We start from the raw sequence: 72,089 nt of genomic DNA, 5'->3' as shown, positions 1-72,089 counted from the left end.
AGGCTGAAAAATGTATTTTTATTGGATACTCTTTAAAGCAGAAAGGGTATCCCTATTATAACCCTGTCACAAGTGAGTTCAGAGTGAGTAGGGATGCTATCTTCGATGAGATGGGCAGCTGGTATGCACCTGCTGGTGATGTATTAGATGATGATAATGATTAGGATAGCTATGTGCAGAAAGAAAAACAAGAATCATGGAGTCTTAGTGGACTAGAAACATCATTTGGTACTATACCTACAGTGAGCCCTTGGTCTAGGAGACTAAGGGCTAGCCCCACATCTTCAGGTGGATCTATAAGTGTTGCAGGGAAGGACAAAGGAAATAAGAAGGTGTTGGATAGTAATGATGCATCTACCAGTCATTTGGGATTTGATGGAGATTCTAGTGGTTCGGAGAGTTTGGATGATAAGCTTGGTATTCCTTTGGTCAGGACACCAGGTGTACAAAGAGCTCATAGTAATGTAAAGGCTCCATTGAGTGATCCGATGGTACACAGATCTAGAAGGGTTAGATACCCTATTAAAAATTTGGCTTTAAAAGTTATGTAGCTCACCATTATGCTTATATGGTGAAACTAGTTGAGGATATTGAGCCCACTTATTTTGAGGATGCTGTTGGTCATGCTCATTGGGAAGCAGCAATGGATGAGGAGATGGCTGCATTAGAAGCCAATACGACTTGGGATTTGATACCCTTACCTAAGGGTAAGAAAGCTATTCACTATAAGTGGGTTTACAAAGTCAAGCATAATGCAGATGGTTTAGTTAGCAAGTATAAGGCTAGGCTGGTTGCAAAAGGCTATGCTTTAACATATGGCATAGATTATGAAGACAGTCCAGTTGCTAAGATGACAACTATTAGGTGTGTGATTGCCTTGGCAGCAGCCAAAGGTTGGAGTTTGCAGTAAATGGATGTTAAGAATGTCTTCTTGCATGGTGAATTGCAAGAAGAAGTGTATATGGAGTAGCCAGTAGGTTATGAGGATTTAGAGCATCCCATATATGTGTGCAGGTTAAAGAAGGCGCTCTATGGGTTGAAACAAGCACCTAGAGCATGGTTTGACAAGATTGGAGAGTATCTTGTCAATATTGGATTTTGTATTTCTGATGTTGATGACTCACTTTATGTGAGAAAGAGAGATGCAGGTTTGGTCATCATAGTCATCTATGTGGATGACTTGATTATTACAGGTGACAATGACAATGGGATTGCTGAAGTTAAGGACTTCTTGAAGAAGAAGTTTGAGAGGAAATATTTGGGTGAGTTGAGATACTTCCTTGGTATTGAGGTGATCATATGTGATGATGGTATATGGCTATCCCAAAGGCAGCGTGGCTTGGATATGTTATCCAAGTATGGTATGACAGCATGTAAGCCTCTTTCAGTACCATTGGAGCAAAATGTGAAGTTGAGTGCTGATGTTGGGGATGAGATAGAAGACCCTACTATGTTCAACAGGATAGTAGCTAGTTTGATTTACATGACTATCACAAGGCTAGACTTGAGCTACGCTGTTGGCGTTGTCAGTCAGTTTATGCAGATGCCTAGAAAGCCTCATTTGGATACAATTAGACGTATATTGAGGTATGTGAAGTCCACTTTACATTATGGACTTTTTTATGAGGCAGGTAAGGACGTACTGGTCTTTGGATACATAGATGCAGATTGGGCTGGTAGCATGCCAAACAGAAGATCTACAAGTGGATTCATGTTTTCCCTTGGTAGTGCAGCAGCCACATGGAGCAGCAAAAAGCAACCTACAATTGCTTTATCGAGTTTAGAGGCTGAGTGTAGAGGTGCTGCTATGGCATCATGTGAGGTGGTATGGATGCAAAAGTTATTAGGTGATTTGGACGTGTAGGGAGATAGTCTAGTTGTCATTCATTGTGACAACATGAGCAGCATATCATTAGCTAGGAATCTAGTGTTCCATGCTAGGACAAAACACATTGAGGTGCACTACCACTTTGTGAGAGAGAAGGTACTTGTAGGAGAGATTGACTTGGTATATGTTAGCACACATGATCAGATAGCTGACATTTTCACAAAGTCATTGGGTGTAGAGAAGCTTCAAAAGTTTTGAAGCTTACTTGGAGTTGCAGAGATAGAGTTGAGATTGAGGGGGAGTGTTGAGACATTGATGATGGATCGCCTGGCTAGATGAGTCCGCACGTCTACACTTAGCACATTGGTGGTCATTATGATACTCACATGGCCATTGACTTATCACTTATTATATTTAGTTTGTTACACCTATCTATAGCTAGCAAAGATTTAACGCCAGTCAATTAGTGTAGTCGGTTATGTACTGTTTGACTTAGAAGGCCACTTTTCTTTATGTTGTATATTATCTATACTTTTTGTATATTGTATAGTGTGTGGAAGAAGAAAAAAAAAATAGCAAGGAAACATTTTGGCCTTCATCTCTCTTCTTGTGTTCTCGAGTGAGCTTCCTCTTGTATATACAGTGTGTGTTTGGCACAGCAGCTCAAGCAAATCCCCCCATCATGCGATTCTTGACACAAGCTAACCTTTGGAACATCATCAATGGTGGCAAGGAAGAATGCCCTGAACAAGAAGGAGTAGACAAGGAAGATTGGATGCAAAGAGACGTGGCTGCTAGGATGGAGATCCTTATGAAGAGCAAGTACAACTAGTAAGAACAATACCCACTACAAAAAGGTATTTGGGATTTCATCAATGATACCTATGAACACATAGATATTATATATCAAATGACCATGTTCAAAAAGTTAGCCACCACTACGACTATACTTGACTCAAGAATCAAATTGGGATTGGTCTTCCATTATGCATCAATCTATGTGAGATGCACTTTGAGGTACGCTTTATGGATATACAATAGGGCTACAAAGTCCACATTGATGTTGGTCCCACAGTATTGTTGGTTAGCTATAGTATCCTATAAAGATTGACCTAATGAGCTTCAATGGTTCTAAGGTTTATGACATGGATTTCATAATGGGAGTTGATATGGTTCATAATTGTTCTAACTATGGAACGGGTGCGATTTAGTTAATGTAGATTCCAATGAAAACAATACGAATCTAAAATTGATACAATGAGTATCAACAAGGTTGCAACATATAACATGCATTCAGAGATTCTCTATTACGCCAACTTCCAAGCACTTGACCATGTATAATAACTTAAGATCAGATGCCATAATAATAATCTAGAGTTCACTGGGAGAACCTTGTGGAGGAGCATTGGAACATCATCATTGCGTCATTCCGTCTGATGAATAATGGCCCCCAAACACCCTGACTTTGGCGACTGCACAGGCTTGCACTCCACCCCTCGCATTTAAGCTGCCATGACCTACCATTGTGACCTCCTCGGTGTGAATAAAATAGTACCATCTTTTAAGCTCCACATCTATATAAATGGGGTAACCTGACCCTCAATATCCTTGGTTGTTCTCCCACCTCCTCTTACTCTCACACACCTCACACCCTTCCCACATTAGGCAAATACCATTGCCCCTTGTCATAAATCTTTGTCATTAATCCCCTACACATCACCCCTTTCACACATCCTCCTCACCATCTCATCTTTCTCTACATTTACGCCCCCCCCCCATTCTGCCTTGTGATTATCCTATTTCTTCTCCATTTACAGTGGCAACAAAATGGCTATCACTCACAACATTTGATCTCATCGTATACAGTTCTTGAGAGAAGGAGATTACTACAACTATTAAGACTTCTTACACCAAACTATGTCTTCCATGACTTCATTAACTTGGGTATGATCTACATGGTGTGAGGGATAACAACTGAGGTGGTCTCCCGGCACATTGAACATGTTAATACTCTTTAGTTCTCACTAATTGGTGTTCTTGGTTGTCTTTGTAGATAACAAAACTGCCTCTTCACCATGTCCTTGGTATTTTTTTGTCATGCTAAATATTGCATTCGAAAAAGTTTTGTACAATATGATATTGATTACATGGCTCCATTCCATTCTCTACCACTAATTCATGATGGTTCGTGCTAAATATTGCATTTGAAAAAGTTTTGTATAATACGATCTTTATTACATGGCTCCATTCCATTCTCTACCACCACTAAGTGGTGTTTTTGGTTGTCTTTGTAGGTAACAAGGCTGCCTCTTCACCATGTACTTGGTATTTTTTGTCATGCCAACTATTGCCTTTGAAAAAGTTTTGTATAATACAATCTTTATTACATGGCTCCATTCCATTCTCTACCACTAACTCATGATGGTTCATACTCATCAACATGTGTTTCATAGCAAATTGTACTCCCCAAACTATTTACTTTGCAATGTGGTAACAACTCTCGCTTGTTTATCGATTGATCTAAGAAGCTTACTATGTGATATGTGAGTAGTGCACACACGCACACACATGCGCAATGTGGTAACAACTCTCACTTGTTTGTCGATTGATCTAAGAAGCTTACTATGTGATATGTGAGTAGTGCGCACATGCACGCATGCATGCATGTGCGCGAGCGCACACACACACACACATGCACGCATGCATGCATGTGCGCGCGCACACACACACACACATGTGTGTGTGTAGAGAGAGAGAGAGAGAGAGAGAGAGAGAGAGAGAGAGAGAGAGAGAGAGAGAGAGAGAGAGAGAGAGAGAGAGAGAGAGAGAGAGAGAGAGAGAGAGAGAGATTTGATGGGGCAACTATTCTTGCATTGAGAGATAGAAAAGAGAGTTTGTCCCTTGATTATGGTGAGGAATCACCCACATGAGTCATTCATTTATTCTCAACCTATATTATATATCTTTGCCTAATCGAATGAAAGAAGAAAGATGGAGACACACACACTCTATGTGCCTATCTAATTCCATCCGATAAGAAAAATAATTCAATATAGATTGAGAATAAAGAAATGGTTCACATGGGTGATTCCTTGCCATAGTGCATGGAGAGGCCTCTTTTTCCACCACTCACTTACAAGAATAGCTACTCATTAAAATCCATATATATATATATATATATATCTCCCCGTGCACATATGTAGATCATGGATCATCTCACTAAAAGTTGGCTCTCTCCCCCTATGACTCTGCATTGGTTATGTCTCTAAAACCTAAGTGTTATGTCCGGTGTGTGGGAGAGGGCCCAAATGTACACAAAAAATAAATTATTTAATTATTACATATATATTATGAAATAAATTTGAGTATTTATTGGATAAGATTATTACCTATGGGAACTTAACGTGGTTACCTATGGGAACCTACATGGGAGTGGAACAAAGAATTTGAGGGCTAGTCATATATTCATACAACTCGGTGGTGGTTTGTGTAAATGTGCCTGCCTATTGGCTATCTAAGCAAGTTTTAGCGGTCCATTAAGAAATGAATCTAAGCATTGCCGCTCGGCACTCCCATGGAATGTTCTAGGGTTTGTCGCCTAGGGTTTCTCGAGTCCGCCTCGCAATGGAACGTTCGCGGCCGAACCCACTAGGATCAACTTGAAATCTGGATTCGTAGTCATCGAGGTCTCCTAATAGCATTCTAGCATCGGGTTTTGGACATCCTACTTTACGCAGAGATACCCAATCTGAAGTAGATCCATACTACACTTGGTTCAAAGAGAATGGGAAATGAGAGGGATGTTCCACTCAACCTCTCTACCCGTAGGGCATAGTCCCATTCCTGTCCCGTAAAATGGCATGAATCAGGTTCTAACTTAACAATACCTAAAGTCAACCCGGCGATAAATCCGTGTGAGAAGCCTCCTAGTTCTTTGGGACCACCCTGTTGTAGGACGGACTCGTTGGGGATTCCATCCACCCGCTTCCCTTGATAGCTTTAGTTTTCTAATTAGGTCCTACCACATTTATGTGTGACATTTAAAATCAACTTCATTAATTAAGCCTTTTAGGGAACAGGGTTCATTCGCGTAATTTACAGTACTAACACGAAAACAAAACAAGCAGTCCTTTTGACAAACAAGTTCCTTAACTTATCTTCAAGTTAATCTTTGTCTCTTGCCCATATAGGAGAATTATGTATCACTTATGTCCAACAGAAGTACCTAGTCCAAATCACATGGCACCAAAATTTCCATCCTTTATCTAGAATAGATTCTTCCAATGCCTCTAGATGTTGGGATCACGGCAGTCTACAACTCCGTTCTGTACTCGGCAAGGGGTGTCCAGAGCTCCACGGATCCCAAGCGACCTAGGAGTGAGACACACTTTCCGTGGTTGGCCTTTTCACCACTCGACTTTCGGTCCGTGAATCGAGCAGTGCCCTCTTGGGGGGGTAATCCGCAGTGCGATCTTGGAGATGATCCACATGTGTAAAATATCCTTCCTTAATTAATCCAATTAAGAATCAAGCATAATCAAGGCAATCAGCCCTAATATCATCTTTTAGGAAAACATTACTTTATTCCCCATGGCTACTTGTCATTACTGACCCTCGCCATGCTTTTACCATCAAACACAAGCACTTGGAATATTTGTCCAAATCACAATGCAACAATCAATTGATTGAAAGAAAAACATTTAGGGTGTTGTTCAATCAACCAACAAAACTAATTGTACTTTTTCCAAAATACAAGAATAGACGCGATAATAATTCCATCGCATATTCGCTCTCCCCTTTGGGATCAAAGAGCTATTCTATGCAAAATTTACTTAATATTTACATGCATAATTTTTAATGTCATTATTATGCCATTCATAACCCTTGACCAATTCTTCCTTGTAATTGCTCTATCAACAAACAAGCCATACACAACTAAGTGCAATTAACTTCCCGTGATACATGCATTTTGCAAATTCCATCTTTCAAATATGTGAGAAGAGGCCTATCCCTTCCCATGACCTATTCTCGTCCATCATAGTATGGAGCATAATGTATCTCATGCGAGAATCAAAACAAGCATCTATCAATTTGGAAATACATTACTTACGACTGGTACCGCAATTGGATTGACAGTGATGCCTTCACCCGAAGCTTCGTTGCTGGTTATAGGATTGCCATCACGCGACATTCTTCACTTGGAGGCCATCGTTCGCAAGTAGACTCAAGAGATTAAGAAGGCAGAATATATTTGAGATGGGAGAGGGTAAGAGATTAATGGGAGAGGGTAAGAGAAGATGGCTAAGTCGAGGATCGAGATAGAGGGAATTGTGCAGCCTCTCGGGGTAACTCTTCTCTCTCTCTCTCTCTCCCTCTCTCTCTTTCTCTCTCTCAAGCTCTCTCTCACAATCTCTTGGAGGGGTATTCTTCTCTCTACCTCTCTCTCGTAGCCTCTCGGGGTCTCCTTATGCTCCCTTGTGCCTCCTCATGCCTCATATTTATAATGAATTAGAGAGGAGGGGATAAGGCTGAGAACAAGAGTGGAGGAGCTCTTGGAAGACTCAATGATCTGATGCTCAGATCATAAATATGATGGTTGCATTGGCTCCAAAAGGGGGGTAAAATCCCAAGGCACTTCCTTAGAAAACTCTCAGTTCACTCCTTCTTTTCTATGTTCGAAGTGCTGTCTACTGCCTATAGACTGCGATTGCTGTGCGCGCGATTTTGCCAATCACTTTTCTTTATTTTTATTTTTATAAAATCTCCAAAACTAACTAAAACATCACTTGTCTTTTCTTTAAATGACTTTCAGTTCTATATTTTTAGGATAATATCTAAAATATACTAGTTTTTTTTTTGCCCAAAAATCTAATATTTTTGGACCATCCAAACTATACACATTAATACTAGTGATTAATATTGCTCATAAGTCACGTTCACGTTGCAACTTCCATAAAGGGTGGCTACAGTCCTTGTCAATCTGAGAAAAATGTCAGATTACGACTCTTGGTTTATTTTAAAATATATTTTTAATTAAATAAAAATTATTAGTTATTAATGTTAGTTAGTTTTTACCTTAGTTAGTAATCTTACTAAACTTATTAATTGATTAACTAACTTTCAAACTAACCAACTAACTTTTATTGTGTGGAAATATTACAGTTTGTAAGTTATTGCACTCTTGCATTGAACATTCTCGGCCGCTTAACTTCAACATTGGTTTTGTTCACATTACAAAAGTGGGCCATGTATCTTGGTGTCTTGGATTGGGTTTGGCAATGTATAGACCTTATGAAGTTGTGCATCTATGGCTTTGTTGATACTTCATATGGCATAGTGAACCACCATATTGAAAGTTGAGTACTCAGTTCCATAACACATACCAACCCATGCCTCAAAAACATGCATCCTAAGTATGTTTAAGATATTGGTATTGAGAGATTATTTTGAGGCATATATTGGTATAAGTTAAGTAATCAAGTATGTAGGTTTTAGCATAGCAATCCATATGCCATAGAAGTATAGATAGAGCCACAATCCACAACTTTCTAAGGTCTACACTTTGCCATATGAGCCAAATCCAATTGCAAGACACCATGCTATATGGCCCACTTGTATAACACCAACAAACTAGTGCTAAAACAAAACTCAAGATGCTAAATATGCCTAGACTATGATCACTTGCAAACTATTGATACCATATTCACATCGTAACGTTAAGCTTGGAAGATCATATGTAATTAGGACTTTTGAAAATTGCAACAATAGTGTCAATACTAGGATACAATAAATATTGTAGAATATATTTGTATATGTAGCTATCACAAGAGTATAACTATAGAAAGATGGCCATGGTTAGTAACTTCTTAAGAAATAAGATCTTATAAAAGGAAACTTAAACCTTAGTACCCAACAAATTGGAATAAGAACTTATAAAAAAGAAATATAAATGTTACCCAAAAAATCACATCTCTATTATAATCAATAGTAGGATCTCATACTTGTCTAGTAGCCCCTTTCCTTTATGTACTCATTTTTGGCTAGTTGAAAGGTGGAGCAATGCCTTTAGGCAAGGATACATTGTCAAGTCATGGCAATGGATGTAGTTATTAGTCTAGTTATGTAGGCTACGCCTCTTTCATGTGACTAAAATGCATTTAGGATGGGATATTATATCTTTCAATCATTATAATCAAGGTATTGATCCCTCTATTCATGCATGTAGAGCCAAAGATGCTTTTAAGTCACATTATTTGGGTTACATTGCATCCCCAAGTCATGAAAATGGACCTCACTCTCATGTAGACCAAGCTTGGGAAACTCTCAAAAAAGCTTACATTGTCCCATTTCTATACATACTCCCTTCATCTTATTGCCAAGAAAAACTAGACCATTGTCCCAATCATCAATCAATCATGCCTTATAGTTTTGTGGTCTTCTAAGAAAATGATTGTAGTTAATGCTTGTCATGACAACAACAGGGAGTGAGAACCTTACCCCAAAAACCTTGATTGGCCAAAACTCCCAAGGGTTTAACTTTTTCACCATTGGCTACAATCAAATTGAGACGTGCATACTCGTTCAGTAGCTTCTCCCAAGCTTTAACAATGCTAGCACCCACTCTTGTATAAAGAATTTAAAATTGACGAAACATTACCTAGATATACATAGTTGATTTGGTAAACAACAATTGACTGATTCAATGAAGTATCATTGACAGATCTACCACTAAGCATATCCAATTGAGTAATTCAATGAAGTATCATTGACAGATCTATGGCTAAGTACATTGGCAAATACATTAACATGACTTGGTTGATATTAAATCATGGGATAAAATTTTTGAATAAAAATGCCAAATTTATCTATTAATAACAAAAATTAAGAGATTGCGTCAGTAAATGCTTTATGGCTTGTTCATAAGTCTTAATTAGAACTTCAAAATCTATTAAATAATGCTTTGAGATATTTAAATCATGAACAATTGCTAAAGGGTTCCTTATTGTAAATGCTATAGTTTTGCCTAAATGGCTTGATTTTTCTACCCTTATATGCTATGGCATGGTCACTTTGCATAAGTATAGCTCCTATGTCTAAACTACGAGTATCAATGATAATTAGAAAGCAAGGTTGGGTCAAGTTAGATAGTTATAAGATCCCATCTAGATATGGTGTTCTTTTGCAAAAGTATTGTCAAATAAAGAGCTATAAATGAGACGTTTCTTAAAAAATTATGATATAAACTAGCCAAGCCAAGAAATGATATAACCTCAAGACAATACAAATATGTTTTCTCTGGTCTTTCTTTAATTGTAACTTGCCTATCAAATGTTCCCTTTGACAACATGATTTGATAGCCCAATATCAAGGCAACACCATTTGGAACTCTCTTGGAATATCATAGACTTTGCTGCTTAGGATCACTTGAGTCAATCTTATAAGGGAAGATTTGCCTATTTGCCATGAGCGTAAATCAGAATTAAGATTCCTAAATAGTACTATGGTCACCTAACAATTTATCTAGCATTGGTCACATGCAACTTCTTTCACAAATCAACCCAAACCAAAGTGGACTTGTGTCACAGTTGCTTCAAAGAGCGTGAGAAACAAAGGGGATTTAATACGCGAATCACTTTGCCCATGATGCAAAGTCTCACCCTAGTTCCCTAAAATGACACAAGGTTGATTCTAAATTGATCTTCCTAGGATAATCATATTCCAGCTCTTCCTAAACCATATTTCCTATTATTTTATGCGAGACCTTTTGGCTTACAAGAACACTCTACCATAGGATGAATTTGTCCAGGATCTACCCTCTTGCTTTCCATTTAATATGGAGTTTCTTCATTATCTAATTACCTAACATAATTGATTTGAAATACAAAAATGACTTTTTAAATTAATCTCTTTTATTGATATCTTTTTTCGTAGGGCGATCATGTGCCTCTGATTTAATGATGTATGTTTATGACATGTTGCTCAATGGTCCTAATGAGACACATACTGTTTGAGTTAGATTCATCTTTTGATATATTAGATTTATGCCTATTGGGTCATTATTGGGAATCCAGTTCAAATAGTGTAATGTAGGTATTAATTTGTGTCAAACAAAGTATGTGGAGATATTATTGTAGAGATTTGGTCTTGAGTGTTGAGAGATAGGCATGTGAACCCTATGTATGCAAGGGTGGATAAGGATAGTTGGGTGTGAATAAACTGGAGGGCAAGGGAAAACCCTAACCCTAGCCATCCAGAGGCTATATAAACAGCCTAAAGGTCACTCTCAATGTAGAGGAGAGTGTACTAGTTGTACTTGTGAACAACTCACTAAGTAAGCAAGATCTTCTTCTTGTACTTGAGCTCTCTCTCTCCCTCTTGTGCACACTCTCATACTCTCACTTTGATATTTCAACATGGTATTAGAGCCTTCTCTGATCCAACAAGCTTCCTCCAGTTACATTTTGACCCAAGAAGATCTCATCTTTCTCACTCTACCTTCTTCTCCACCATAGCCAGCCTTGACCACCTATTAGTGGACGACTTGGGGGTGAACAAAAGAGAGCATATTTTGCTGTACTTTCTTCTAGAGAGTTTCTCTCTAGCTTAAGGCACTTCAGGATGCCACAACAAATTGCAACATCGGGTAGCTAGGAGGATGCCATGGCTAGAATCCATGAATCTGGTGTAGATTTCACTAAGGTTAGTTCAACTCGGTGGGATAGTGTGCTATGGGCACAATCATCCAAGCTATCATGGGGTTTGTTAGCCCCCTTAGTGGGCCATCTCCCCCTAAAAGGGCTTGAGATAATTCCCTTCCTACTGGTTGTTGCAATCAAAACCCTAACCATGGGTCACAGTGGTGGCAGCCATAGCCACAAGCTTGAAAGCTTGACTTTCTTGCTTTTTTCATCTTTTGCTGACATTAACAGTGATTTTAATGTGATTTTAATCACTGAATAACTATATGTAGAGTCAGTTAATGACATATAGTCTTCATGTCAATGATGATTCTTCATTTGGTGGGCATCACTAAGCTTGCCAAGATGAATACTTAACATCTCAAGTGGTCTTAACCTTGGGATGAGTGCTTCTTAGCATTGAAATGCATTTAATGTCATTAGTTGTTGCTGCCTTATGATGAAACAAGAATATGGATGTAATTGAAATTTCATGGGACTCTTCTCCAAGTGTCAAAGCTCTCCATCAACCTTGCTCAACCAAATATTCATCAACTAGACCATAGGATTGGGAGGAGCCAAAAGTTAATCAAAGTTCAATTCATTAAAGCCCAAGAAGACAATCAAACCAAAACCAAGGGTTGTCCAAAGGAAAGGACCACCAAAATCTTATTTTGAAGTACTTCACATGTATAACTTTCAACCTTTTTCATCCTTGTAGTTTTAAGTCTACACAGTTGTAATGCTGGAGCCCCAAGAGGAACACCAAGGAAAAGGGGATTCTACTGCAAGAAAATCTATCTTGTAACATCAACAAGCTTTCATTTCATTCTTTTGATCATCAAAACAAAGAAAACAACAAATCTTCACGCAGCATCATAGTAGATATCTCCCACGGATTTGATAGAATCAACCATAATCTTCAACTTCTTCATAGAATTCATCAATTGAACAAAGAACATAAAAGAATACACCATCTTTGAATGGAAATCAATCACATAGTATTCATCTTCAATATCTTCATCGTTCTCTCTCTCAATCTCTCATATACAGTTACACTGTTTTGATAGAATTGACTATCTCTGGCTCTCTCTCTCTCTATCAATAGTACATCATCTCCTCACTACAATACTCTCATAATGGCTCTCAATAATCCTTCTTAGGTCGTGGATGCACCTCCCAAGAGGTATGTCTGATGTGAAGAGGCACCAGAGCCACTACAGTGTCTCTTCATAGCTCACTACTGTCACTATCACTTCAGTTTTCTTTTCAGTCTTCAACAGCTGCTTCTTCCATTTGTTTTAGCTCTTTTGAACTTAAATTCATCCTTTCTAAAAGTTAGAAAGCTTTCCCAAAGTCACACATACTTTCTACAGAACACTTATAGAAGATCTACAAAATAGTACAGTACAGTACCAGAGCAGATACAGAACAGTTATAGAGTAGAGACAGAGCAGAGATAGAGGCTCTACAGAAGGTTTATAGAGGGTTACAGAAGGTCATCAGAACCTCATAACTCATACTAAAACCATTCCAAACTATCAAAAACTTTTCAATAGACCTTCAAAAGATTTCAATCTTCATCAATTATCAATCTTCATACAGAAGAAAATCAAAACAAAACAAAAGCTATATAGAAGGTATACAGAACCAATTAGAACCTCAACAGAACCTATCAAAACATTACAGAGCTTCATATTTCCACTGAGAATCATCATGAACTTCCAAAACATAATCAATATCATCCAAAACACTCTCAAACACTTCTTTTATCAACCATACATCACTTTAAATTCATCAAAAATCAATCATTCAGACCTCAAAAACAACAAAAATCAATCAAAAATTCAATCTTTTTCCACTCTTAACATATCCCCACACTTAGAAAGGAAGCGTTCTCGTGACCTAAGGAAAAGAAAAATATAAGTTCATTAAAGAGCTCAAAATTTTTTTTTGAATGGTGTGTGTTGGTTTTGGGTTTATTATTAGTATTTTGTTAATGTGGATTGTTTTGGTTTTTGTTTGTTTTGTTTTTTTAATAAAAAATATTGTGTGTTTTTTTGTTTGTTTTTTTGGGTTTTTTTAAAAAAAACAAGGAAATGGGTTATAGGTGTGAAAAAGGAATGTACCCCCGTCCCGTGTGCATGCGTGGGGCGGGAGTTAAAAAAAATTTGCAACGACAGGATCAAACGGGGCAGCGATGGCGGCACGTGAGGCACCAAGGGACGAGGGCGTCCCGAGGTGCATAAAACCAAAAACAGGCGCGGGTCACGCGCGACACGAGAAACACGATCACACAGCAAAAAGGAATAAAAATTAATAAAACCCATACTGTACGTTAGATCGAAAATCCGTAAAAAGAAAAAAATGTGTCAAAAGACAAGGGAAAAATGATGGAAAAATGCAACATTGGGTCCGGGGAAAAATCAGGGTATTCACATGGGAAAACTCCAAAAACGGACTCGAAAATGGACTCAAAAATTAATATGAGAAGGACCGTGCACCAGAATAGAGAAAAATAAAAAGAAAAAATGTCCGAAAGAAAGGGATTCACAGGGCTCAAGCATCAAAACTCAGTTTGGGGGAAATTAGAAAAGGTTCACATGGAAAAAACACAAAAAAGGCACTCGAAAACACTAGGAAAAATTAATAACTAAAAATTTGATAGTCGGAAGAGGGGGGAGGAAAAAGGAAAAAGTGGAGGAAAGGTTGACACGACACGACTGTCAAATTAAACGGGAATTCCGGTGTAAATAGGGCAGGTTCACATGGAAAAATGTGAAAAATAGGCACGAAAAGGGCCCAAAAATCCGCATAAATTAATATGGAACCCTGATCTGATGTTCCGGAGTAATAAGATCACGTTCACATGGAAAACCATCTGTCGGAATAGGGGTTGGTAAAAAGGAAGAATGGAAAGTTCAAAGGGATGAACATGGCTGTAAGGTTGGATGTGAGTCTCAGTGAACGTAGGGTGCATTCGTATGAAAGAGCGTGAAAACAAAGGACAAAAGGAATTAGAGAAGGAACGACCCCAAGGGGGGGGAAAATAGACAAGGGGTGGGTAAGGGACCCCATCAGAGTAAAATGAAGTCATGGCAGAGATGCATGATCATAGCAGGGTATATGCATGGGGGTATGCAACATAAACGTGCAAGGACGCGTCCCCACACTTAAAACCTTAGCAGGAAGGGTAAATTGAACATCAAGGACCTAATACCACACATTAGACCAACCACAAATGTCCCCACACTTAAGACATGACCGTCACTGAGAAACAGAAGGTGTAGGGTTAGAAAAACTTAGCCCATATTGCCGAGGAGGAATGTCGACTATCGAGGTTGTGTCTTGTATCGTTGTCGGCTGCAGGAGGTACCAAGGTGTCTTCATAGCACATGTTCTTTGGCCTTCGTGGCAGGGACCATGCGGCAGCACCCAAGGAGGTAGCTGGTTGAAGAAATCGCAGGAAATTTATCGAGGACAAGGGATATTGCACTCAACTCACGATCACTCAACTGGAATGAAAAAACAATCACTCGCCCGATTACTAACATCACTCGAGGAAATAATGATGAAACCCATAGCTCACACCTAGTTTAGGAATCGACAAGGGGGTGGTGTAGAAAGAGTATGCCAGGGTGCACAATTGATGGTGCATCAGTGCGTCCAATCCCTCTGGCATATGTGCAAGTAGGAAGGCCGGGGAGCCTTGCAGTGCAGTGTACAGAACAAAGTGACGTGTCTTGTGTTGATGGCAGAGACCCATCCCGTGGGTGTAGAGGGAAATGGGAATGTACCGGACTCCAATTGTCGTAACGTCCCTCAATCCTCACATCTCAATAATTGATTGAAGAAACACCAGTCACACTCAATCCACCCTCTATCTCATGCTCTGTTGAAAGATACAGAGGGCAACCCATTCCTGAAACCCATTGATGTAATCCTCACCATCATTTGTGCAAAGGTTGTATGCCTTGTGCTCATTTGATGGTGCAATTGTGCATTCCATCCTGTGCCGGCATACAGTGCAAGAAGGAAGGCTAGGGAGTCTTATGGTGCAGTGCACAGGAACAAATAGTGCATTGTGCATTGAGAGGCCCATCCCGTGCGTGCAACACTCCATTCACACACCTCACCTCTCATTTGATTTGAAGGGAAAAACTAGTCACTTATCCCACCCTCTATCTCACTCGCTGATAGATATAGAGGGCAGCCCATACTCACATCCCCATCCTGTTAGGATGAAAGCTCACATCACTCAAAGGGTTGATGATGAAGATCGTGTGGGCTGTTGTTGTTATTAGGATCTTGAGGAGGGGGCATACTCAGGGAGGCAGCCAACAAATCTCATACTTCAATGATTTGTAAGAAAAGTCATCTGTTAAGAAGGGCAGATAGACTGATATTGCAGAGACAACACACCAAGGGAGGTGGCTTTGAATTACTTGTTGAAAAGGTGCGACACTGATGAATCAACTATCCGGAACTGTGGGGTGTTACCACCTTTTCCACAGTCAGCTTCTCACCCAAGGGTGTTTTCACCTTTTCTTGCAACGAGGCCTGTTATGACAGAGAATTTCTTCCTTTTCTCCCATAACAGTTTTGTTTGTTTTTTTTCTTTTTATTTTATTTTCCTTTTTTTTTTTCGTTAAGAAAAAAATGGTAGAAATACCATGTGTCAGGACTAACCTTGCCACCGTTGTTGGATCAGACGAGAAGAGAACAGGGTCGGGTTGAGATGTTTCTGCGAGGGGTTAGCAGAACAAGACCGCCTCATGAGGAGAATCATAAGGGCTATCAGAAGCACGACAAGAAGGACAGTGCAATGCCCAAAAGGGAAAGGGTAGGTCGACTGTGATTGTCAAGATCCCCAGGGAGGAAAGTACATCTTCAGACGATAGCCATTGATCAAGAAGGGATCATTAGAGGCATCAATGGTCTGCACTTGAACAGAGTCGTTAGGATTGACAGCAAGTACCTTGTATGGGCCCATCCACCATTGTTGAAGCTTGCCAGGAAACTTGCCAAACCTCGAACCATAGGCCATGACAAGATCACCTTCTTTGAACTCCTTGTGCTTGATGAAACTGTCATGATAGGCCTTGCGTCGCACTTGAGTAATTTCCATGCACTGTCAGGCAATCCACCGTATCTCATTTAAGCATTCCAAGTGCAAGAGACGACATTGCAATAACTCATCATCTCCCAAGCATTCTTTAACTGCCACTCGCAAAGAGGGCAATTCCAGCTCAACAGGGAAGATGGCTTTTGTACCATACACTAGCTGGAAATGGGTCTGTCCTGTAACTGCCTTATGGGAGGTTCTGTATGCCCAAAGGGCCTTTGTAAGTCGATTGTCCCAGTCGCGATGATGTGTGACAATCGTTCTTGTCAGGATCAATCAAAGGATGCGATTGGTGACTTCAAGTTGGCCATTGGCTCTGGGGTAATAGGGAGTGGACTTGCGATGGGGTAACCATAATCTTATACAGCTCTGTTAGCTCCGCCATTATTTTGTTAAGGAAATGAGTACCTTTGTCACTTACCAGCTCGAGGGGACTGCCAAAACAGGTGTTAATATTCTCGTACATGAACAGGGCTACACTATTACCATCATCCCGCTTCAGGGCTTTAGCTTCACACCACTTTGTGACATAATCCGTACATACCAAGATGTATCTATTCTGCTTCCTCTGGTAGGTGGATCAATGGGACCCACAAAATCAATCCCCCACTTCTCGAATGGCTTGAGGGGAAGAATGGGTTGCAGTGGCATGGCACTTGCTTTGGTGGGTTTTCCCATTCGCTGACAAGCATCACATCTCTTGTAGTAGTCATATGCATCCTTGTGGAGGGTCGACCACCAGTATCGTGCGAACATAGCCTTCTTGGCTGTTGCTTCTCCTGCGAAGTGTCCATCACATGGTTCATCATGGCATGCTTTCAATACTATGCCAATTTCATCCCCTGCAACACATCTTCGCAGCACTTCATCTTTGCCTCTCTTGTACAATGCACTGCCTAACAAAGTGTAGGGGGACTGATTCTAATAGAAGCTTCTTCTTCTCATGGCTTGAGATGCCAGGAGGATATTGTTGAGTTGCCAGGAGATTGGCTATGTCTGCATACCAGGGAGTAACTGTTTCAACTAGAAACAAGGAAGCATCAGGAAGGTCTGGATCATCCTGTTCCTCTTCTTCTGTTTGAGGGATCCGTGTGATAGATGATCAACTAGAACATGGGGATGACCAGGCTTAGTGACCACTTAAAAATCGAACTCCTAGAATAGGAGCAACCATCTCATCAGTCGTCCTTTAACATCTGCTTTGTTCATTAAGAAGGACATGGCTTCAGGATCCACATAGAACTTAAAATGCATTGACAATAGATAGTGTCGAAACTTGTCTAGTGCAAACACCATTTCCAAGCACTCAAGCTCTGTCACTATGTAATTCTGTTCCTTATCAGTGACCTTTCAGCTTGCATAATAAATGGGTTGATCTAATTTAGAGGGGCCCTTTTGACATAGGACATCACCTAGCCCTTCAACTGATGCATATGTGTGCACATGGAACTTCTTTGTCCAATCAAGAGGCTATAAGATAGGTGCTTTGATAAGGCACTGTTTTAGGGTATTAAAGGCTTCTTCACAGTCATCAATCCAAAGGAAATCAGCATCTTTCCTTAGGAGCTTGTGCAGAGGGGTTGCCTTGGTTGCAAAATGTGCAATAAATCTTCTGTAGTAGCCCACATGGCCAAGAAATCCTCAATTGCTTGAGGTTTGTTGGTGTTGTTAAGGCGGCAATCTTCTCAATCTTTGCCGGATCTGTTGCAATCCCTTATGCAGAGAAAATATGGCCCAAAAGAACTCACAAGGAGACGCCAAAGACACATTTGTCGGGGTTGAGAGAAATCCCATACTTGCGGCATCTGTCAAAACATTGCTCTAGGTGTCCCCAGTGCTCACGGATCAAACTATAGACATAGAAGTCATCAAGATACACCTCAATGAAATCATGCAAATGATTTTGGAAGGCAGCCATCATTACTCGTTGGAAGGTGGCAGGAGCATTACAGAGCCCAAATGGCATCACTCTATAGGCATAGCTCCCTCATTTTATGGTGAAGGTTGTTTTGGATTGGTTCTCTTCTACAATTTGGACTTGATTATATCCACTGAATCCATCCAAGAGGGAATATAGCTCATGGCCTGCCACTGTGTCCAATAGTTGGTCGGTAAAAGGGATAGGGAAATGATCCTTCTTTGTCTTCGAATTGAGCCTTCGAAAGTCGATACATATTCGAAGTTTCCCATTCTTCTTGGATACCACCACAATGGGTGAAACCCATTTACTGTTAGCCACGGTATAAATGAACTCTGCTTCAAGAAGTTTCAATAATTCAGCCTTCACTAATGCAGAATAATTAGGATTCATACGTCTTTGTCTTTGCCTTACAAGTTTGGCATTAGGCTCTAGGTCAATGTGATGTTGGCATACTGTGGGATCAATCCCCTTTAGATCTTTATATGAGCAAGCAAACAGATCTAAGTTCTCCTTTAATAAGTCTCATAGGACCACTAGTTGTTCTTCTGGAAGATTGAGACCCACTTTTAGATGACTTCAGTACCATCAGTATCCAAGAATGTTACTTGCCTTTCACCTTCCACTTCACGGATAAATGTCCCATGGATTGCTTCTGGATAGAGGTCTGACTCTTTCAAGAGAGTAGTATTCTCGTCTGATGTTCCGCTAGAACCAGTGTCCTCCTTCTGAACAGATGACTCATTCGTCTGTTGAGATTGCTGGAAGGGTATCATAGCTTTGTCTGCTTCTATTTGAGTGGTGATTTCTTTTGGACTTAGGGATTCATCTTCAGAGGATGCATCCAGGAATGTCACATAGCACGGACCTTCTAGAGGCCGTGGCTCTCAGGGCTTTGGCTTCTGTTTGACAGGGGGCATCATCATCATCTTTTCTCTAGACTGAACGGTCAGGGTGACAAGAGCCACTGGTGAACTTAATTTTTATGCCTTTAATCCATTGCTTATACAGATTCTGCATACTTTGTGGTCCATTGGTCAATCCAAATGGAACCATGGTCATTCCGTACAGCATCCTAAGATCTTCGGGCTTTGAGGTCTCTGTAGGGACATTAGCAAGATCATCCGCTATCAGCGGAAATTCTTCATCTGCACTTTCATAACCTGCTTCATTTTCTTCCTCATCATTTTCATCCTCTTCCTCTGAAGGCTCTGTCTCTGCTTCTGTAGAGGCTCTGTAAGAGAAGAACAGATCTTCTGCCTCTACATCTACTTTTGCTTCTATCACATCTTCTGACTCTACTTTTGCCTCTGTCTCTGGCTCCGTGTCTGTTACTGTCTCTGTATTCGCTCTGTCTCTGTATCTATTACTGCTCTGTATCTGTTTTGCCTCTGCTCTATCTCTGCGACTGTCATGTAACAGGGAGAACAATACATCCATGCTTCTATTTCACTATCAGAGGTGATTTCAAAAGTTAATTCTAGTTGAGGCAGGAGGTATTCTCCCATTGACAAGGATTTTACTTCCCTTGGCAGTTGGCTTACAGTGCCCACTGTTAGGGACTGTGCCTTTGTTTTCTTAGGAAAGATATGGTTAACAGTCTTTTCGTCTCCTGATGTACCATATGTTACCTTGTTGGAGGAGTCAGTTATGACTTCAATGGATGTGGATCCATTGCCTTTTTGTGATCCGTACAACTTCAACACCACTTTGTTGGGTCCTCCGCCTAGGGTTAGGGTTCCTTTGACCAGTCTGTCCTGGCTCTTGCTTCAAAAAGTCAAGGTCTTCCCAACATCAGAGGGTATGAGGTCCCATAAGAATTTGGTTTGACCACCAAATATATCAGCCAATATTCTTTTACTGCAAGGGTTGTTTTTACGTATGGAAGGATGCCCAACGGTTTAATTCTTCTTTGGTCTGCCAATCTGATAAGCCACTGTGTAGGTTGAATTCCTTGCAATTATAAGTCCTTCATTGTCACATCCATCATTATGTTTACTGATGAGCCTCCATCAATCAATGCATCTGAAATAAAGCACCCTTCTATCCATACACTAATCTCTGGGGTTCCAAGATCTAGGAAGGCGTTGGCCACATCGATTTCCTTTATAGGCTCCGAGGCCTTATTGGTCTCGCTGTTGAAGGAGCAATCCTTAGTCCACGTCTTCTTGTCAAGATGCTTTTGAATTTCTTTCAGCAGCTGGGAGACAGCACCGGTAACTGTCAGAATGTTAAGTTTGGTTTAAAAGTGTCTAGTTTTTTTACCAAGTCATAATCTTTGATAGGATCCACAGGTTTTTCCAGCCGGCTAGGGAATGGGACTACATCCATTTTCATTTTTCCTTTTTCTTCGAAGAATTGCAGCATCAAAACTTCTTCTGTTTGTGGAAGTGCTTCTGTCTCTTCTATCTCTTGGGCCTCTGGTCTTGTCTCTAGGACTGTCTTTGTAACTCTCTGTGGCACTACAGTGCTCTGTACTGCACTATTCTGTTCTGTACTAATCTGTCCCTCTGTTGGTAGGTTGAACTTCACAGTCTTAGCCGAAGAGTTATTTTTGTTCTAAACAACTAATTCCTTTTTCTTGGTGCATGTGACAGCGGCAACTTCCAACTCTACCAAATTGGAGGCAGGCTCTTGTACCTTCTGTTGGCTATTAGTGCCATTGGCCTTTACAGGGGCTGGACTTGGACAATCCTTTGCAGTGTGGCCTTCACCTTCACATCGACTGCATAAGGGCATGTAATCCACAGATCGTCTAGGGTTTGGACAATTCGGGGAGATATGTCCCTTTTCTCCACACCTATAACATTCCACCTCTGATCTCTGACCATCGCCAGACTGTCGTCCTCTGTAACTTTGAGAGGGAAACCTCCTTGGACCAAAATTAGGACCAAATTCTCTAGGCTTTGGTGGAATATCCTGTGTTGTCATTTTGGATTCTAGCAAGTTGAATCTTGCATTTTCATCCTTCTATCTTCATTCATGCATCTCTTTCAGAGAGCAAATATCCTCTGTATGGTTCTTCCGCTATCTTCAGAGAGCAAACAGTAGGAACAGAAGGCTCCAGGAATGGTTGGTTTTAGGGTACATTCAGTGGCTAAATGCCCCGCTTGATGACACTTTCTGCACCATGTATTAGAGCGCATCACATCTCTTCCAACTTCTGCAGGAGTGGATATATTGGCGGTATTCACCTTCAGCATCTGTAGTTGCTCTGTAATCACATCTAGAAGCTCTTTCTTGATACTTGCAATTGAGTTGGATAAGTAGTCCTTCAGATTTTCACCTCTTGAAGTACTTGTAGTGGGATTTTGGAAAGCTTCTGTAATTATTGCATACACTGGCTGGGTCGATCTAGAAGGTCCTCTGTTCTGGCTCTGATTCAGAGCTCCTACTAAGACTTGGGGTTGTTGATTCCAGTTGGTAGGGTTCCACTATTGTTGAGTCACCATTGGAGGAACTGTTTGAGGCCACTGTTGTTGTGGTTGAACCATCATTTGAGGTACTGTCGTCTGTGGCGACCACAGTGGATTAGGTGCATTATACTGTGGCACTATTTGCATCTGGGGATAGGGGTAAGGAACTATTCCTGGGACTGCATTTGGTGGGTATACCATTCCAGGCATGGGGGGAGGTAAGACTCCTCTTCCTAGAGTCATTGACAACCTTACTTCAACTTCATCATACAATCTTGCACCTTCCACTATAGCTTGCAGATTGACTAGTCTTCTCAATTCCACGAACTTACGAACTTTTGGTTGTAGGCCTCTAAGAAACACTCCTTTCTGGATACCTTCGTTCAAATGATGGTTAGTCCATCTCTTCAGGATGGATTCCATTCGTGAGACATAAGCTTCTACTCTTTCTTCAAAGGTTCATGAACTCCTCTCGCATCCACTTTTCAAAACCTTCATGCCTGAATTTAGTGAGGAAGGCCATTGTCCCAAGTGCCAAAAGTTCCTGCTGCTTGTCTCTCATACCACTGAAATGCTGCACCTTTGAAAGTGGTGAAGAATATTACTAACCAATGCTTAGGGGTTCTGGCATTGTTAGCCACACATGCTACCATAAATTTTGCTACATGAAGATCAGGGTCTTTATTGTACTCTTCCTTAAAAACTAGCATTGGGACTACATTTGCTGGCCTCTCATCAATATTTCCATGATGAATCTGATTAGGAAGGGGACCCTGAGTCGCCGTGGGAACTTCTGTAAAGAGTGCTTTTAAGGCATCAAATAAAGCTTCTGCTGCGAGCTCGTTCTCAGCTTTGATTTTTGCCTTCTCTCTTCTCACGTACCTCTGGACTCCGTCTAACGCTTGCCTCTTGATTGCGTCATTCATCAAGGGGTTGGCTCCAACCAGTTGATCTATACTCAACAAGATAGTATCAGAGAGGGCTTTAGTCTTTGAGGGATTCTCTGGCCAACATCTCTTCTACTTCCTTCTTTTCAACATCTCTGAATTCGGCTTTCAAACCACTACAGAGGGGAAGATATTCTATTCTAAAAATATCAAAGCTCATTCTTCTTAGGATCATTGTTGTGCCGTTATAATAATGCCAGCTTCTGAGGGTTTCAACAGTGTATATTGTGAAAATCACTATGTCTACCAACTTCCAGTGGGTTGCTAATTGGACAAATAGAAGATTATCAGTGCACCAAGCATCCCACGTATCTTGCTGTTGAGCATCCACGAACAAATTCCAACTCTTTTCCTTCTTGTTTTCGTGAATCTCCACAGACCATGACTCCTGAAGCTTCTTCACAATCTCCCACTTGATGATATCTGGAAACTTCTCAATGAATGCCAAATTTTCCATGGATGGTCATTCTCTCTGCTTCTGCTCTTCAGTTCGTTTCCAAACAGTTTGCCACCAAGATGCAAGTTTCTGTTGCTTCAACAGGAAGAGGAATCAGTCCACCACATAGAGCATGCATCATGATGGTAATATGTTTCTGCCATTGTGGGATGAACTTCTTGTGAAAAGTGGCTTTGATGATAAGAATCTTCAACTCTTCAGTGGAAGAAGGAAATTTGCAAGCATCCATTGATTTTTTCTCTTCTTGGCAATGCCAATTTTCTTCATATTCAACCTCTTCTGATGCTTGTTGATGGCAAGTTTCCCCAGCTGCGCACCAAAAATATGGAGCCCTAAGAGGAACACCAAGAAAAAGGGGATTCTACTGCAAGAAAATCTATCTTGTAACATCAACCTTTCATTTCATTCTTTTGATCATCAAAACAAAGAGAACAGCAAATCTTCACGCAGCATCATAGTAGATATCTCCCACGGATTTGATAGAATCAACCATAATCTTCAACTTCTTCATAGAATTCATCAATTAAACAAATAACATAAAAGAATACGCCATCTTTGAATGGAAATCAATCACATAGTATCCATCTTCAATATTTTCATAGTTCTCTCTCTCAATCTCTCATATACAGTTACACTGTTTTGATAGAATTGACTATCTCTGGCTCTCTCTTTCTCTATATCAATAGTACATCATCTCCTCACTACAATAATCTCATAATGACTCTCAATAAACCTTCTTAGGTCGTGGATGCACCTCCCAAGAGGTATGTCTGATGTGAAGAGGCACCAGAGCCACTACAGTGTCTCTTCATAGCTCACTATTGTCACTATCACTTCAGTCTTCTTTTCAGTCTTCAGCAGCTGCTTCTTCCATTTGTTTTAGCTCTTTTGAACTTAAATTCATCCTTTCCAAAAGTTAGAAAGCTTTCCCAAAGTCACACATACTTTCTATAGAACACTTATAGAAAATCTACAAAATAGTACAGTACAGTACCAGAGCAGATACAGAATAGTTACAGAGCAGAGATAGAGCAGAGATAGAGCAGAGACATAGGCTCTATAGAAGGTTTACAGAGGGTTACATAACGTCATCAGAACCTCATAACTCATACTAAAACCATTCCAAACTATAAAAAAATATTCATTAAACCTTCAAAAGATTTCAATCTTTATCAATCATCAATCCATGCTTCATATAGAAGAAAATCAGAATAAAACAGAAGCTATATAGAAGGTATACATAACCAATTAGAACCTCAACAGAACCTATCAGAATATTACAGAGCTTCATATTTCCACTGAGAATCATCATGAACTTCCAAAACATAATCAATATCATCCAAAACACTCTCAAACACTTCTTTTATCAACCATAGATCACTCTAAATTCATAAAAAATCAATCATTCAGACCTCAAAAACAACAAAAATTAGTCAAAAATTCAATATTTTTCCACTCTCAACAAAGGCTATGTGGCATTTATGAACACATAGATCATTTTCTTTAGTTTCTTTGTACTTATTGGCCATTGTGTAAAGGGCTAGACACTACCATTGCCTAGGGCAATTAGTAAGAACTTTCTATAATGGCCATGGCTTATGCTGATGTTCAACCTCAGATCCAAAGTTTGATGGAAAAGACTTTCATCCATGGCAAGTGATGGTGGTGAAGTATAAAATGATGGAATGGGGCTACTGGCCCTTCATCAAAGGGACTAATCCATCAAACCCACTTGATGTCGAAGATGATGAAAGATCCCAATCCATCATCATGCTTCATTTAGATGAGTCCCTAATTTATCATATTGACCAACTCTTCACTGCCAACAACAAACAAATGGGATGAGCTTGAAAAGATTTATGTTGCTACATGGAAGAACTCTAAAATTTTCCTAAAGATCAAAATTTTTAGCTTGGAGTATAAATAAGGAGAAGACCTAGGTAAGTTCATTTCTCACATGAAGGGGCTCATGGCATAGTAGCCTCAGTTCAAGCTCCAATTCACGATGAAGATGACATTGCAATTCTCTTGAAGGCTGTAAAGAAGGTTCCAACCCTTGTAACTACTCTTACCAATATCCCTAATCCCACTTTGGAAAGCACCATCCAATCTTGTTTAGATGAGGAGAAAATAAGTCAAGGATCTACTTCAACAGCCTGTGAAGAGCAAATCTTGGTTCATACTATCTCCACCAAATGCTCCTTTTACAATAAGAAGGGACATCTTGTCAATAATTGTTGGAAAAAATATCCCAACAAAATGAAGTGCAACAAATGTAAGAAGACATGACATAGGACCAGTAAATGTCCTACCACCCCTGAAGTACCAAAAGAGTTGGAGGCCAACTTTGTCTCCAAAACATCTAATAATTGACTTTTCTAAAAAACTCTAAACCTTGTACTTATAAGCACTCTTGTAGATTGATTTATAAAGGCATCCTATTTTTTTTGAGGGGGGGCATTAACATGCTTTGTAGTCCAATGCCACTCTGACATTGAGGAGGGTATTGATAGATAGGCATGTGAACCCTATGTATGCAAGGGCGGATAAGGGTAGCTAGGTGTGAATGAACTGGAGGGCAGGGAAAACCCTAACCCTAGGCATCCAGAGGCTATATAAATAGCCTAAAGGTCACTCTCAATGTAGAGGAAAGTGTACCAGTTGTACTTGGGAACAACTCACTAAGCAAGATCTTCTTCTTGTACTTAAGCTCTCTCTCTCTCCCTCTTATGCACACTCTCATGCTCTCACTTTGATATTTCAACATTGAGGACTACAAGCCTATTGGTAATCCTATCAAGGTAAGTTTGAAGTTGAGACTTCATGATGTTGATGATCTATTTGGTATCTTCCTCTATCAATAGGCTCTTGGAAACTTGATTTATGTATGTATTACAAGGTCTAACATTTAGTTTTTAGTCTCATGGATGAGAAATTTTATGCATAGCCCAGGCACTAAGAATTGGTAGACAATGATGTAGATATTTTGCTAATTGAGTAGTATTTGGCACCTTGTGCTATTTTATCCGAAGGGGGAATAATTACTGCTAGATTTACATGCTTTTTCAAAATTTGATAGGGCTAGTTGTGCAATATCATTATGTCAAGGAGAGGTTCTTTGTAGGAGAGATCAACTTGGCCTATGTGCTAACATAGGACAACCTAGTAGGTTTCTTTACAAAGATTATGTCTTGAGAAAAGTTCTAAGTTTCCACAAAGCTTTGGGCTTACTCCCTTTGCGGACTAATATAGTCTAGCTGAATATACATGAGTGCAAACTCTTGTTCACCACATCACTCCTAGGGGGATTTGTTACCATGTTTGGGTAGTGATATATGTGAATACACTTAGGACCATTGGGGCACTTTTCTTCCTTTTTAGGATATTTTTCCCTTGGACTTGTATATATGCCTATTCACTTTCAAATATATTAAGTCTTGTAAATCTTCTTTATGGATACCTCTCAAAATATACTTGTGCTCTCTTAAGCTTCTTCTTCTTCTTCTAGCTACTATGTACTTGCATTGCAACCCTAAATCCAACATGGATAATTGGAACTATACCAAACCACCAAGTGAAGCTTTTTCTTTGAAAATGGTCTTTAATGAAGCAACATAAAACCATGGCTTAACCAATACAAGACAAGTTTCCACTCCTTTTTTCCATCAAATTTAGTGAATTGAAAAGACTTACAACTTATCTTTTGATCTTCCTTTGATTATTGAGCATCAAATACTCCTTGAAGTATACAAATGATATGATCATCTTTAGCTTGGGATGGAGTTGTTAAGTCATGAGTGCTCAAGTTGCTTTAGCTACATTATGTTGCTGAAGCTTGATTGTATAGACCTAAATTTGCATAAACATGAATAGTTTGATTTATTCTTTTCCATCAATTTTTAAATATAAAAGTCAAGTTTCCACTCCTAGACATCCTACATGCATTCATGGGCCCATGATTGATCTTTTATATCAAGCATACTTCTTTTTGACTAGTTTAAGGTGAAAATTTAAATAAAGCACCTCATTTCCCTACATCCTTGTGGGTTGATGAGCCTCTGAGAGATAATGCAATTTCTATGGGATTGTGCCTAGCTCTCATAATTAATACAAAGATGACATAAAATTACAAATGCCTCAAGACCATTCAATGAATCTAAAGGTATATATATCTCCAAAAAAACAATTCATAGCACCTATGCTTTTCTATAGACTCTTTGATGTAATGCACTAGAGCACCACTTGGGGGATGAGTAATACCTAGAGGTCAAAAGATGCATGAAGGATTAATTTTAGCTCTAGGAGCTACAAGCTTTTGATGTGGCAAATAAGGAGTTGTTTTGTGTCCATGGATATGGAGGTCCTCAAATTGGTGGTTAGTAATTGAGAGGAGCAAGTTATGGAAGCCTTCTAGGAGCTCCATAATAGACTATTTCATGACAAAGCATCCATAGTTGGTGCATGGTTGACTCTATTTAGAGCATTCTAATGGGAGATAGTTTCCACCACAATGTTTGCATTGCACATTCTTCCTATAAGGATGTAATTGCTCTCGAGTGTTGAATATTTTCAAGAGATCTTGTTTTTGCTTCATGACATTAGTCATAAGATCTTGGATAAAGTTCAACTCTAAAAGTTTCTCATCTCTATTTCACTCTTTGTGGAGGTCATCAATTTGAATGGGTAGTCCAATACACTATTTACCAATCTAGAACCAATTTTCCTTTCTTAAATTCATAGATGTTTTCATCATAGATATCCTTGATGAAGGATTTAGTGACTTCTTAGTAGTAGGTTTTTTAGCAATTGGGATCCTTTTCTAAAGTCCTCGTACTTTGGAGATAGATCCTTGCATGTTTTGCTCTTCTTACTATTTGATGTTCATTAGCTAAACTGAAGTTATCTCCATATCCAACCTCAACAAAATATTTAATGAAGAGGTCTTTAAGTATGGAAAAGGAGGACTTATCCATGACATGGTTCAATAAAGTTCTAAGGGTCATCCCTTGCAATTTATCTATTGAGTTCTTTGGATACTAGGGAAATTCAGCTTCATCTCTTTGTGCATGTTTTCATTCTATTTTGGTGAGCAACGTATGGGCCATATGAGTTCCAACCTTGAGCAAATTTGAGTGGTTAAAAAGTCTACATTGAACCAATTTTGTGATGAGATCACAAGCTGGCCCTGCCATTCCTTCATTTAAAATCATATCTTGAATGCCATTCAAATCTTCTCATGTAATTAGTTTGCTACATGTTTAGTGTGTGATCTAGAAGCTTATTGCCTAGATCCTTGGGAATTCCTCATCTTCTACTCAAATTCCTTGTTTGTAAGTTTTGTGATATTGAGGTGTGTAGCCTTTTGGTGGTTGTCTAGGGACTCTCGTACGACCCTTGGAATACCTACCAAATATTTTGAGTAATCCATGGTACTATTACATAGTTTTGTTGTCTCTTGGCTAACCAATTCAGTAACTTTGTAAATTAGTTCAAGAAATGGGATATTCTCAATAGTTGCTTCCTCATTAGCCATTTCGGGCTAAGACTCTCTTCCTCTTTCAAAGTTAGCATCTTTTGGCTGCTGTGTAAGCACATGCTCTTACACCTTTCTAGGCTTTCATCTAGGTAGATAGACCATGGTAGGGTTTGAAATTTTAGGATTTCATCTAGGTAGATAGACCATGGTAGGGTTTGGAATTTTAGGATTTCATCTAGGTAGATAGACCATGATAAGGTTTGAATTTTAAGGATTTTAGACCATGGTTGGTGTTGGGGGTAAAGGCGCCTATGCTTAGCCATACGTGTACTACTACATTGACAGTACTTGCCCACTTGTACACTACAGGTTGTGGGCACCCATCACTGTCACTTCATTCTTTTTCTTTCAGTGACATTTGAATAAAGGGAAGACCAGTCACACTGTAATGTCCCGCCCGCATGAGAACGACCTTCCCCCCCATAATAATTAACCTTAGTTCAATTTTTTTTCTCCCTTGTCATTGGATGACAGGTGGCGAGGGGGGGGGGGGGAGAAAGGGAAATGAAATCGTCGTGAAGGGGGAAGGAAGCCGTCGACGTGGAGTAGGTGATGTTGATGGAGAAGACGAGGAAGAAGACGAAGTCGATGATGATATCGACGAGGGGGAGGTCAGGGACCTACCACCCCTCCCTAGGCCCTCAACTAGCCATTTGTCCGCTGCAGGGAAGAAGAGAAGAGGAGAAGAAGGAGAGAAGGTGAGAGAGAGAGAGGAGAAGAAGAAAGAGAAGTGAAGAAGAGAGGGAGAAGAAGAAGAGGAGGGAGAGAGAGAGAAGAAGAGAAGAAGGAAAAGAAGAAGAGAAGAAGAAGAAGAAAAGGAGAGGAAGAGGGAGAGAAGAAGAGAAGAAGGAGAAGAGGAAAATAAGAAGAAGAAGAAAAGGGGAGAGAGAGAGAGAGAGAGAGAGAGAGAGAGAGAGAGAGAGAGAGAGAGAGAGAGAGAGAGAGAGAGAGAGAGAGAGAGAGAGAGAGAGAGAGAGAGAGAGAGAGAGGAGAGAAGAAGAGAAGAAGGAGAAGAAGAAGAGAAGAAGAAGAAGAAAAGGAGAGGGAGAAAGAGAGAGAAGAATAGAAGAAGGAAAAGAAGAAAGAAGGAGAAGAAGAGGAGAGGGAGAGAGAAAGAAGGAAAGAAAGAGAGAGAGAGACTCTTCGAGAGGACTAGTTTCTCTTTTCCTCCTAGGAGGGTGGGCATCTTTTTTTCCCTTCAACTGCAAATCACTATACTTTTCCCACAAGATTATTGCCAATCTGCAAGGTAAACTCTTTTCCCCAAAGTAGCCCCACTAATTGAGCACAAGGTGCAAAGGTCTTGTACGACTCACATCTAAGGGAGTCGAGGTTCGAGAATGGCCCCCAAGCAGAGACTATTGCGCTCGGATGGCAATCCCTCAATGAGAATGGGAGCCTCAGGCAAGGACATCAATGCCAATCCAACTGCGGTGTGAGTCGTAAGTGATGCATTTCCAAATTAGTAGATGCTTGTTTTGATTCCTGCATGAAGAACATTAGATGCCGCACAAGAATAGGTCATGGGAAGGGATAGGCTTCATCTCTTACATTCAAAAGATAAAGTTGCAAAACGGAGGTATCAAGAGAAGTTAATTGTATTTGGAGGCTATGTGACAACTCATACATAGCATAATAGTATTTCAAGGTATTGTCAAACTCTCTCTTTTCATGAAAGTAATAGATGGGTATTTCCCCCACACTGAAAGTATGTTGTAGCTTGCATGCTTGATGGATTGCATGATAAGTAATCTAGCCTAACAAAAATTGAATCTCGAATCTATTAGATCATTGGGTCTTGATGATATGCATAGTTAACACAAACAACGGTCATAAGGCCTAAGACTAAGAATGTCTTAGGTTCTGACTGATAATTGCTACCCAAAAGCAAGTAGAGAGCTCAAGGAATTGAGAAGACTGAGTCAAAGTAAAGACCACTACTTTTTGGAAAAAATTTTGAGTTATCAAAAAATGTAAGCGACCTATAGGACTTATGTCTTGTACTATGTTTGAGTACTTTAACATATGCCTTAGTCGAAAGAAGGGTATGTTAAGTAATTTTTACATAGAATCGCTCTTGATCCCAAGTGGGAGAGTGAATATGCAATGGAAGGTTATCATGACTATTCTTGCAATGTTGGAAAATGATATCATTGTTTTGTTGATCGATCTAACATCGTCTTAAAATGATTTTGCATTAAACTGATTGAGGGATGTGATTTGGATGATCATTCCAAGTGTTTGTATTTGATGGTAAATGCATGGCAGGGGTCAATAATGACAAGTTGCTATAGGGAATAAAGGAATGTTTTCCTGGAAGATGATATTAGGTTGATTGCCTTGATTGTGCTTGATTCTTAATTGGATTAATTAAGGAATGATATTTTGCATAGGTGGATCATCTCCAAGGTCACACCGTGTTTCAACTTGAGAGGGCATTGCTCGATTCACAGGTCAAAGATCGAGTGGTGAAGAGGACAACCACGGAAAGCGTGTCTCTCTCCTAAGTCGCTTGGGGTCAGTGGAGCTCTGGACACCCCTTGTCGAGTCTAAAACGGAGTTGAAGACTATCATGAGCCCAACGTCTGGAGGTGTTGGAAGATCCTATTCTAGATAATGGATAGAAATTATGGTGGCATGTGATTTGGATTGGGTACCTCTGTTGGAAAGAAGGGATACATAATTTCTCCTATACGGGCAAGAGACAAAGATTCATTGGAAAATAAGTTAAGGAACTTGTTTGTCAAAAGGTCTGCTTGTTTTGTTTGTGTGTCGGTGTTGTAAATATCATTGGCATTGTGGGCTTGTATATTCCTATTAAGATGAAACATCTTTGACATTGGATGTATACTATGGGTAGCATGCTATAATACACACATGGACATCCCTTACCACATTGTGTGGAGATCACTTATGCTTCTCGGGCTTTCTATTTGATGTCGATTCAGTTGGGGATGCTATGTCAATGTCTTGGAATGCTATTGGGCTGATTTGAGTACACATTCGACTTAGTTTTCTCAGAGATTTCATTGTTGTAGTAAGAGTGCTAAATGCCATTTATCTAGGAGAAGCATATGTTCCTTGTCATTTGATGCTTCCCAGGCTTGGTATTGATGAGCAAATGTTAGCTTGATCATTAGGAATGCTCGACACATTTCTTGGAATGCTTTTGGGCTTCTATTGAGCTTGCATTGGATCATTTTTAGTAGAGATTTTACTACTATAATACAATGTACATCAAGATTTTCTTAGAGATCACTAAATGCCTATTGCTCTTGATGTGATTAGGATGCTTCATACAAATGTATTGATACTTAGCATTGGTCTATGCACTCAAATATGCTCTTGGATACTCTTGAGCTTCAATTTTGAGCTTGGAAATATTTATGCTCTTGGATACTCTTGAGCTTCGATTTTGAGCTTGGAAATATTTATCTTGACTGTGATTCAAGCCTTACTTGCTTCAATGGCTTATGCAGTTATACAAGCTTGATATACATATTGGGTTTTATGCTTCCGGATGTGTGCTCTATGAATCTTGGATGTCATCACCATGATATTATCAGATTTGCTTTCTCATTTGGCATTGAAATTTTGCTTTAGTGGGAGCTATTTAGCTTTATGTATTGAGCCACTAAGACACTTGGATGTACTATAGAGAATTTGGTTTATGCAGTTGAGTTTGAGCTTATTACAGTGAGATAGTGGGACTCATTGTGACTTATACATGCTCTCTTGGCATTTATTAGATGTAGTTACCCTATTGTGGGTTGATTTGATCTCTTGACTTGGACTTGGTACTTATGCCCCATGATCAGGGGGTTGTCAATTGTATTTATATCTGTCTAAGTATGTATTGAGCGTTGCTGCTCAGTGGGTTATGCATTTGGTAGTTCTCTTCATTTACTTTTGAGATCTACCCTATACATGGCATCTATGCCTATTGCATATATGGTTTTTGACACACTGCAGTTGTGACAATCTTAAAGTGCCAATCATTCATGCCTTCTTTCCTCTTGGTTGCTCACAGTTGGTTGTTGGCATATTGCTGCAATTTATTATAGCAACATGTCATTTTAGTTTTACGCATTCTATTTCAAGTTAGTCACTTGGACTTGATAGTATTTTGCTTAGAGGTTGTGGATAACTCCTTACTTTGGCAGTATCTCCTATATTCTGCTTGATTTAGTAGTGGTTTTGGGGCCAATTTGTAGCGTCTTGCCCTTTTGTGTACTTGCTTGGTCTCATTATGGATAGTGGTTCTTGTGACAGTGCTATCTTCAATATTGAGAAACAAAGGGACCACTTATAGCTATTGGAAGACCCAGATATGGCAAGTTTTAGTGCAAAAGTTGCATGTTAAACCATTGAGATATGGGGGTGCCAAACCTCAAAACATTGTGGCGACTGAGGATTGGGATGAACTAGATGATCTATGCAAGTCTACAATCATTTTATCACTCTCTAAGTAGGTTCACCATAATATTATAACTAGAAATTAGATTGCATATGAGCTTTGGACACAGATTAAGAATCTTTATAACAAGTAGAGTCTTACCTTTCAAATATATTGGTTGAATTCATTGATGGACCTTTGCATGAAGGAAGGGACTTCTGTGTTTGCACACTCGAATGAGTTTCACTCCATCATTTGCCATTTAACTTCATATGAGATTGCATTCAAGGATACTTTGCATCCTTTATTTCTACTTGGTACTCTATGTGAGTCATGGAACACTTCCTGTACAACTCTTTGTACTAAGAATGGGCTAATATTGCAAGATGTTGAGAGTGTCCTCTTGGCAAAAAAAGGTGAATAGAAAGAATGTGGATGCTTCCCCTAGGTCACATGCATTGATTGTGAGAGGCTGATAGGATGGAAATAGTGGTGGTAGAGACTCTAGTAGGTCTTAGTCTAGGATACTTGGATAGTCTCACAATAAGTCCCATGACCGTAAGTTTGGTCTTACTTGTCATTCTTGTGGGAAAGTAGGTAATATTTGGCCATAGTCCCATAAAATGAGTGAAGAAAAGTGCAAGGAAAAGGCAAAGGGTAAAGTGCAGGACAAGAATGATGATCATAGCATTGTGTCTAGCAAGTTTAGTGTTAAGATTGAGGAGATTAATATAGTGTAGCCCTAATATATCTGGTGATCTTATCTTGGCAGCTTCTTATTTGGATGCTTCACAACTGACTAATGCTTTGAGTCAGGATATACTCAGTGTTGGTTGATAGATTCAGGGGCTTCTTTTCATGTGATCTCTCATAGAGAGTGGTTTCACTCCTATTGCACTATGACTAAATCTGCCCATTTGGGTAATGACTTGTCATTGGAGATAGTTAGTATTGGTGATGTCCAGTTGCATTTTGGTTTAGGTAGCATGTTCATTCTTCATGATGTACGTCATGTATCGGCTCTCATGAAGAGCCTTATCTGGCACCTTAGATGATGCAAGTTATGTGGTCTCTTTTGGTGACTCCTCATGAAAGATTACATGTGAGAATCTTGTTATTGCACATGGTGCTAAGTCTAGTACCCTCTATTCCTTTGCTTGTATCTAGGTCAGTTGACCATGTTTTGGCTATGGTGGGGCTTCAATTCCACATGTATCTCTTTGGCATCATCACTTGGGCACATGCCTTTGAAAGGAATGAAAAAGCTTATCAAATTCTAGTATTGTCCACCCTAGACTATAAGTATTTTGAGTCTTGTGATCATTGTTTATATGGCATGCAAACATGTAGTATGCATAAGAAGTCTGGCATGAAGTGCATGGGTGAGTCTTTAGCTCTTGTTCATTCGGATGTATGTGGTCCCATGCCATATTAGTTGCTAGATGGTGTGAAGTACTTTGTCACATTCATTTATGAATACTCACATAAGGCCGGATAATGGGGGCTTACTCTATAAGCAAAAATCAGATGTCTTGTTTACCTTTCAACATTGGCTTGCTCTTGTTGAGAACTAGTCTAGATATAAGATGAAATACCTAAGGTCAGATAATGGGGGTGTGTATGTCTTGAAAGCTTTTGAGAAATTTTGTGATAAGTGTGACATTAAGAATTAGTTGAGAGCCCCTACACCCCTCCCCAGAATGGTATTGCCAAGCACATGAACATGACGATTCAGGAGAGAGTCAGTAGTATGCTTAGCTAGGTAGGCTTACCCCAGCACTTTTGAATTGAGGTAGTTAGTAATGATGTACACTTCATTAATCAGTCACCTTGCACTGCTATTGATTGCTAGGTTGTAGAGGAGGTTTGGATTGGGAAACCTCTAGCCTATGCTAATTTTCCCATGTTTAGTTGTGAGGTATTTTGCCATGTTTCTAAAGACAAGTGCAATAAGCCGGATTCTAAGTCTGTGAAATGCATCTTTCTTAGTTATGGAAATGTAGATGGGATGGGCTATCCCTTATGGGATTTGTAGGCTTACAAGGTTATCTATAGCCATGATGTCGTTTTCCATGAGGAAAAGATGCATAAGTAGCATGAGTAGGTGGTTGAGGTATGTAGGGTGATGTTTCAAGAGTAGCCTCTTGCTCTTGTATAGTGATCTATACAGCCTACAACAACTGATGCTATAGTGGCCTGGGCCCTACCTATTGTGCAATATCACCATGCTTTTGGACCCTCTACTACATTATCTTGAGTTCTTTTGTAATGTCCACATTACTTAGTTTATTTTAATAAACAATGTGTGTATACATTCCAAAGAAAATTGATTTATGTTGCACATTTTTGAAAAAACTAGCTCTACTTATGAAGATAATCGTTATTATTAATGAGGTATTATATGCCAGTTCATGGAAGAAAGACTTGGGAAACCCTCCCAAGACTAGCTTATTAAAACTATGTTTGTAGTATAGAACAACAAAAAGAAATAGCCTAGTGGATAGTCACTTAGCAGTTAAGGCTAGGTGATGACACTGCCGGGATGGGTGACCTCCTCGGAAGATTTTCCTACAAGCTAGTGGGAGCTTCTCACACGCAGCCAACGGCACCAACGAAGCCTTCGTAGCTCGTCCAAATGTTGCAAGGCCAAGATGCCAAGTTTTATGCCTTAGTCACCAGCTTGGTCGTACGCCTTAGAGTGACGCCTGCCCGACGATGCGAGCGCGGTGCGTCCTCACCCATATATTCGACAATTTTTATCTTCATGTTGCAAAAACGGAGCCCCCCTCCCTGACGTCATCAAAAATAATAAAAGAAAATCATTCTCTCTTTATCATCATTGACATCATCAAAAATGCTAAAAAGCAAGCGTTCTCTCTTTATTCCCCCCTCCCCTAGCCCCTCATTACTATATAAACAGGGGTAGAGCATCATGTAAGAAACAACAACGGCCCATAGAGAAGTCTCTCTACTGTTGACACGACAAAGCTTTGCTACAATAAGTTGAATCTCTCCCTCTCTCTCTACACCTATGTAGAATTGTTGCTCAAATCCATCAGCTTCTTCCATGGCTCCCAAGAGATGTCGAGATGCTGAGTGAGATCATGCTCAGAGAGCTCCCCAACGTGAGGAAGTGGTCATCGTTGCTAAGGGAACTCAACATGATGCTGAAGTGCAAGCGAAAGTTAATCCCAAACCCATTCAAACTAAAGAACCAGCCATCCCATAACAAATCGAGGTTATGACCATAACCCGTAATCACGATGGATGGCTGAATGGAGATAATCAGGTTAGTACATAAGAAAAGGATCATGATTAGTTAGAACTTACTTAGACTTGTAAAAGCATGTTAGTATTATCAAATGCTTTTTAGGAAGGAACATGGAAATTGATGAAGGGGATAGATTCTATGCATCACATACATTGACAACATCATTAAAAATGTTTTATGGTTATGATTGCTTTTGGATTTGTGAATGATAAGCTATGTCTCTTATAATTTCAGGCTTGCACAATCAGACAAGTTGTGGATTGTGGTGGTTTGGGACATTACGGTCCCCAATCCAATGCTCCCTTACACTTCGCAAGTGGAAAAACTCACATGTGGGTGGGGATCCTATGCTCATGAGGGAGATAAGTGCTTTTGATATTTGATCACTCGAGCACCTGAGAGGGCAAAGGGCCGAGTGATAAGTGCCCCTATTATGTAGGATGGCTTCGAAGGATCACATACAACCCAATCCCGAGGGATTGGAAGGTCCTATCCTAGGCTGGGCAATGTCTTTCTACGGAAAGACGATTTTTTATCACTCTGTAGAGTGATGGTAAAATAAAGTATTTGATTTTTGAATTGTTTGTTATGTGCTAAAGATTGAGTTTAATGAACCTAGTTTAACAGAGTAATAAAAGGAAGCTGATTTAATATGTCCAAACAGTGTGATAGTATGCTTTGCTAATTAGAAAACTAAGCAAACCCCATCAAGGAAAGTGGGAGGTTTTGATCGTTTGATGATTGGACACCTATGACTGGGTGCACCTGATAAGTTGGGTAACTTTCCAACACTAGATAGAGCTGATTAAATCGTGACCCTCCCAATACCGGTAGGATTAGTTACTAGGTTGAAAACCATTTTAGGGGACCGGAGCTGAGATTTTACGTTATGGTTAGGGGGATCGAGTTACACTCTCCCCCATCTCTCACTCTCTTTGAACCAAGTGCAGTGTTAACCTCACTCCTGCCTTTGATTGATTTTACAAAGTGGCATTTTTTAGGTGGGTGTTAGATTGTTGTTAAGGGTAATTTGTCCACACTTCCCCTGTGAAGTAGAGCTGAGATTCCCATGTCCAACTAAGTCCAAGGTTTCTCGTGGGGAGATGGGATGGTGATGTGCATGGATACGAATTTCAGTCGACTACTAAGAGGACTCCTCCGGATATGTTGGAGGAGGCACCTCACATGTGGTATCAAAGCCTAGGTTCCAAAAGAGGCTTTGGTGTAAGGTTAAGTTGTCAAAGTATAAAAGGAATTAATAAAATAACCACACTTGTTTGAAGAAAATAGTTTGTTGGTTATCTTGCACTAACAATAGTATACACATTGTACCCACAAGAACTTAGCAATGAGGAAGCTACACGTTTGCGGGATATTTTTCCCATCATATATCAAGTAGCCTTAGGGTCAAATAAATTCTCATACCACAAGGCTATATTTGAGATAATAGAGATGATCTTTATTTCTCCAATTGTATTGCAACCTTATCCTAACTCATGGTACATGAAAGATTTCTGGCCAAGGAATAGGTCACATATGGGGATATATTATGGGTGTAACATCCTTCTTCATTATGAACTATGGAGGGTTCGATGGGTTGAACAACTAATGATAGTTAAGATATATATTTTGTTGAGTGTCTTTGCTGAACGGTTACTAAATATTGGGGACAAGCTTGTACCTGAAACCTTGTGGGTATATCAAAAAGTGTTACAAATAGTACCACTCGAGAGATTTGTTGTAGTGCTAAGAAGGCCTTATTTTGGTACAAGATGTTTTGATTATCCCCAAGAGCCACCACTTTATGTTGTTTGCCATGTACATGAGAATCCCCTAAGATATGAGAATATAGACCCTAATACTTTTCATGAGGAAAGGATCCATGAGATGATGTATTAGTAGATCATAGTATGATCAATACATATTTGTAAATACTTTTCATAAATAGAAAGTCTCGTTATTATTTTTGAAGAGCATGAGTTAAGAGCTTATGATGATAGCTGAGCTGCTTTGACAAGTTAATGATGAAGTATGCTTTATGGTGTGATTTTTGAGATCATGTACTCCACTGCTTGCCAGTCAAACATGTTGGAATTAAGAGAAAGCGTAATGGCTATCTTAGAGAAGACTCGTCTATGGAGTTGTTTAAGCTTATGAAGGGGCTAAAATTGGAGCCCAAATCTGGGGAAGGGATGACCCTTACTTTTACTTAGACTCAACTCTGTACAGAGATGTGAAAGTCCATCTCAAGTTGTTGAAATGGCTTGAAGACCTCAAATTGATAGGACTTTATAAGTATGATACTCTTTGAAATGATAAGGCAAAATATATAGATGGAAAAATTGTAATAAGAAATAAGTGGATGTATGGCAAATATACAAAGGTTATTTCTCCTAATAGGATCACCCTCACCGGGAGTGTAAAGTCAAAAAATTATGAGCTTCCAAAGCATCTCAATCTCCCAAAATCTTATTGATTCCTAGAGACACCTCATTTTGTAACAAAGAAGTTACAGAGATAATCAGAGTTTCCAATTGGTGCAAATTGATGAAACATACAAGGAACTCCAAGAGAAGAAGTTTCTTCTCAAGAAGACACCAACACCTAGGTTTAACGGTGAAGAACCCAAGGTAGAGCAATATGTAGAAGCGTGGATTGAGGCTTTGGACGACTATTTCCTAGTTGTTGCTGAAACTATTGCTGCAAATCAGTCCATGACTGCTCATCTTCGTCTTACTGGCAAAGCTAAGCCTTGGTGGAAATAGTTTTGCAGAGATAAAGGGGTAACAGTAGCTTCCCAAACTTGGGAGCAGATCAAAGAAGCTGTGAAAGGACGTTATCTTCCCCCATTTTTTGAATGAATCAAGATGAATGAATTCTACAACTTACAACAATTAAGCCTAACCTTGGAAGGATACTATTCTATGTTTGTGAGTCTGTGCAAATATGCACCGCCAATGACAACATCTCAACAAATTTCAAGGTTCTACCAACAAGGACTAAATCCACCTTTGGACACTTGCCTTGAATCAATGAGACCAATGACTCTCGAAGATGCTCTTATGCAAGCAAAACCTATGGCCAAAAGAAATCACTCAAAATGGCCAAAGGAACCATCCAATAAGAAACTATGGAAGGGGCTACCCAAATTGTGGTATTGACATGGCCAATGCTAGAGGAAATGGTAGAGCTAATGCAATCACCCAAGGACGAAATGGGATAGGAATTAGGCAATGATACCGGTGTGGAAGGACTAGAAACCTAAGGGCAGATTTTCCTAACCATCCTCAAAATCCTAGCCCAAACCAAGTTGGTGGAAGAGGCCGAGGGAATGGCAACAAGAACCGAGGCCGTGGACGTGGAAAAATAGATGATGCCTGGGTAAATACCATGATTGGACAGTTTGAGGAATGCACGTCAGGTGAAGAAATTGAAAGAGAATCCATTCATGCTATTGTAGAAAGGAAAGGAGCGGACCACCAATGTTCAATAATTCAATCTCTAGCTACTTACACAGGTATGTTGTTCATAATCTTAATTGATTGTGGTAGCATGCATTCCTTTCTTGCACCCATCACGACAGTTAAAAGATTGCATCTAGAATCTAGGGGGACAAGGAAAATGATAGTAGGATTGGCTAGTGGGAAGGAAATTGCCTCAACTGAAACTGTAGGGAAACTTCAATTTGAGTTGGATAGCCATGTAACTAAAATAGAATTTCAAATCCTACCACTAGGGTGCTACGATTGCATTTTGGGAATGGATTTGGCTCAATAAGAACAAAGCCCAAATTCTATGTCTTGAAGAGGAAATAATCTTTCAAGACTTGGAAGGAGAAACCATAAAGGGATATGGAAAAGCTGGAAAAACTAGAGTCCAACTAGCCAAGGCAAGTCGACTCAGGAAGGGATTGAAAAAAGGTCAACCAATCTACATGATCCGGTTGAATAAGGTCAAAAAGACTAATGAAGGTGTAAAAATTACACGGCACAACGAACATAATCTGAGAAAGAGATAGAGATGGAGAGTACACAATAGATAAGAGGAGAATTAGAATATATCTTTAGCTCCAAATAATTGATACAAAGATGGCTCTATCCACCCGTGCGCTTCCACTATGAAGCTTAGATGGCGATCTAGACAGAAGATAGGTGAAGAGCTTAAGGCTAGCTTTTGAACAACTCTGACTGGGTGAAAGATAGATGATCGATGACTGTGAAGGGGTTTAGCTTTTATAGCCTACGAAGGCAGTTAGGTCGGCCTGAACCACCTACCATATGAGCCTCCACTAGTTAGACATGGAATATTCCCTTTACTGTTGGGCGGGGGGTGCTGTCCCCAGACCTCCGCCAGGGGGGCCACTGGCCCCCTTGGGACCCCCCCAACCAAGGGCTGCTCCCACGGCCCCCAGACCCCAAACTAGAGGCCCCTTTTAACTCCCTTACCCCGCAACTCGATGCAATGTGCCTCAAGTCACTACCAACTTAACTACTCAGTTCAACCCAAAGATTAGATCCACAATGGTCACCTTTTTGCCATCCGGTCACATAGATTTCATCTGATATACAAGTCAGGACTCAACCAATATCCGGGCTCATAGTTGGCTTCTCCTTATAATGGGGGCCTTACAACTTTGAGCACCATGGGTCATTGGTGGCACATTATGAGGGTGGGGCATTGAGCATATCTAACACCCCCCTCAATGTCCACCTGTAGGTGAACTATCTCCTCGGCCCAAAGCTGAGTAAGCTGGGTCTTTGAAGATGAACTTGAAGCAGATCCTTTGTAAGTGCTTTGGTGAAGATATCCACTCCATTCTCCTCTGTTGGACAATAGACCAGTTCCACTATCCCATTCTCCATTAAATCACACACACAGTGATATTGGATCTCTATATGTTTGGTGCATGCATGAAACACTGGATTTTTGGCAATGGTGATGCAACTGTGATTGGCACGTCTCAACACAGTTGGTTCTTCATCCTGCACTCCCATATGCCATAGAATCCTTCTCAACCATACTGCTTCACATGCAACAAAACAAGCTGCCTTATACTTTGCTTTGGTAGAAGACAATGCCATTGTTGGCTACTTCTTACTAATCCAAGAGAAAATTTCTGAACCCAAAGAGAAACAATAACCAAAAACTGGCTTCCAAGAATCATTGTCTCCTGCCCAATCTGAGTCACAATTTCCCATAAGGAACTGTATGCGATACCATAGTCAAGAGTTTCCTTCAAGTATTTGAGCACCCACATCACAGCCTTCCAATGACTCTCATGAGGTTTGTTTGAGTACCTACTCAAAACACCAATAGCAAAACTGATATCTGGTCTGGTGTTACACAAGTAGATCAGACTATTGACCATACTCATGTACCTCCCAATGTTTGCTAGTGCTGATGTATCCTCAACGAAGAACTTTGTGTTCACCTCCATAGGTGTAGCTATCTCCTTGCACTCGGTCATGCCAAATGCCTTCAAGATCTTCCATGCATACTTCTTTTGAGAGATGAAGATCTTTCCTCGATCTTGCCAGACTTCAATTCCCAAAAAATAGTGTAGCAAGCCTAAGTCTGTCATTTCAAACTCAGAACTCAAAGCCTTTTGAGTTTGGTTGATCATATCTTCATAGTCACCTGTAATAAGAAGGTCATCCACATATAGGATAATCACTACAGACTTTTCACCATCCCTGTAAACATACAAGTTAGCATCTGAGGCACATCTTTTGAAGTTTAATCTTAAAAAGAACTTATCTATCTACTAATACCATGCTCTAGGGGCTTGTTTCAACCCATACAATGCCTTCTTTGACTTACACACTTTGTTCTCAGAATGGGGGGCCTCAAATCCTGGTGGCTTAGCCATATAAACCTCCTTCTTGAGGTCACCATTTAAGAACACTGACTTAACATCCATTTGGTAAACTGGCCACTGCTTGTGGGTGGCAACTGCAAGTACTGTGCGAATAGTGGTCATTCTGGCAGTTGGGGCAAATGATTCTTGAAAATCAAACCCTTCAACTTGTGAAAATCCATGTGCAACTAGTCTAGCATTGTACTTTTCTAAGGTACCATTAGTCTTGTACTTTACCTTTCAGATCCACTTGGTGCGAATAACCTTTCGCTTTGCTGGCTGATCCACTAGCTCCCAAGTTTCATTCTTCATTATGTTGTCATACTCAGCTTGCATAGTTGCCTTCCATGCTAGATTTGTAAGTGCTTCTTCTAAGTCAGTTGGCTCCTTTACTTCTCTCATAATCTCAGCCATCAAGGCCTTATTGACTATGTGAGCAGAAACCCTTCTTTGCTCCTCTATTCTCTGAGACCTCCTTAGTCCGTCTAGCTTCTCCTCAACAAATGTGGGCATAGGATTATTGTGGTCATAGAGTTGCTTCACCAAACGTGGCAATGGCTTTTTCAATGGGGTGATGTCAGGTTGGTGAACTTTTTCCTCATCATTTGAAGATGATGCTTCCTCCTCCTTAAGGATAGGGACAACTCTCGGGACAGGTTCATAGTGGACTACTTCTTCGCTTTGATGATAAAGTGGAAGAACTTGACTTCTCCTCCTCCACTGTATGTAGCTACTCCTTGAACACCACATCACCTCTCGTGATGATCTTCTTTGCCTCTTGGTCATATAATTTGTAAGCCTTCTACTCATCACTATAACCCAAGAAGATACATTTTCTACTTTTTAGTTGTAACTTGTTTCTCTTCTCATCTGGAATATGTGCATAACATCTACATGCAAAAATTTTGAAGTGTGAGACAGATGGTTTCTTACCAGTGTAAGCCTCATGATGTGTTTTTCCCTTGAGAGCCTTTGTGTAGCTCCGATTTAAAATGTAGACTGTAGTATTAACAACTTCAGTCCAAAAAATGGTTAGGCAATCCCTTGCCCTTTAGCATGAATCTTGCCATCTCCACAATGGTGCAATTCCTATGTTCCACAACACTGTTCTGCTGAGGTGTGTGAGGCGTCATCAATTGATGCTTGATCCCTTTGCTCTTGCAAAAGTTTTCAAACTCCTTTGAATTGAACTCACCACCACCATCTGTTCTAAATTTCTTCACACTTTTCCTTATTTCATTCGCAACAAGTTTTAGCCATTCTTTAAATTTACCAAAAGCTTGAGCCTTATCACGAAGGAAGTAAACCCACATCTTCCTACTGTATTTGTCGACAATCAACATAAAATAAGATCCCCCCAAGGCCCGTGTAGGCATCTTACCACAGAAGTCAGCATGCACCAACTCTAGAGAAGCCTGTGCTCTATTCTTGCTTTCCTGTGGAAATGCCTTTCTCTTTTGCTTGCCCATCATACAAGCTTCATATGGTTCCTTCAATTCAGTCATTGCAGGTAAGTGAGCAACCATACCTTGCTTGTGCATCTCCTTCAACATTGCAAATCCGATGTGTCCAAACCTTTCATGCCAAAGCTTACTTGTGCCCACTCCAGCGGTGGCTGTAAGAGCACTTAGCTCATATAGGTTATTCCTTCTTTCTCCTTTGCCAACAACGTCTTTGCCCATCATTGTCAAGAATTTATGCACGTGTCTTCTTGAACCTCAGTTCATGACTAAGATCACTTATGGCAGCAACTAATTTCAGATTTCTCTTAATTTTGGGAACATGCAACACATTTGAAAGCTTTTTGACATTACCATTTACAGCAACAAATGAAATAGTATCTGTGCCTGTAGCAGGGAATTTTGCATCATTTCCAATTGTCACAGTGATGGATTCTTGTAGAGGTTGCATAGAACTTTATAGACCTTTCTTGTTGGTCATGTGACGGGAAGCCCCACTGTCCAACACCCATGAGTCAGTGGTAGATTCTTCTTGTGCCGAGGAGCAAACCTCGTCAATGGTCGCCATGAATAATTCCAACTCTGCTTCAACCATATTGGCTATCTCTTTCCCTTTACTTTTAAGGGCACCATTCTTTTTGTTTACCATGTTTACTGCAGCACAGAGGAGCAGGAAAATGGAGCAGAGGAGCGGGAAAATGGAAAAAAGGAAATAGCAAAAAAGGTGTAGGATAAAAGAAGGAAAAGGTGCCTTGACCACTAACCAGACCCTGAAAAATCTAAATGTTCAAGCACGACCCCAGAAAGTCTCAATGTTGCCTCGAGAAAGCAAAAGAGTAAAAAGTGCACCATTAAATGTGGAAGCTCTCCCGAATCCTTGTAAAAGAGTGCCAAGTTCGCTCCTGTGCAAATTGTATGCATTAGTTGGGAATAGGATAAATTAGAAGGGTGGGAAATGAGAAATGGGCTTAGGCCAATGGCCGGCCATGTAAAAAAGGGGATGACCGCCCAAAGAAGGGAGGGCATGTATATAAAGTTCAAAAGTGAATGAGAAGCTCATTCTTGTGTGTGGCTAAAGCTTCATCTTCTTCTTCTCTTGTTCTTCTTCTCTTGTTTCTTGCCTTCTTGCTTGTGCTTGAGAAAGGGAGTGAGGGAGTGTAAGAGGGTGAGGGAGTCAGTGTGTGAGAGTGAGGGATCGTCGAGAAGATGCTCTCCATCTCCTCTCTCCATCTTCTTCTCTTCTCTTCTCTTCCCTTGTCTCGCGCGTGGCTATGGAGGATGAAGCTCATGGGAGAGGGATTGAGGTTGCTTGAGCTTGCCACAAGGATCGTGGAGCTACCGGTGTGCAAGAGAGAGGAGGGTACTCGATCGAGCATCAAGGTAAGCTCACTACACTCGTAAGGTAGGCATGGCACGTCGACTATGTGAGAGGTAGGCATGGCCGCTCGGCTTGAAACGCTTGATCAATAAGCAGTCCGTAGGTCTCGGGGTAGAACTTATAGCTCCCCTTCATTTTGGTTCCATTGCCGGGACTGACGGAATCGAGCCTTGAGCGCCATGCGCATCAAATCGAGCATAGGAGTAGGGCCTTTGCCTGAAATGGTGCTTGAGATAGATAGGAGATTTAGGAGGTTTAATCCTTGGAACAAGTAAGTACTTTGAGTTTTTTGATGAGTGCTTGAGTAGGTAAATACAACCCATGCTTGGTTTTGTGATTTTTTGTTAGCATTGGGTAGGATAGGATTAAGATTCGAAACTAAAATGGTAGGGTTTTTGCTGCTGTAAATCTAGTTGCAATAAGAAAAAGAAAGCAAAAATTGTGTTTTTTAAGGGGGAAATCACAACGGGGAAAGGCTCTAAGGTTAGAGAGTGGTTGGGCAATGCTATGTAAGGCTGGGGTAAGGGGAGAAGAGCTCATTTACATTCTGACTTAGTTGAGAGAGAGTGAGAGAGCTACAGGCACACGAGAGGAGCGAACGCCCTTCGATCACACTTCCGGGGTGCTACAAATATACAAATCTCTTCCCCGGCATGCCCTTGTGTGTATTTAACAGCCTAGAATAGCTAATCATCAATATAACACTAGATTCGCCACCATTTTCATTGTCGAAAGTGCACCGACCTCGACGCGTTCGGACGTCTGAACCCCAGAATTGGGTAGTTGGCTGCCCCGAACCTAGGGTTCGGCGTTCGGCCTTCGGGCATTCGGCCATGTGCCGTTTGGGCTTCGGGCTTCGGCTGCCCGAACGAAGGCCTTCGGGCTTCAAAGTCCGGCCTTCAGGCCATCTAGCCATTCAGACCTTATCATTCGGGCTTTGGCGGTTCGATCCCTCCGAATTTGAGATTCGGCCATTCGGTGTTCGAACGGCCGAATCGGCCTGCCCGAACCCGACCATTCGGGCTTCGGCCCTTGGACTTGGCCATTCGGGCTTTGGCCCTCGGACTCGACCATTCGCCCTTCGGCCCGGCCGAACGAGACATTCGGACTTCGGCGGTTCGGACGCCGATTCTAGGATTCGGACCCTGCCATTCGGGCCAATTTTGGCCGAATGCATTTTTTGACTTTATTTTAATAATTTAAGCCCAGACCCGCGTTGCTGACACTAGTGCGACCCTGTAGGTGTGAGAAAATCATAGAAAACTTGGCCGTGTGGCTAGGAAACCTAGCAGAGTGTGTTGTCGCAGCCTAGTCGCAACAGCAGACCAGACATCAGACCCCTACATACCTGAGAGACGTAGCAGAGACCCAGATTTTAACCAGGTAGCCGTGTGTTGACCTCATACCTAGTGGCCAAGAGCTGAAGGTAGCATTGACATCGCACTTGAGTGCCGTAATCACGCATACACAGTGGGCCACATTGGTTGTGCACTGAAAGAGTAGAAAGCCTGATTTCGCACCGAACGCACAGACACCACACTGAGTGTACATAATTTGAGGATTGGTTGTAATAACAAGGAATACACTCGAACATAATCATTCAAGGAACCCACCAATAGGGGTGAACCCCAAGACTTAGCAGACAAATAGGGTTAGGACCCAGGAGGACGTTAAGTGGACGCAAGGATCCAGAAGACGACAACATAGAGGATCGGGCGCTGCCAGAACTACTCGAACTGATCGACGGCCTTGTGGAATTGGAGGCAGAAACAATGTCAGGTCAAGAGGCGACCAAGGAGAGGACCGGCTAGACCTAGGAGAATTCCTAGTCTTAGTAAAGAAATTAGTCCATGACTACAATTTACTTACTAGGACCATGATCCAGGGCAGACCTGTAGAAGAAGTGGTAGCAAGCCTCGAAGAAGAGAGAAGAGCAATCAGGAGAGCGCTAGAAAGCATAATTGCCTACAACCACGAGCAAAGGGCTAGAAAGCTACATCAAGACGTAGATATGTACGAGGCTAGAAGGGTGCTAGACCTAGCTGGGGTAGCCAAATCTAGACCGAGTTAGCAGAGGCTGACATGACATTGAGCGAACTTGTAGCCAAGCGACTTATGGACAATATGTCCATTGAGCAGAGTGCTATAGCCCTAGCCACCGCACTACTCTTGGGATTGGGAGTTATGCAAGGGGCTAAAGGGCAGGCTAGAATCCCTATCGTAGCAAAACAGCTAGCGAAGTATGAACCTAGCAGTGACCCATACAGCTTCATGGAGCAGTTCAAGCAAGTATGCGAAGCAAACGGTCTTACTGACCTTGCGAAACGCTCTCAAGCTTTTGGCCTGTGCTTAGGCGATAAGGGGAAAATCTGGTATTCTAGCCTCAATGACGTAGAACGTACAAACTTTGCTCACCTTAAGGGCCTCTTCATCAAGAGATTCTCGGAGGCAGGGTATTCTGACAACCTCATCATCCTGTTGATGAATATCAGCCAAAGGGAGAAGGAAGACGTTAGGGACTATGTCACTCATGTGTGTAGCCTCTTCAAAAGGATCCCTGCCAATGAACGACCTACTGAGAGGGTAGTGTCTACAGTATTCATGAACGGAATTCAAAGTGAGGAGCTCTACAAGGCTTTGACCAGTAAATCTACCTTGCAACGAGACGTGCTAGCTAGAGTTTTCGAAGAGGCAATACGTGTAAATAATCAGCTTAGGGAATGAAGCATGAGGACTACTAGCCGAGAAAGTGCAAATCAGAGGGATCCAGAGAGATCAACTATTTCGGGAGAAAAAGAAACCGCTAGTGTGCAGGAAAAGGGAAAGAGTATGGACCAAGGCCAGGAGATGGCGGAGATGAGAATGGAGATTGCATGACTGCAGGAATTGATAAGGAAACCTGCGCAATCGCATGTACAGTGTATATACTATGGCGGCAATCACCTCCCAGCTGAATGCCAAGATCCTAGATCTAGGCCATGCTCAAATTGTGGTAGATTCGGGCATGATGCATTGCATTTTAGGATGCCGAGGAGATTCCCATATGCACAGCAGTACAATCCTCCGTACTTAGGTAATAGACTACCCAATTTCTTTGGAAGGGGAGCCCAATTGGCACTCCCTGCACCAAATGACTCAAGACCTGCCATACCTAGGCTGGAGATGAACCCAACAGGTATACCAAGACCACCAGGGCCTTTTGTAACCCACCCACCAAGCGATGCTCCAGTTCACTATGTGGAAGAGCCTAGTGAAGAGGAGACATATGTCAACCCGTACATATCCTATGATGAGGAGGGCAACCCAGTCCTGATGGACTATCGACCGGTGCCGGTGATGGCATTAGGTAGAGGAAGAGGCAGAGGATTTGGAGGATCAAGCCAAGATCCGATCACATGCTAGACCTGCAGCTATCCAGGCCACATTTCATCACGTTTCCCAGAGAAGGAACAGGCTAACAAGGACAAAGCGGATCTCCAATGCACAGAATGTGGGATCACTCACCTGTTTCCTAATTGTCCTAGGCGGAAACCATCAGCTAGCTCTGCCAATGTACCGCCAGTACCTTTGGGGCTGTTTGGAGTGGAAACCTTTGATAGTGAGGACACACCTATCCCACTACAGGTTATGACGCGAGCTCAAACAAGGCAGGAAGGTATCTCCTTGCCTAGACCAAGTAACCTTGACGCAGCATCAATAGGAAAGAAAAGCCGAAGGAGAAGGAAAAAGAGAACAGACGCGAAGATAACCCTTAAAACCGAGGAAGCTACGATGTTAGTGACAGGAAAGAAAGCCACGGATGCAGAGGCAGAGACCTCAGCCTCGAAGACAACTGAGCTAGGGAGTGCCAAGGTAGGGGAATATCCCCATCCCAAACGGCAACTCGAAGCTATAACCAAAGTCAAGGAGTGGATCAAGGATGCCCACGAGCACCTCAAGGATGCTGAACCCATACTAGAAGATCCAATGGACGATTTTTCTAGCGTGAGCACACCAGTCTCACCCACAAAACCACAAACTAAAAGTGTATCCTTGCCACAGGGGGCAACTCAGCAGACAGCAAGGCCAAAGGGGGACTTACCAAGGCAGACAGAATGCATGGCCCAGGAGTGCTAGCCTTAGGGGAAGACAAGAGCCCAATAGTCTCCTTGCAACCTTGCTGTCCACCCCAGTAACTCTAAGCGTAGAAGACCTGCTTAGGCAGAATCCTTCTTTATGGCAAGAGTTAAAAGATTTGGTGGAGGGACACACAAGACTTACGGGTGCTGATTAGCAAGATAATGATGCAGTTACGCAAATCCCAAGTCTAACTCTACACTCAACTCCTAAGTCATTGCACATTAATGCTTTCTAGGAAGGCACTGAAATGCATGCAGTCCTACATGTTCTAGCCTTAGGAGATATGACGCGGAAAGGAATTGTAGACACAAGCGCCGGTGTTAGCGTACTGAGCCATGCAATTTTAGAGGCATGGAGAAACCCTCCTGTAGTAGAGACTGCCAGGTTCAATGTCATGTTAGCAAATGGAATGAAGATAAGGCCATTCGGAGTCTTGAAGAACTGGCCAGTAAAGATTGCAGCTGTGCAGTTTTCCGTGAACTTCATTGTCATGAAGGGAGTGGACTACGACATAATGCTAGGCCGACCTTGGATGAGAAACGCTCAAGGCATTAAAGATTGGGGGAATGGTTTGATCTTCCTAGGGAGCAAAACTGAAGCAGTAAGGGTAGAGATGGACACTTGGAAAACAACCCCCGTTGACTTAAATGCCATCTAAGCCATACTGAAAGGCAATACTCAAACGATCAAACCCTATGGATCACTCACTAAATATATCCCCTGCCCTGAGGATGAGTGGGATTGGATGCATGTCTTGGCAACCATTGACCTACCATTCTCAGATGAGGAAGAACTATATCGGCAGGCTACTAAAGCCGCAACCATGCCAATAGAGGAGCCAACTGTGCCACTCTGCATGATGGTAGGAAGCTCACTCAACCCAAGGAAACCTGTCTTGTTCCATATCCCAGGAATAAGCTAGAGCTTCAGGAAATCGTAGAGTATCTAACAGACACACTGAAGGGCAACTTGGCTGCCAACCTAAAGCCTCTATGTGATTTGTTGACTAAGCCAGAATGAAAATGGACCAAAGTCCACGATCTGAATTTGTTATACAATTGGGCTTTAGTTACTGATGACAAGGAGATTGAAGAGGAAAGCTTAGGTGATGATGAACGGTCTGAAGAGCAAGACTCTGACAACGAGGAATATGAGGACTGCCGCTCTACAGGAGATGAAAGTGAGGAAGAGATAGATACGGTAGAGTATGACACAGAAGGGAGAACGATAGAACAAATCAAGGCAGACTTGAGACCCAGGAAGGAAAAGACGAATTGGAGTGAAAAAGGAGTCATGCGGATGGAGTGCGATAGATCCTGGCTAGAACACATAGGAGCCGTGGATTACGAGCAAGCCAGAGTAGCACGACCATGGGTAATCCCAGTGCTCAAGATGGATGCACCTACTGAACTACGACCCCCTGGGGAAACTCCTTCCTCGAGCGAGAGATGCGAGTTTAACTCGGAGTCAGAAGTCAGCACTGAGAGTGATCCCAAGATATCCCAAGCCTCTAAGGTCAAACGTACAAAAGGGACTTTCTAGTCCACCTAAGGCACATGAGATTAAAGGAGGAGGCCAGGATGCGAGTGAAGGACTTAGAAGTAGAGAGGCAAAAGAAACCGCAGGATCTACCCAAATGGTTTACAAAATTTAAAAAGGGTGACAGAGTAGTGATTTTGCTAGGTGCAAAGAGGCATGGCCAAACTAGTGAACTGATCGAAGGACCTGCCAAAGTCAAGGAAGTCAACTTGGCTGGGGAGGGCAAAAAGCCAAGACCTGTATTCATTGCAGACGATTTGACCGAGGATGAGGAGGCCAAACTTGTTGCAGTCTTGCAAGAGTATATTGATGTATTTGCCTGGACATTGGAAGAACTTGAAGGGGTCAACCCTAGGGTTGTGATTCATAATATCCCAATGGTCCCTGATGTAGTGCCAACAAAGCAACGACCTTACCCTATGAATCCCAAACATGCCCATGTAGTAAAAGAGGAGATTGATAAGCTCATGAAGGTGGGATTCATATATGAGATTAAGCACACTGACTGGGTATCATCGATTGTGATCGTGATGAAGAAGAACGGAAAAATCTGAGTGTGCGTTAATTACAAGAAAGTTAATGCCGCTACGAAGAGGGATAACTACCCTTTACCATACATCGAGCACATGCTTGAGAGGGTAGCAGGTAAAGAGGCCTACAGTTTTCTGGATGGCTTCTCGGGCTACAATCAAGTGCAAGTGCACCTCGATTACAGGCACAAGACTGCCTTCGCCACGGAATGGGGTGTATTCGCCTACATTGTCATGCCCTTTGGGCTGATGAATGTGCCTGCGACTTTCCAAAGCTTAATGTGCACTATCTTCAAAGATATGCTTAGGTGCGAACTAGAGGTGTTTGTAGACAACTTATGCGTACACTCTAGTTGGGCCGAACACTTAGAGAAATTGAGAGCTGTCTTTGAACAGTGTCGGTTATACAACCTCTTGTTGAACCCCTTGAAGTGCCAATTCTGAGTGAAACACAGATGTATCCTAGGGCATGTGGTGTCAAAGAACGGCATCACCATGGACTTTTCAAAAGTCAGAGTCATTGTTGACCTTCCGCCACCCAATAACTACAAGGGAGTTCAGTGTTTCTTAGGACATACTGGATACTATCGCCGCTTTGTACTAAATTATGCACTGATTGCTAGACCATTGTACAAGCTGTTGATCGTGTTCAAGTGGACTGAGGAATGCCAGCGCGCATATGAAGAGTTGAAGAAGGCTCTTGCCAACTGCACCAATCTTACAAGCCCCAAACTGGAACATAACGTTTCATGTGCACATAGACGCCTCTAAGTTTGCTATTGGGGCCGTGCTATGCCAGCCTGGTGAACATAACTTAGACTATCCGGTGAGTTTTGCCAGCAGGCAGCTCACAGAGACCGAGATGAATTATTCCACCATGGAAAGGGAGGGGTTGGCCATGGTATTTGCTGTAAAGAAATTTAGACATTATCTGTTGGCCACTCCCTTTGTCTTCTTTGTTGATCATCAAGCCTTGCTCTATCTTGTGAACAAGCCTTGCGCTACAGGACACATAGCTAGATGGTTACTTCTCCTATTGGAATTTGACTTCTCTGTGATTGTACACAAAGGAAAGCAGCATTACATGACTGACCATATGTCCCGCATACCCACAGGAGAAGCCGCTGGACAAGGCATACCCGACGATTTATCGGATGCTCATCTCTTTAACCTGTCTAGTGAGAGAGAATTGTTTAAAGCTGATCTGACGCCATATTGGGCCGATGATGTAGTTCAGGTGTGCTGGAGAACAGATTACCTGAGAGACCAATTGAAAAGGACAGGTTGAGGAGACTTCTTTTGAAAATCCAACCATACCAATTGATAGCTGGCCAACTCTATAGGTTAGGACAAGACGGTTTGTTGCGCAGATGCGTGTGTGAGCTTGAGATGCATGATGCATTGAAAGAAGCACATGGTGGAATCTTTGGAGGACACTTTAGCGGGGATACAACAGCCCGAAAGGTGCTGCAATCCCAACTATGGTGGCCCACCCTATTCCGTGATGCTGCTAAATTTGTGAAGCACTGCGATGAATGCCAAAGAACCAAGGTGCCCGTGTGCAAAGATAAAATGGAGTTGACCCCTATCATAGCCCGACAACCCTTTGAAAAATGGGGCATAGACTTCATTGGACCTATCAATCCCGCGGCACAGTACTCTCAGGCTCGCTACATCATAGTGGCAAAACTGATTACCTAATGAAGTGGGCAAAGGCAAGAGCTACAAGGAAGAATGATGCTAGAACCACTCCAAAGTTCTTGTGGGAGCAGGTCATTTCACGGTTTGGGTGTCCAATAGAATTAGTCAGTGATCAGGGCACACACTTCATTAATGAGGTGATATTGCATCTGCTCTCTACTTTTCTAATCATTCATAGAAAATCCTCGCCCTATTACCCTCAGGCTAATAGACAAGCAGAATCCACCAATAAAATCCTAGTCAATGTACTCACAAAAGTGGTATCTACATCTTGGAGTGACTGGGACAACAAGTTAATGGCGGCCTTGTGGGCCTATCGTACGGCTTATAAAATGGCTATAGGCCAGACGCCCTTTAGGCTGACTTATGGAACGGAGGCCATTCTGCCCTTAGAGTTTTTTGTCCCTAGCTTAAGGATAGCAATGTAGGAGCGCTGGGAGGGAAGAGACGCTTGGACAAATTGCTTGGTAGAGCTAGAACATCACAGAAACCCGGCTCTTGGCCACCCATGCGCTGATTTGTGAGAAAGCACGGAGGAAAATGTGGTTTGACAAGCATGTCAAACAATGCAACTTTGATCAGGGGGATCTCGTTTTGCTATACTTTGTAAAGGGTCACAAACAGAAAATGAAATTCCGTGGACTGGGACCTTTCCGAGTACGTGCAATGAGTCGAACGGGAAACGTTGAATTAGAGACGCTCGAAGGCAAAGGAATCAGCTTTTTCAATGGCAGTCGCATAAAAAAATACTATCCTCCTTCCCACCCGTTGCATGAGCCACCTATGTTGGAAGCCCCTGTCAACGTCTGCGTGGCTACTATTACGGAAATAATAGATCAAGATGAAGAAGTAGTGGCACCCGCCTACTTATGAATCACTGTCATTGCGGAAAAGACCTATTCTTTTGATGCTTTGATTGACGAAGGTGCCGATTACAATATCTTGACGCATGACCATTGGACACGCATTGGTCAACCTAAACTGCAGCCCACCAACGCCAAACTCAGCCCATTTGGGGGCAATGCTTACACGCTCTTAGGGAAGTGCAAAGTGGTCATTTCTATCGAGTCACCGTATACCATCTTTCTTTCACGTGTTGCCTAACACAAAAGGGGCCGGTAATATGTCACTATTAGGTCTTACTTTTAAGAAGTAGACAAATTGTAATGTGGATTATAATCTAAATTGCATCCATCTTGCTATAGGCAATGTGTGCATAGTGACGACCTTTAGCAAGGGCTATTCTGACCTTTCAACATTGTGAAGCCACCAGTAGAAATCACTACGACCGCACTTACGCTCAAGTCTACATAGAAGGATACTAAGGTCTCACGCCAAGCTCTAGACCCTAGATCCAAACCCACCAAGAGTGCTCACAAGGCCAAGGAGTCTAAGCTTATATGGGTGCCAAAGAGGCAAAGACCACCTCCAAGTAGACCACCCAAACATGCTTCTAAACACCAAAACAATCAGTCATCACGGCCTAAGAGGCAATTTGGACACTATCAATGTAGACACACAACCACACTACGATGGATCCCCAAAGATCTCTTGCGAGCGCACAGCCACGCTGCGATGGATCCCCAAAGATCTCTTGTGAGTGCAAGGCTACTATCAATGTAGCCACACAACCACGCTGAGATGGATCCCCAAAGATCTCTTGCGAGTGCAAGGCTACTATGAAGGCAACCCTTGGATTTGGATGCCTAAGAATGGCAAGTCTAAAGGCTCATCTCCAAGCAACCTCACTCCAGTGAGAGAGGCTTGCAAACATAGCCCCCGGGCCGTAGTTAGCAAACCACTGCCGGCTGTGACTAATAAGTCCCAGCTAATTTATCGACCAAAGCAATTGCTAAAAGCCTCAAGCTTACCTCACTCAAAAGAGTTGAATACTTTCGTGACTGTGCACTCAGAACCCATCACAACTTCCATGCCACCAGAGAAAGTGCTTCGGAGTGCAAAGCCACACCCGTGACACCAGTAATGGAGTCATTGCTGTCCAGCTCAATTGCACCATCACCACCAGCAGGTCTTAGGCCTTCCTATGTAGTACGATCTTTCCTTTCCTTGGCTAAAGACCTTGCTAAAACTTCGGGAGATGACCTTGTGACCTGCATTAAGGTGTTAGACCACACTTTCACCACATTTGCTAGGAGTTATGAGCGGTTGAACCTAGGTCTTCTTGATGAACCACTTGCTTCTGATGTTCATGCATTACCATGCACTTGGGAGGAATATGAGTTTATGACTCTCAAATTCCCCAAGATTGCTGCTGAACTAATAGCAAATGAAGAAATCTCAAAGGAGCAAGCTATTCTCAGGCGACTAATCACCTCATACCATAAGCCTCCTCGTTTTGCTCCCGAACAAGAATTACATGAGCTCACGCAATTTGCAACCTCAACTTCCTCGTTCTTACAACAGTGATTCACTTTGCGGACCCAATGGGAAAAGAAAGGCTGTCGTATCATGACAAATGCTGAACAAAGGAGGGCAATCAAGACCATTGAGTACAATCCTACTTATGTGGCACCTCTTTCATTTAGAGTTTTGGCCATTACCCGGAACCAACACTTAGATGACCAGGTCCTAGCCCATCCTTACATTGACCAATTCCTTAAGAAAGAAGAACTACACGTTGCAAGCTGCCTTAATGCCGGATATATTTTTCAGGATGTCTTGATCTATATCTCCCAAGTTTCTGTACAACCCTGTGAACTCGATCGTCACGCTCAACTTGAGTACAACCCTGCATTTTATGAGTGGCTATTGGCCGGAACACCCCATCACAATCACCTTTGATATCCTCATCACTTCGTTCAATCCTAGGAAGGATTTTCATCTTTCTGAGGGGGTGGAATAAGGCTAAGAACTTTCCACCACCACTCTCAAGACCCGTCTCAATCTCAAGGGCTACATGCTGAGCCGCAGATTCCTTAACAAAGCCCCTCGCCCTCCACCATCCCCTACCCGCCATTCGGATGACGAGGATTAAGCTCCCATCATGCCCTTGTATGACATGCATCTATGTATAACCTCTTCAAAAAAAAAAAAGCCACAAGGCAACAAAAGAAAAGGTGAATTGGAAAGAAGAGACAACATCAAAGAATAGCAAAGCCAAGGGATGAATCTACTACTAAGCAAAGATAAGAGAGAGAAAACTTCACATGATGAGCTTGCAACTTCCCTTCGCCTTGTTGTGCACCACAGTCACTGCATCTAGGGTTCTCCCTAGCCCCTTCCCCACTTCACACTTAGGGCACATCAAGGGCAAGACTTTCAGACTTGTCACCCTAAGATTTGCACCGCACCTCCAACGACACACGAACTGGGTCCTCAAGTATGGGACATTACCAAGGGCTTGCCCAAGGGCTTGCCCAAGGTTAGACCCATCTCCCAGTTCCACTGCCACGGGCACCATGCACTACACAGTGAGGCAGACACACCCCTTAGGGAGTGCACAACTTTTCTTGCAGGTTATGTTCGTGTTTCAAGAACTAGCTACTCAGCTAAAGAAGATCATCACGGCATCCTTTAATGACCAAAATTTTTTCGTGTGTCGGACATGACACCCCTGCTGCTGTTTCAGGAGTTTTTATGCATTGGATTGGATGGACCAACATGCTTCATGTTGCCAACCATCTTCGTGCTGATGGCTACCATGACTGAACCAAATCAAACAAAAGGAGTACTTAGTAATAGATCTGCCATTGGCATAGATTTTGGAACCTCATCTTCCAAATATGCATGCCTAATGCCTCAAGATCTACAGATCGCTTATTGATTCCACAAGCCTGAAGATTTTCAATGCAAGGTTGAAGATCTTCAACGCAACACTGAAGATATTGACATCACAGAAAAATATCTTCAAATAAAAGACAAAGACCTTCAAATCAAAGACACAGATCTTCAATGCAAAGACAAAGCATATCTTTGTCAAGGCGGAGTTCGGGGGGGCTTCTCCAGGATAAATCCCTCCAACACCATCCTCCTAAGGGATTGCTTATTGATCAAGCATTTTTGATGCTCAAGGGATGACCGGCTACATATTTCACCAGCCAACTGGAACCCCTATCAGCCGGTCGCAGAATGGAAGCCACAACTGTGTGAGAAATGCTGAGCATCTTCATGAAGCCTAAAGCACGTTGGAATCTCTCCTGGTCATCGTCATTAAACTCCATCACCTCTCATTCACACCCTCACCTTTGAATCAATGTCATCTATTGAGATGACAAGCTCAACACATGCGGACATTGATGATGGACCGCCTGGTTAGATGGGTCCACACATCTACACTTAGCATGTCGGTGGTCATTATGACTCACACATGGCCACTGACTCATTACTTATTATATTCATGTTGTTACACCTATTTACAGCTGGCATAGTTATAGCGCCAGTTGACTAGTGTAGTCAGTTATGCATTGTTTGACTTAGTAAGCCACTTTCCTTTATGTTGTATCTTATCTATACTTTGTGTACATTGTAAAGTGTGTGGAAGAAGAAGAAGAAATCAGCAAGAAAATGCTTTGGCCTCCATCTCTCTTCTTGTCTCTTGAGTGAGCTTCTCCTTGTGCATTCTGTGTGTGTTCGGCGTAGCATCTTGAGCAAGTCCTTCCACCACGCGATTCTTGACACATCTACCCACCAGTTCCGCTTAGCAGCAGACCCAACTATCCCACTACTTTCCACCGCAGTGCCATGAGATTGGCACTTGGCTAGGAGGGGGGTAATGTTTACCGCAGCATAGAGGAGCGGGAAAATGGAGTAGAGGAGTGGGAAAATGGAAAAAAGGAAATAGCAAAAAAGGTGTAGGATAAAAGAAGGAAAAGGTGCCTTGACCGGTAACCAGACCCTAAAAAATTTAAATGTTCGGGCACGACCTCCAGAAAGTCTCAGTGTTGCCCCGAGAAAGCAAAAGAGTAAAAAGCACACCATTAAATGTGGAAGCGCTCCCGAATCCTTGTAAAAGAGTGCCAGGATCGCTCCTGTGCAAATTGTATGCATTAATTGGGAATATGATAAATTAGAAGGGTGGGAAATGAGAAATGTGCTTAGGCCAATGTCCGGCCATGTAAAAAAGGGGATGACTGCCCAAAGAAGGGAGGGCATGTATATAAAGTTCAAAAGTGAATGAGAAGCTCATTCTTGTGTGTGGCTAAAGCTTCTTCTTCTTCTTCTCTTGTTCTTCTTCTCTTGTTTCTTGCCTTCTTGCTTGTGCTTGAGAAAGGGAGTGAGGGAGTGTGAGGGAGTCAGTGTGTGAGAGTGAGGGATCGTGGAGAAGAAGCTCTCCATCTCCTCTCTCCATCTTCTTCTCTTCTCTTCTCTTCCCTTGTCTCGCGCATGGCTATGGAGGATGGAGCTCATGGGAGAGGGATTGAGGTTGCTTGCACAAGGATCGTGGAGCTACCAATGTGCAAGAGAGAGGAGGGTACTCAATCGAGCATCAAGGTAAGCTCACTATACTCGTAAGGTAGGCATGGCGCGTTGGTTATGTGAGAGGTAGCCATGGCCGCTCGGCTTGAAACGCTTGATCAATAAGCGGTCTGTAGGTCTCGGGGCAGAGCTTGTATCTCCCCTTCACTTTTCATCTGCCTTTCTTAACACGACAATTTGTGATTTCATATCCTTTCTTCTTGCAGTAGAAGCACTCTCCTTGAAATTTCTTCTTACCGCCCTCCTTCTTTTTGTCACCATCATTTTTGGTGGAGGAACCACCTTTGCCTTTTGCATTGGTAGAGGATGCAGCATCTCCATTGTTGCTTCCTTCTCAGGATTTCAGCCTCAATTCCTCCTCTAGCAATAATGCACAAAACTTCTCAAAACTCAAATCTTGAGGTCTCACCTGAGTATTAAGGGCAATTACTAGTCTATCAAACTTTTGTGGAAAAATCCGAAGACACCTCCTCGCTAGCTCCTTGCTTTTGTATCCTAGCACCAGACATCTGGTCACACAGATTCTTAATCCGAGTGATGAATGCTTCAGTTGTCTCTCCTTCAGCAAAATTCTCTGCTGCTAGTTGATTCTCCAAGTTTTGAATCCTTGTTTGGTTTCACATTTCATACTAACTCCTTAGTACATTCCAAGCCTCTGATGCTTTGGTTATACACTGAATCAAAGTGAGAACAACTTGTAACTAAGGCACACAATGCATCTGCATTCCTTCGTTTCCAGGCTCATAGAAGATCTGCATTTGGAGGAATCATCACACTAGGATTTGATGGGTCGAGGATAGGCCGTGGTTCTACGTCAGTCCCCAGCACATTCTCCAAAAGCTCATAAGAATCAAGGATAGTTGTAATTTTGAACTTCCACAAGGTATAGTTTGTACCATCTAACTTGCCTTCATCGAAGGTTGGTGAACGAATCCTCAGTGTTTGAATAGCTGATACAACAACACCACCTCCTGCACCGCTTCTTGATGCACGAAACCGCTTCTGAAAGACAACATTGTTCCTCTTTGCTATTGAAGCCTTTGCCTATTGTGCACTCTTTGATCCCTAGAGCCCCCTGGGCTCTGATACCATGTAAAAATTACACGGTATAGTGAATAGAATCTGAGAAAGAGATAGAGATAGAGAGTACACAATAGATGAGAGGAGAATGAGAAAATTTCTTTAGCTCCAAACAAGTGATACAAAGTTGGCTCTGTCCACCCATGCACTTCCACTATGAAGCTTAGATGGCGATCTAGACATAAGATAGGTGAAGAGCTTAAGGCTAGCTAGAACAACTCTAACTGGGTGAAAGATAGATGATTGATGACTATGAAGGGGTTTAGCTTTTATAGCCCGTGAAGACGGTTAGGTCGGCCTGATTGACCTACCATATGAGCCTCCACTAGTCATTCAGGGAATATTCCCTTTACCATTGAGCCAATGGCCGTTTTTGCAGCCCCAGATCCCAAAATAGGGGCCCCTTTTAACTCCCTTACCCCACAACTTGATGCAATGTGCTTTGAGTTGCTACCAACTTAACTACTCAGTCCAACTCAAAGATTAGACCCATAATGGTCACCTTTTTGCCATACGGTCACATAGGCCTCATTTGATATACAAGTCAGCACTCAACCAATATCCGAGCTCACATTTGGTTTCTCCTCATAATGGGGGCCTTACAACTTTGAGCACCATGGATCATTGGTGGCACATTATGAGGGTGGGGCATTAAGCATATCTAACAGAAGGAATTCTAGCTTCTCAGATCAATGACTTCAAGGATGTCTTCCTAGAAGAATTGATTCCTGGAGCCAAGCTAGTGTCAAAACGACTGTACAAAATGTCTATTCCTGAAGCTATTGAGCTTAAGGAACAATTGAGGCAACTGATAGAGCAATGATTTATCTGCCCAAGTAATTCACCTTGGGGAGCGCCTTCCCTCTTCCAAAAAAAGAAAGATGGAACACACTTAGACTCGGCATTGACTTTAGAAAATTAAACTAGGTTACGATAAAAAACAAGTATCCCATACCCAGGATAGATGAACTTTTAGATCACCTACACGGAGCCAAGGTGATACTATAAAATTTGAATCAAGGAGCAAGATATCCCAAAGACTACCTTCAACACTAGGTATGGTCATTATAAATTTTTAGTCATGCCATGCGGATTGACTAATGCCCCAACCACATTCAATCGTCTAATGCAAGACATCTTTCGACCATATCTAGATGATTTTGTGCTAGTATTCTTTGATGATGTACTAGTATACTCCAAATCAATAGAGGAACATGAAGGTCACTTAAAGATCACCCTAGTAGCAGTCTGTGAAAATCAGCTCTATGCTAAGATGAGTAAATGCGTATTTCTCACTGACAGGATTGAATATCTTGGATACATTATTTCTGCTAATGGAATCTTTGTAGATCCTACCAAAGTAAAAGATATCCTAGAATGGCCAATACCTAAGAATTAAAAGAAATCCGAGGATTTTTGGGACTAGCAGGATGGTATTGAATCTTCATCAAGGATTATTCCCTCATTGTTGCACCCTTGACAAATCGTTTGAAGAAAAATACAGTAATCATTTGGACCATTGAGCATCAAAAAATATTTCATAAGCTTAAAGAAGCTGTAACCACTGCACCTGCATTAAAACTCCCTGACTTCAATCAATCATTTGAGGTTATCACTGATGCAAGTGGCCTTGCAATTGGTGGGGTGTTAGTACAAGAAGGAAGACTAGTAGCCTATACTTCCAGAAATTGAAACCCTACGAGTCCAACTATGCCACTCATGACCTTGAGTTACTCGTAGTAATCCATGCCTTGAAACTATGGAGACACTATCTATTGGGAAGGGAATTCACTTTAGTGAGAGATCATAAAAGTCTTAAGTGGATCTTCACCCAAGTTGACCTAAACATGAGGCAAAGAAGATGGATAAGGATATTGCAAGAGTTTGATTTTAAAATCAAATATCGTCCAGGGAAGGACAATGTTGTTGCACATGCATTAAGCCGAAAAGCCTTTCTTAATCATGTTGTAGAAGTTCAAAGCTTAAGAACCGTATCCATACATGATAACCCTATACTTGAGCTTGTATGCCAAGCTATTTCTCAGGATAAGGAACATGAAGGACTCATGGTTAAGGTACTTCAAGGAGAAAGCTCTAACAAAGAAAGGTCTAAGATTAAGGATTATTGTGCTAGCAATGGTTGTCTACATTACCATGATCGCCTTTGTGTCCCAAAAAGACCAAAAGTGAAGGCCAAGATCTTATTGGAAGCACATGACAGGCCCATTCTAGGACATCCGTGGTATCCCAAGACACTCAATGCAGTTCGTAAGAGCTATCACTAGACACGATTAAAAAGGGATGTATTAAGGTATGTAACTTAGTGCTTGACTTGTCAAAGAGTCAAGGCAGAAAGGATCAACATGCCTAGAGAGTTACAACCCTTGGACATTCCACGAATGAAATGTGAGTCAATAAGTATGGACTTTGCTGTTGGATTACCTACTACTAGTGGTGAATTTGACTCCATCATGGTTTTGGTTGATAGATTAACAAAAGTTTCACACTTGATCCCAATCAGAAAAACCTATAAGTCATCTGACATTGCTCGAATCTTTATCAAAGAAGTATTTAGGTTACATGGATTGCCAAAGAGCATAATCAGTGAGAGCGAGACTCCAAGGGTTCATCTCTAAGTTTTGGACTTGCCTATCACAAGAAAATTGGAATGCAGCTATGCTTCAGTAGTGCTTATCATCCTCAAACTGATGGTTGAACTGAGAGGGTGAACTAGACCATTGAAGGTATTCTAAGGTATTATTATGGCAAAGAACTGAAATGGTGGATTGAAGATTTACCTTTGGTGGAGTTTGCTTATAACACTACCCTTTCAACAAACAATCAAGATGTCGACATTTCAAGCCTCGTATGGGAAAGAATGTCATACACCTCTAAACTTCTAAGATCCCACTCTCAAGGTACATGCTTCTAAGGCTATGCTTCAAGAGATGGACCAATAAATCCAATTGATTTGACATGACACCCAAGCTGCTCAAGATCGGCAAAAGTCCTATGCAGATCTTGAAAGATCCATAAGAACATTCAAGGAAGGTGACATGGTGTTTCTAAGGGTAAGACTCGAAAAGATCACTAGGGAAATACAAAAAGCTTAGTCCAAGGTACTGTGGGCCATGTGAAGTAATCAAAGTAATGGGAAGGCAAGCCTACAAGCTTAAATTGCCACCCCATCTCAAGATTCACAATGTATTTCATGTAAGCCCCGATCATGTGCTTAATGATGAAGAAATAGTCATGTATGCCCAAGGAATTTTGGAAATGTAACTTGAGAAGATTCTAGATACAAGGGAGAAATCTCTAAGAAGCCGAATCCTAAGAGAATACCTAGTACAATGGAAGGATTATCTTGAAGAAGATGCCGCTTCGGTCGATGAGGCAACCCTTATGAAAGAATACCCCCAGTTTCTCTCAAGATGAGGACATATTGATTTCTCTAAGGAGGGAAGAATGTAATGTCCCCATTACTTAGTTTATTTAATAAACAATGTGTATATACATCCCAAAGAAAGTTGATTTATGTTGCAAATTAAAAAAAAACTAGCTCTAATTATGAAATTGGCTCTACTTATAAAGATAATTGTTATTATTAATGAAGTATCATATGCCAGTTCATGGAAAAAGGACTTGGAAAACCCTCCCAAGACTAGCTTATTAAAACTATGTTTGTAATATAGAGCAACAAAAAGAACTAGCCTAGTGGATAGTCACTTGGCAGTTAAGTGCACTTGGGTGATGACACTGTCGGGATGGGTGACCTCCCCAGAAGATTTTCCAACAAAAGCTAGTGGGAGCTTTTCATGCAAAGCCAATGACACCAACGAAGCCTTCGTAGCCCATTGCCAAGTATGCCAAGGCCAAGATGCCAAGGTATATGCCTTGGTCGTTGGATGGGCCGGCAACACAAAGATGTTGAGCAAATCCGTCCATTTTTTTTCGAAATCTATTTCGAGAAATCCAGATGGACCTCGTCGAACTATTGCTCTAGCTCCTCCAAGTACCAGTTTGAACCAGTGCACATCGAATAGTATCATGGAGAAGCTATGGTAATCCACCGTAACAATACTTTGCAAGTTCCCAAAATACTCCATCTCATCTATAATCGTGTTTGGATCCGTTGCTTGTCGCCGGCTCTCTTGCTCGAACCTTGCCATGATACCACAGTCCATTGTGGAGCACATTTTGTCAATACGCTCCACGCAAAAGTGCCGTCCGCACGACCATGCTGCATTATATATTTTGTACTATACATTGAACCACTCAAATTAGATGTCACATATAAAATATAGATATGACAAATCCTAAACACCTCATCACCTTTGAACTACATCCCCTCAAGAATTCCCACTCCTCCATTGAGACCTCTGTCCCTTCGCGAGACGCTGTGGTCAAAGCTCCATGCAAACATCGTGTTGACATGAACCTCGGCATCTCCTCCATGCCCTCAGGATATCGAATCGATTGATGACGCGTACTATGTCAGAATTCAGATCGCGCTTCCTCTCGATCTTGCCTAGCGATCTGGTACTTGGTGAGCCACGTCTCCATGTGCAACATACAAAAGCGATTCACCTTCTCCTCCATTGTAGCATCCATTCTTTTTTCTACCCCATTTCCAACGACCACATCTCCAGCCAGTCTATCATCGTCCTTCAGCGACCATAGCATTTTGTTGTCTGGATCCACTATTGGTAGCCATTGTGAAATATGCACTAGCGCCTCAGACACCAACCAACCTTCAGCCATGCTACCTTCTGGCCGAGCTCGTTGTCGCACAAAGCCTTTCAGGGTTTTCATGAAGCGCTCCAAGAAGAACATCCATCGTGTATGGACAGGTCCAGCAATCTCCACTTCATCTACAAGATGCACAAGAAGATGGATTTGTATCGTGAGCATGCTAGTGGGCAAGTATTTCTCAAAGAAGCAGACCGTCTCCACTGCTCCCGCCTCACCGATTCAATAAAGGACATCTTAATCTCCTTCTGTGAGATCCATTGTACCAAAGTTGAAAACCTGTAAATTGCCCCACGTATTTCTAGAGTAAGACATCCTGCAATTGCGATCGATAGTACAAATTGCCACAAATGAGAAAGCATTATGAATAATGGCTACACTCCAAATAGCAAAATGCGCATGCCAATTACAATCCATTCGTAGTACAAACCTGACATATCTTATGCCAATCATGGGATTTTAGCCCTAATAATTGGTCGTCTTTAGAAAATGCAGACCTGAGAGAACGCATCATACCCATCGGAGTGCAGATAGACTTGACTACTTGCTTCACAATGTGCTCTTCTTTAATGGACAAAATCCAATGAGCGTGAGGTAGCTGCACGCGACCATCAACACTCGACTGCGGCCAAAGTGCCTCCATCCCTCCATCTTACCTACCTCCTTCAAATCCATTCATGCCCCTATAGTGTCTCTCTTTTCTATGATGTGGTCCCGTAGCAAGCTGCCCACATTCTTGAAAATATACATGGGATCCAATAAGTGGTTGACTTGTAAGTGGGTTCAATATTGCAACTTGTAGAAAACTGAGAACCGCCACATTTCGTTTGGATGTGACTCCGCATATACCATTTTCAGCTCATACCAGCTTTTGCGATATTCATATGTGTTGGAGGTCGTCCAAGAAAACCTTCCCTGAGTGCATGATCCTCTGACAAGAAAGTGGCGTGTTCTTGATATACCATCTTCTTCATGGTTCATGACCTTTGGGAGTCTAACTGTGGCCCGCACAATGGACATGCATGATAACTTGAACCAAACCTGTTTCAACATCACGACCCAGTGAATACAAGGTTGAACGAGATAAAATATAGATATTACCAACGAGAATGAAGGCCTATTCACCTGAGCACTCTCCAAATCCCGAAAAGTCATGCATCGTCCACATGAGAATGGCTCGAATATTGGCAGACCGCCAACCATTGCGCTTGCTCATATCTTGCACGATGACCCCCTCCTCCCACAAAATCTTAAGCTCATCGACTAATGGACGAAGATACACGTCCATATTTTTGACTTTGTAGCGGTTGGGGATGAGTAAGCTAAGGATGAGATGTCCTTTCTTCGTAGAAAGTCATGGATGAATATTGTAGTTGACAAGGACTATAGGCCACACACTGTAAGAAGTTGAGCACAGACCAAATGGGTTTACGCCATCCATTGCAAGACCGAGCCAAAGATTCCTTGGCTCTCAGGCAAAGCCTGGGAAGGTAGAGTCAATGTGGCTCCATGCGCGTGAATCCGCTGATATTCATTGAACTCCATCCGTGGACCTATTCTGCACATGCCACGTTGTCAAGCTTGCCATGTCGAACATACGAAACATGTGGTTTATGCGAGGGATAAGTGGAAAGTGTCTGAGAACTTTTTGAGGGATGGTTTGTCCTTACAAGTCCTGTCGATACCTGTGAGCACCATACTTTGGACATGTCTCCATGGTCTCGTATTCTCCTCGAAACAATATGCAATCGTTGATACATGCATGGATGTTGTTGTAGTCCATGCCAAGCTTTCGTAAAATATGGCATGCATCATCACGAGACTCAAGCATGGTATTTGCAGGTGGTAATATATGATATTTCAATAACCTGGAAAAAATCATAAACATCTTGAAAAAGCACAAATGTTTTTAATAATAGTGCCGAAAAAAAAATCAATGAAGCGTATGTACAAGGTACCTAAATAACTCGGTCACACTCGCATCGCTCTACCCATATTTTGCTTGCACACTTAAGAGTGCAGGCAGTGTCTTTAGGCGAGATACTTGGCACCCATCATATAATGGTATGGATGCTTCCTCTCTAAGCGGATCAGAAGTTTCGACATCCATGGGAATCAATGCATCAATCATTGCCTCCATCTCACGCTCCAAGATTGTAGGTAGGTCTGGAAGGCTACCTGTCTCCTCTGGCATTGACGGTATAGATTGGCCTTGCAAGTGGTGGATTTGCTCATGCACTCCATCCATCGCACGTCCACAAACTCTTCTAATTGGCCGCCAAGGGTGCACTCCTCCTTGGGACAAGACATCACCTCCCTGGATAGAAAATTTACTAGCCAAACCCAATCTTATTGTATATGGTATTCAATTAGCTTGCGAGTACAATGCATGATTGATATTAACTTTTCTTACCATTTGCTGAAAATCTGCAATCGTCTGATCAATGATCTCAAATTGAAACTTGCCAAATCCTCGTACGTGTTCTATAGACAATCGACGTTTTCGTCTAATTGCCAGCTTGCATTGAGAGCAAGGACATGGGACATGCTGATTAAGATACGTCTCGCGATTTTGAACAACAGGACCTTCATCGTTTTCCATTTTGTCTACATTATGACAAACAATTTGTTTTTGTTATCATTCTTTTTTTTCTTAAATTGTTATCCTCTCCTTCCATCTCTCTCTTTTTTTTTCTTTCTCAAATTGTTATCCTCTCCTTCCATCTCTCTCTCTTTTTCTACGTTATGACTACAACCACGACCACGACTATGATCATGACTACGACCACGACCGCGAAAATGACCACGACCATGACCACGACGACTACGATCATGACTATGACCACGACCATGACAACTACGACCATGACCACAAGCATGGCTACGACCACCACCACCACCACCACGACTACGACTATGACTATGACTACAACTACGACTACGACTACGACTACGACCACGACCATGACTACGACCACGGCCATGACCATGACCACGACTACGACTACGATGACCACAACCATGACCCACGACCACGACCACAACTACGATGACCACGATCACGACTACGACTACGACCACGACCACGACCACCATAACCACGATTATGACTACGAATACAACTACGACTATCACCACGATCACGACTACGACTACGACTACAACTACGACTATGACTACGATGACCACAGCCACAACCACGACCACGACCACGACGACCATGACTATGGGTAGGTTGCACTCACTAATAATAGGATTGGCGATTCACCTCATCTTCTCTCCATCATCAATAGAATTCTCCTTTACCATTTACAACTCACCCATCTTCTCTCCACACTATTGCACACTACAATCTCTATGAGGGCATGAGATTGGGATCTCTACAAATACCAAAGCATGATCTCTAGCTTGATGGTTGTATATATACTACTACTACTCATGGAATAAACCTTAAAATAGTTATTATGCTCAAATATATGCTTGTTAGAGCAGAAATTTGTTCTTAAGACTATTCTAAGGAAGAAAGAGGGTTAATGATAAAAGAGTGTCCTTCCTTGCAAGTGATTTTATATTATATTTATTAATTAAAATTGATAGTTGAAGATGAGTTTCCTAAGAGATCTTGTGGTGATGCTGTTTTAGTTTTGCGAAGCATATAAATGATGCTGTTTTAGTTTTTTGTATTTGTCTTTTTAAGAAGAGATTGATTTTTATGGAATATCCAAAGTTATTTTTGGATTTACGTTATGAAAAATGAATGTTTTTCATACTGATAGGCTAATTGCCTTCCTTGTATATTTGCGTGGTGGAGGCTAGGACAAGCCCCATGTATGAGAGATCTCTTTGCAAAAAGAACATTATGCTAGGAGGCACAAGTATGCTAGGGCTCTCTAGCCATATATCCCTTAGGTTTGTTGAGGATCGGCCTAACCCCTATGAGCCTAGGATGAGCTTATTGTAAGGTCCTATTTACTTTTCTCTCTTTCTCTCCCTCATTTCCTCTCCCTCCCTCACCCTGACCCTCTCTTTCTCTCTTTCCCTATTAGGTTTAATGATTTTTCTCTCTTTTTCTCTCTCCTCTCCCTCTCTCATTTCCTCTCCCTCTCTCACTCTCACTCTCTCTTTCTCTCTTTCTCTATTAGGTTTAATGATTTTTTTCTCTTTTTCTCTCTCCTCTCCCTCTCTCATTTTTTCTCTCTCCTCTCTCTCTCTCATTTCCTTTTCTCTCTTTCTCTCCCTCTCTCATTTCCTCTCCCTCCCTCACCCTGACCCTCTCTTTCTCTCTTTCCCTATTAGGTTTAATGATATTTCTCTCTTTTTCTCTCTCCTCTCCCTCTCTCATTTCCCTTTCTCTCTTTCTCTCACTCTCTCATTTCCTCTCCCTTCCTCACTCTCACTCTCTCTTTCTCTATTAGGTTTAATGATTTTTTTCTCTTTTTCTCTCTCCTCTCCCTCTCTCATTTTTTTCTCTCTCCTCTCCCTCTCTCATTTCCTTTTCTCTCTTTCTCTCCCTCTCTCATTTCCTCTCCCTCCCTCACCCTGACCCTCTCTTTCTCTCTTTCCCTATTAGGTTTAATGATTTTTCTCTATTTTTCTCTCTCCTCTCTTTCTCTCTTCCTCTCCCTCTCCCTCTCTCATTTCCCCTCCTTCACCCTCACCCACACCCTCTCTTTCTCTATTTTTCTATTATGTTTAACATCTTTTCTTTCTTTTTCTCTCTCCTCTCATTCTCTCATTTTTTCTCTCTCCTCTCCCTCTCTCATTTCCTTTTGCTCTCTTCCTCTCCCTCTCTCATTTCCCTATTATGTTTTCGTCTCCCCCCCTCTCCCTCTCCCTCTCTCTCTCTCATTTCCTCTCCCTCTCTCATTTTCCTATTATGTTTAATGTCTCCCTCCCTCTCTCTCTCTCCCTCTCCCTCTCCCTCTCTCATTTCCCCATTATGTTTAATGTCTCCCTCTCCCTCTCTCATTTCCTCTCCCTCCCCCTCTCTTTCTCTCTCCCTCCCTCTCCCTCTCCCTCCCTCTTTCTTTCCCATTTCCTCCCCCTCTCCATCTCCCTCTCTTTCTCTCTCTCTCTCCCTCCCTCTCTCTCTCCTATTTCCTCCCTCTCCCTCTCCCTCACCCTCATTTTCCTATTATGTTTAATGTCTCCCTCTCTCTCCCTCTCCCTCTCTCATTTCTCTATTATGTTTAATGTCTCCCTCTCCCTCTCCCTCTCTCATTTCCTCTCCCTCCCTCTCCCTCCCCCTCTCTTTCTCTCTCCCTCCCTCTTCCTTTCCCATTTCCTCCCCCTCCCTCTCCCATTTCCTCCCTCTATCTCTATTTCTCTCTATTTCTCTCTCTCTGCCTTCCTCTCCCTCTCTCATTTCCTCCCTCTCCCTCTCGCTCTCCTTCTCTCTCATTTCCTCTCCCTCTCTCAATATACACAAATTATACAAAAATAAATAAAAGAGAGAGAGAATGCACTCTCCCTCCCTCTCGTTCTCTCATTTCATCCTCCTCCCTCTCCCTCTCTCTCTCTCTCTCTCTCTCCCTATCCCTCTCTCATTTCCTCCCTCTCCCTCTCCCTCTCCCTCTCCCTCTCTTTCTCTCTCATTTCCTCTCCCTCTCTCAATATACACAAATTATATAAAAAAAAGTAAAAGAGAGAGAGAATGCACACTCTGTCCCTCTCCCTCTCTCATTTCCTCCCCCTCCCTCTCCCTCTCATTCTCTTTCTCTCCCTCCCTCTCCCTTTCCCTCTCCCTCTCCCTCTCTTTCTCTTCCTCTCCCTCCCTCTTCCTCTCTCATTTCCTCCCCCCCCTCTCCCTCTCCCTCTCTTTCTCTCTCATTTCCTCTCCCTCTCTCAATATACACAATTTAAATCCTAAACAAATAAAAGAGAGAGACAATGGACTCACCGTAAAGATTTGAAGGAGGGTTTGGCGGCTTCTCTTCGCGACGGCGGTGGCAGTGAGAAGCCTTCTTCCTCTCCCTCTCTCACCCTCTATGCAAAACGGTCGCTCTCTCTCTCTCTCTCTCTCTCTCTCCCTCTCCCTCTCAAAAACTTTCACGAATGCGATAAATGAAACGCGCTCGAGTTTTGGCCCCCTTTTTTTTCTCTGTGGGGCATTGCTATTTGCGTCGCTAATCGGTGTCGCTATGGCCTAGTTTCCTTGTAGTGTCGAACCGTCCGACTCTGAAAGTCGAACCACCCAGAATCAAACAGTTCAATTTTTAGGGACTTGGACCAACAAACCAGAAGAAGAAAATACAAACCCAAAGTCCATATGGAGCTAAAAGCACATTATAGATCTATCACTGGACTGAAATCTAGAGCAAGTGGTTCAAAACTTGGCTACAAATAGTCCTTCAAATCACGCATGGTGTTTAGCGTAACGACCCTACGGGCTAGGGGGGACTGCCCCCCCGGACCGCGTAGAGGGGGCTCTACCCCTCTACACCTTCCCCAAGTAGGTTGTAGAGAAAATGTGTGCTACGATAGGTCCTCTAAATTAGCTCCTAGTGTAGTAATGGCTTTGCACACACGTAGACTCTCACTTGCAAAACAACAATCGGAAGCCCATACCCGAACAAGGACAAAACAAAGACCCTAGAACCTCAATGGGCTAATCTGGCCAATAAGGGCAAAAAAGCCACACCACATGTTGCATTTGAAATGCATCTAGTCAAAGCGGAATGCAACAACATCAAGCTGCAACTGCGAGGATGATTGGACATAATAGTCCTGACCATAGATGCACCTTGAATGGCCCCGCACAGAGACGACCCAAGACATCAGTGGAGAATCCACATCAGGTTGTGTAGTTGGGGAGTCAAATGCATGTATCAGAAGGCTTAAATTTATAAGCCAAGACCCAAAAGATGAAGACATAGTACCACCTGCTTATCTTAGGGTCAAACTCACCGCAAAAAGAGAGCATTGTGTCGATGCTCTCATTGATGAAGGAGCTGATTTTAATATCTTGACCTATGAAGCATGGACCCTACTAGGCCAACCAGAGCTCATACCAATTGATGCAACTCTTAATCCTTATGGGGGGGCACCCACAAGCACTTATAGGAAAGTGCAAAATCCTTGTAACTATTGAAATGGAAAGCTTGCCTATCCTATTCAATGTTCCTCCAAATAGTGCTAATTGTGGAAAGGAAACTCTCCTGGGAGGAGGACCCTTCAAAAGGGTGACAAAGTGTAAGTCCGACTATGTAGCACAGAGAATATAGTTGACACTACCGGGTGTGAGGATAATCACAACCTTTAGTAAGGGTGACCTCATTAAACCTCGAAGGAAGGATAAGGAACATTCGGACATGCCAGGAAAGTATAGTGATGAGAGCAAGGACTTGTTAAAAGAGTTGATACAAGCGCATGTTGAACAGAGAGAACTAGTGAGTGAGGCCATGCTTGAAATAGGAAGGTCAGGAGACAATGTAAAGGATAGGATTTGGACTTACAAATATCGTAGAAGACCACAACAGAAGCCCAAGCCTTATAGAGGAGGATATCGATAGAGAGCCAACACAATGCCGTGATGGATATCCAAAGTGTTGCTATGTGCTCAAGGGTATTACGTAGGTAATCGATGGATTTGGGTACCAAACCCCTTGCTAAACCACCTCTATCAGCTGAAGTCCAAGACGTATCAAGAGCAAAAAAACACAGTTGGAAA

The sequence above is a fragment of the Lygodium microphyllum genome, chromosome 21 (assembly GCF_053477565.2).
Source record: "Lygodium microphyllum isolate KBCC chromosome 21, Lygodium_microphyllum_v1.1.10, whole genome shotgun sequence".
In the NCBI taxonomy this organism is placed as follows: Eukaryota; Viridiplantae; Streptophyta; class Polypodiopsida; order Schizaeales; family Lygodiaceae; genus Lygodium; species Lygodium microphyllum.
Note: the sequence above shows the minus strand (reverse complement) of the source record.